Here is a 72,089-nt window from a genome sequence, read left to right as displayed (position 1 = left end):
GGACGGGGTCACCAAGTACGACATCTCAGAGTTCCGCTGGGACAGGGAGGGTCTGACTGACCCCAACTTCAAACCAATCACTGTGCATTCAGACAAGGGAAAGAGCAAATTATGATTACTCACGGCGTACGAGTATAAATCCCGCTATAACAGCATGAAACTAGAAAACTGACCCATCTCACTGTCAGCTGGCTTCTTGTCTACTGATTAAGATTGTTTAAAAACATAAAAGAAAATAGAAATAAAGTCCTCGATTAAAATAAGTGACTTAACCATTACGATTTATTTGTGTGAAATTTTTTTACAATATTTATTTTTAAAAATACGTATTTTCAATAATCAATGAAGCTGAAAGGCCAACAAATATTATTCTTCTGTTTTGAAAACTTCGTATTTTGATTCTCCTTCGCCATTTCATTCACTACCCAAACCAAGATAAGCCGAGGTCATTGAAACAGAAGAACTCTACTTCATCTGTCCCATGTGTCTTGAGCACAAACGGGAAAAAAGATGACGAAGAACCATCCGCTTTACCAACCCAAATACGCCGACCACTGTCTTCTTGATACCGACCTTATTATAATCAGCGAGACACTTGCAAACTCTTTCTGGAGTAAATTATTCACTTTTACTACGACATCTACAAGATGAATGACAACATATCAACAACAAAAGCCCAATCGTTTTTCACTACCCCAGCCCCAGTCTGAAAATACTTAAAAACATATCCCTACACTAAAAAATATCAAACTCACATTCCCCTTTACTCTAGTTTAAACATAACCTGCCCTATATTCACCCCCCCTCCCCGCCTTTTATCGATCAATTATAATGAATCCACCCTACTGATTCTGATCATTAACTTATTATATTAGCGTGCAGCTGTTGGTGTCATTACTTTTATCCCGTCTGTGCTTAGAATTGTGTATCCCAATTTTAGATGTACAGTATACTAATCTAGCTAATCCCAAATGACGAGTCAACAGCTTCATCTAGACTTAATTTAATGTGTCATACGCACATAATTTACTGAAGGGTGGGGGGGGGGGAGGGGGAGGACAGAGATCGGTGGATGTTGGAATTTTTCTGAATATGATACAAAATGAAATGTTAAAAAAAACGATCTATAACATTTCGGTTTCCCTCAATTCAGTAAGCTTACGAACAATAATATATATATATATATATATATATATATATATATATATATATATATATATATATATATATATATATATATACATACATATGTATACGCACACGCGCGCACACACGCACACAAACACACACATACATACATACACACACACACATATATATATATATATATATATATATATATATATATATATATATATATATATATGTATATATATATATATATATACATACATACATAGATACCTATATATAGACATATATTATAAATATACACATATAAACATATAAACAGGACAATAAGAAAATATGTGTTAATGTTTAAATGTTTTTGGAGCCAGATTAAAATTCATTTGCACCAAAACACCTTGGCCTAAACTTAACAACACATTATTTTTTTATCTTTCTCTAAATTTTGATTACATTAAAACAGAAAATATTTATGTTGTTAGAGTGGAATGGTTCAATGAATATATCACTGTCAGTATGTGATTTCAGCTGTTTCCCATTTAGTTTTCAGTCGTATTGATTAAAGCCATTTTCATAAACCAGGTTATTTTAGATTTATTTTCAACTTTAGAAGTGATATGCAGTGCGTAATTGGCTTACTGCTAACGAAAAAAGTGTGCTTTTGATTATATTTTTTTTCTAAAAGCTGTACAAAGGGTGAGAAATCCAATTTCAACTTCGGTCAAAGTAAACAGAAAACTCTAAGATTTATATCGATCTTGAGCTATTGATTTATCTTCTTGTTCGCGATCCAGTTTATTGTGACTCGAATTTTTAAAACGTTGTATTCATGAAGTAACTTTACATAGTCAAGCGATGGAGCCTGGAGTCAGCAGCGCGATTGTTTCTTTAGTGTTTTTATTCATCCCTTCGTTCATGCCTGTTCTTTCGGCTAGTGTGAGAAGTGTGGGGATTACCAAAAAGGAAAATTCCACCGACATTGCATGGGAAAGTGTCATTGAAAACTTCTTAAAGGAAAGTACGATCGACAACATCACCGAAAGCCTACTCGGTGAAGATCATAACTTAGATAATGAAAGAGGAAATATGCTTGATAATACACCGAAATTCCGAAATATAAGCAACAATTTAAATAATGAACACCATGGAAATGTACACAAATCTTTTCGTAGAAATGCACTGCATCCTAAAATAACATCACTGAAACAGAATTCATCATCAGAAAATAAAACACACAAGCTAACTTTACTTACAGAAAGTCAAAATCCGAAAATGAATTTATCTGAAGCGAGTCGAAAACCGGAAGTAAATGAAACTGAAAGTAGAACACCACCGGAAAAGTCTAAGTCCTTGAAAGATCAACAAGAATCACCACATCCAAAGGCAGACGTACCAGAAGCCGAAGCTTTGCCGTCGATAGTAAACAGAGGGAGAAAGTACCTGCACAAAATCGACCCTACGACGTTCATTCGCTGGCATATGGAAAATAAATCGGCCATCTTTGAGAGAGGACTTCTGAGCACGACCAGGGAGGACTGCTCGTTTGGCTACGTCCGACATGACGATCGATGTTACTCGGTCTTTGACGTGCTGACTCATTTCGATGACTGTGTAGTGATCTGTCACCTTTTTAAGTAGGTTTGACATGATGTAGTGATCTGTTACCTTATATATATATATATATATATATATATATATATATATATATATATATATATATATATATTCATACATACATTGCCATTTAGGGAGTATATAGCTTGAAAATGTTGAATTAATATACGATAAGAATTTTAATTTAATATATTATTTGTACATTTCTCGTTCCTGTAGTTACTGTTCAGATGTTATAATTCAGTACAACACCACCTTGTAATACTATAATTAAAGCTAATGCTAATATAATGAAACATAAATAAATCAATTAAAGCTCTAATCCAACGACGTTCAGATATTGTGTGGTAATGATGTTGTTGTTCTCGACAGCGGGTCCATCTCTATGCCGACCTCCGCGACCACCAGGGACTTCATCCATCGGCAAGTGACCGACTCGGTGGCAGCGATGAGCCTGACGGTGGATAACCCTTACTGGTTGGGTGTCACGTACATCAAAAACGCCTGGCGCAGTTACCAGTAGGCTGATTTTATAGAATGTTTTAAAATAACGCCTGACCCAAATAACAGTAGGCTGATTGTATAGAATGTTTTAAAATAACGCCTGACCCAAATAACAGTAGGCTGATTTTATAGAATGTGTTAAAATAACGCCTGACCCAAATAACAGTAGGCTGATTTTATAGAATGTTTTAAAATAACGCCTGACCCAAATAACAGTAGGCTGATTTTATAGAATGTTTTAAAATAACGCCTGACCCAAATAACAGTAGGCTGATTTTATAGAATGTTTTAAAATAACGCCTGACCCAAATAACAGTAGGCTGATTTTATAGAATATTCTTAAAACAATGCCTGACCCACATAAGAGTAGGTCAAGTTAATTGACAAAAATAGCAACAAACCCCGCGGCACATGCACAAATATAAAAACGTATTATTTTTAAATTTTATTTTCAGGCTATAATTCAATAAATCACTTACCCTCTAGTGAATATTTCATCCACAATTATCGTATCGACCGACGTGGTGGCAATTATCGTATCGACCGACGTGGTGGCAATTTTTTTTTAACACGCTTTTGTTTATTACAAGCTTTTATTTAGTTTGCAACGTCTGTTTGTTTGTTTGTTTGTTTGTGGGTTTGTGGCAAGTATTGTACCTCAATTTCGACCCACTTCTAATGCAGCGGTTTCGTTCAAACTTTTCAGATACGTTCCACTTCGATGACAATACATGTATATCTATTTGTTAATTTAATACGGTATTTAATTAGTCATTAAAATTAATTAAACGGTTTAGGCACTAAGGGGGGGGATAACAAAATGAAATCACTCAATAGATTACTATATTCAATAACAGAAGGGGAGAGTACTAGCTAGACGTGAAAACCCTAACAGCAGAGTTTCTTCCAGGCATCTCTTTAGGGGGGGGGGGGGCACCCCCTGGAAAAAAGTCTAACGCCACCTCCCCGAACGAAATAAAAATTTAGATAGAAAATATATAGTTTTAACAGTGCCCCCCCCCCCCCCCCCGAAGAAAGTCTATCGCCCCCCCCCCCCCCCCCGAAAATTTCAAGTGCCCCCCGGAGAAAAAAGTCTGGAAGAAACACTGCCTACCAGTCTGGTGAGCTGTAGTTCAAGGGAATATTTAAAATCGTAGAGTAGGTCGATCTAGTGAAAGCTAGTGAGAGCAGATAATAATTTTTTTATTCTATTTGAGAATAAAGGGAGGTAAAAAAGATTAAGAATTTTTCTGTCGTCTGTATATGGTCACGGATGGCAGCTTTTCAAAGAGCAGATATTCGTCTTTTAGATATCAGGGGCAGTTTTAAACGATTTGAAAATACCGGGAGTAAGAATCGATTCTTCGCTTTATCAGCTAGTTGTTGTATGAAAATTATGTTTTTTCAAGGGGCGGATAATCGTCTTTCAGATATCGCGAGCTACAAATGGTGATTTAAAGCAAACATTTCTAGTCGTGTCGACTTCATATTTTAGAAATCACTAAAAAATAGAAAATAAAACAAATATAAAAAACATTTATAGCAACAAGCTTTAAACTGCACTGAAAATAAGAAAATAAACCGAATTTGATTTCTTTGATAACAAATATATTCGCTCATGAGATATTCTACGTATTTTAGCGACAATTTTTTTATGAAGAAAGCAAGTTCACTTTTTTAAAATTTTCAGTGCATTTAAAAGCTTGTTGCTATAAAGGTGTTTTTTTTTTCTTGTATTTGCTTTATTAAACTCAATACACGCACAAGTGACAGATGAGCATTGTCCGATGTAAATATAGAAATATTGATTTAATAAGACCGAGTTTGTTTGGTGTAGATGTGGTAACGGACAAACACGAACGTAGATATCGAGGTGTATAGACAGAGTATCTTAAACATTCTTATATAAATCAGTCAATAAATTTGTTGTGTTTCAGTTACCCCAGTACCGTCTTTAACTACGAGATGAGCTCTGACATATAGATGTTCTATTCAACAATTTATTGTGTTTCAGTACCCCCAGTACCGTCTTTAACTACGAGATGAGCTCTGACATATAGATGTTCTATTCAACAATTTATTGTGTTTCAGTACCCCCAGTACCGTCTTTAACTACGAGATAAGCTCTGACATATAGATGTTCTATTCACCAATTTATTGTGTTTCAGTACCCCCAGTACCGTCTTTAACTACGAGATAAGCTCTGACATATAGATGTTCTATTCACCAATTTATTGTGTTTCAGTACCCCCAGTACCGTCATAAAGTACGAGATAAGCTCTGACATATAGATGTTCTATTCACCAATTTATTGTGTTTCAGTACCCCCAGTACCGTCATAAAGTACTTGTATTGGGCGCCAGGAGAACCCAAGACATTGGCGCCTAACGAATGCGCCGCTGCCCGACTGTCCGACGGCCTGTGGATGACCTACGACTGTCGACTCTGGGCGTACTGTATATGCGACTCGGAACTGATGGACATACAGAATGTATCACCGTATGGTTAAATCAGCAGTAGAGGGACAGTGAATAGTTGTACCTACAAGCTTGCCACTGAGTAACGGATTTTTGTTTTATTAATGAAACTTGGGATTTGATTCAAATCGATGGGGCGTTGTCTTTTAAAAATCTAAAATAATGTTGTTTTTTTAAAACGTGTTTGAAGTCATTTTTCCAAACATGTAAAAATACATTTTAAAAACTTGCTTACTCAATCTTTTGTCGTGCTTCGTTCATCGATCGAAACTAGCAAGCAAAATTTCGACCTCTATTTACCGATCAATTTCTCCTATCCGCTTCTTTTTTTTTTAGTTAGTGGTTCTTTATTATATATTTAAAGAAAATATTTTTTTCCCGTTTTTAGTGCATTATTACATAAAAACTTGTAATTAAAACGTTTGTTATGCATTTAAAAAAAATATATTAAAAGTCATTTAAAAAAAAAAAGTTAAACGTTCTTTTTTTAAAATTTATTAAATTTCATTTTGGAAACTTTTAAAGTGCTAAGAGTTCATTAAAAAAAAATAACAAAATCACGTATTAAACATTTTGAACAAAACTGAGTTCACCGATTGCTGGTCCGGACTGTGTTATTTTAGGTAGCGTCAGCTTTATATAAACAATATCTGGTATTTATACTTAAGTGTGTGTACTTGTTAGATATTTTGGAAAAAAGTATGGAAGATTGTGATGCAAACATTAAAACTTTAGTTTTTTTATTGTAAATTTGGGGGCTCCAAAAAATCGGGGGCCCCTGACTGCAGCCCTTTCAGCCCCCCCCCCCTTTAATCAGCTATTGGAAACAGGTGAGCTCTATCTCACCTGCCCAATGGACTGTCAGGTTAGAAAATGGAACTTTTTCTTTTAGTTGTGCTACTCAAATTTAAAAAAAATTGAACAATATTTTAATTTATATTTGAATAGTATTGAAAGTGTTCAATTATAATACACGAAAGCTAATCTTGGACCTAATAAGTTTAGGAAAAGACGACACAATGAAATATCTAAATTTTTGTGAAATATTGAGTAACATGAGAATTATAAACTAATATCACTTTTCATGTATTTAGTCTAATTTTTTTAAAAACAATAACATTGCGTTTATTAACCACCACAAGAGTAAGTCATTATCTCAAGAGACACGGATATTTCCGGCTCAGGGTCGTCACCGATCATTCAGACAGGCCTCAACACTGTAACCTCATAATATGGCTTTGATAACTCTATTGACTAGCATTGCGGAGCTTTATAAACTTGGATATACTGCCATATAATACAAGTAGGTTTGTTAGAAGACTACAAAAGACTAATTAAAAAAAGACTTCCCTCCATCGCTGTCCTCTGCTGCCTTTAGGGACTCTGTAACCACCAGCCCGGTCCATTCCTTGATGTATCTCCATCCTCTTTCCTCAATACTCTGTTGTTGTTGGTCGTGGTCATTGTTGTTGGTCGTGGTTGCTGTTGTTGTTGTTTATAGTTGTTGTTGGTGATTGATGTTGTTGTTGTTGGTAGTCAGTGTTGTTGGTGGAGGTTGCTGTTATAGTTGGTGGTGGTGGTCACTGTTGTTCGTGGTGGTTGCTGTTGTTGTTGGTGGGGGTCACTGTTTTTATTGGTGGTTGCTGTTGGTGGTGGTGGTGGTCACTGTTGTTGTTGGTGGTCACTGTTGTTGGTGGTGGTTGCTGTTGGTGGTGGTTGCCACTGTTGTATGTAGTAAAGTAAGTAAAAAGTAAAGTTTCCCTTTCAAACCTGACGGTCTATGGGGCAAGTGAAGTAGAGTTCACTTGTTTCTGTGACCTCGGCATATGAAGAGATAGTGTGGTCTATGCCCAGCCGCCTTTACTTTCCCTAACTTGAGTTAGGTACCCATCAGAGTTGGGTGGACTCAGGGACGGTCTACTGACTTGAACCCGGATTCGAACTCTAGACTTACGGGTTAGCAGTCCAGCTCTCTACCGCTAGACCACTCCGTCCCACGTTGTATGTAGTGGTTGCTGTTGTTGTTGGTGGTGGTCACTGTTGTTGTTGAGGGTGGTGTCTGTTGTTGGCGGTGGTTGCTGTTGGTGGTGGTTGCCACTGTTGTATGTGGTGGTTGCTGTTGTTGTTGATGTTGGGGGTGGTCACTGTGGTTGTTGGGGGTGGTCACTGTTGTTGGTGTGGATGGTCACTGTTGCTGGTGGGGGTGGTCACTGTTGTTGGTGGTGGTTGCTGTTGTTGGTGGTGGTAGTCACTGTTGTTGGTGTGGATGGTCACTGTTGTTGGTGGTGGTTGCTGTTGTTGGTGGTGGTGGTCACTGTTGTTGGTGGTGGTAATCACAGTTGTTGTTGATGGAATTCACTGTCATTGTTTGTGGAAGTCACTATTGTGGTTGTGGACATTTAATTTCAAACCTTGTGGCGGCGGATTACATTTAATGGTGGCGAATGTAATTTCAAGTGGGTACGCTCTTGAACGATTCAGTGTCCGTTTTTTCTCATGCCCCACTACTGAAGTTAATTTTTACTTATTGATTAGGGTATTAGCGTATACCTGTTTATTGTGTTAGGTCATTCAAACAGGATTCAGTAGTTATCACGTCACAACTTCATCAAGTGACAATTAGCAACTGAAATAATTTCGGGATAGTGTGGCTGGGGAGGGGGGGGGGGGTGGGAGGGGAGGAGTTCATTGAAAATTTGTATTAAGTGTTTTGGAGAGTAGGTGGGAATAAAGTTAAATTAAATTGTGATATGTACATATAAATACTAAAATGTAGGAAATATTTTTTTAACCACACACCCATATGAGCTTTTCCCGGCTACGCCACCAAACGCGAATGTACATAAGGTGATAGGTTTCTAAATAAACCACGACCAATATTGATGGGAATTCTGTAAGATGCGTGCACCGAATTGTAATAAGTCCTTATGCTTTGACTCAATGACTTGTGTTCGACATATCAAACACCTTATCACATTAGGTCAAGCGATGTATCTCCATACAACATGCAGCTTAACCAATTGACTGTTGTAATTTATAAATGTAAATAGCAAAGTAAAGAATCCTCTTTAGACCTAGCGATCCATTTGGTAGATGAAGTAGTTTATATTTTTCTTGACATCGGCATATGAGGGGAAGGTGTGTTCTGCACTTTGTCCAGCCACCTTTACTTTCCCAAACAAGAGTTCGATACCCATCAGGGCTGCGTGGACTCAGGGACATTCTACTGACTTGAACCAGGATTCGAACTTGAGACTGTCGGGTTAGTAGTCTAGCGCTCTACCTCTTAGGCCTCGCCGCCCGTACTTTATGAATGTGTTAAGGGTTAAGTTTAAAATCATTACTACTAGTGATCGCATCAGGTGTTAATATAAATTTCTCTACCATAGTATCGTCTGCCTAAAATCCAGTCTGTTTTAGGTCGGTCTAGTTTTCAATATACATTCATCAATAATCCTAATTGTATTTTTTGACTGATAAATAGCACGAGTTAAACTGATTATCGAACCAGGGTTGTTGATTACTTATCGCGCATTGAAGTCCAAGTATAGGCAAGACTTGTAGTTGTTGGAGTAATCAAAAAGACGCCAAGGTATGGAGCCTGATTGTCGCAGAGCTCCCGCATATCTCCTGCGTGTGTTATTTCTCTTCGCAGTTTCACTTAGCTATTCGTCAGCTTTTCCATATGATAGACCATCTCTCGGTGATGTGGATACTGAGTCTACGGACTTGAAAACAACTGATTTGACACATGAAATTTTCAAAGATCTTCAACAAGTAATTATTCCTTTGCCGGGTCAGCGTGATAAACACAGACACCATAATACAAAAGAACAAATTGATAAAACAGAACAAAATGAGGCACCCAATTACCGTCAAGTCAGATACCAGGATACACCAGGACTAAATATTATAATAAATATTTACCAAAAAGAAGGCAATTTTTATAAGCCAGGATGCAATAACTCCCTCAAAGATAGTTCTTCAGAAAGTGAGGACTCATCCGAAGAATCGAAATCATCATCGAAAGAATGGACGCGATCATCAGAAGAACAGCCATCATCTTCAGAAGAAAAACCAAGTTCATCAGAAGAAAAGCCATCATCATCGGAAGAATGGCCGCGATCATCAGAAGAAAAGCCATCGTCTTCAGAAGAAAAACCCAGTTCATCAGAAGAAAAGCCGCGATCATCAGAAGAAAAGCCATCGTCTTCGGAAGAACAGCTGCGATCATCAGAAAAAGAGCCACCACCATGGACAGAATGGACGCGATCATCAGAAGAACAGCCATCATCTTCAGAAGAAAAACCCAGTTCATCAGAAGAAAAGCCATCATCATCGGAAGAATGGCCGCGATCATCAGAAGAAAAGCCATCGTCTTCGGAAGAACAGCTGCGATCATCAGAAAAAGAGCCACCACCATGGACAGAATGGACGCGATCATCAAAAGAAAAGCCATCATCATCAGAAGAAAAGTCAAGATCATCAGAACAAAAGCAAACATCATCAAAAGAAGAGCCTATATCATCTGAAGAAAAGTCCTTATCATTCAAAGCTAAATTGCCTTTAGATGAGGATGTATTGGTAGCTAACCTCCGACATAATCATAAACATACAAAAATAGAAATAATAAAAAATAGTGGTTCATCAAGCACCAGCAGCGAAAAGCAGAACATACCACATTCTTGGCTAAGAAGCGTCATACACCAGGAAGAAACAGAAACGTCTGACTTGCCTAGGCCATTAGAAAATGCGACATCTCAGACAGAAGATAAAAAACCCGAAGCACATTCTCTAGTAGAAAGTGAAACATCTCAAGCAGAATCTCAAAAACCTGCAGCACATTCTCCAGTAGAAAGTGCAACGTCTCAAGCAGAAGCTCAAAAGCATGAAGCAGATTCTGCAGTAGAGAGTGCAACATCTCAAGCAGAAGCCCAAAAACCTGAAGCACATTCTCCAGTAGAGACTGCAACACCTCAAGCAGAAGCTCAAAAACCTGAAGCACATTCTGCAGTAGAGAGTGCAACATCTCAAGCAGCAGCCCAAAAGCCTGAAGCACATTCTCCTGTAGAGACTGCAACACCTCAAGCAGAAGCTCAAAAACCTGAAGCACATTCTGCAGTAGAGAGTGCAACATCTCAAGCAGAAGCCCAAAAACCTGAAGCACATTCTACAGTAGAAAGTGCAACATCTCAAGCAGAATCTCAAAAACCTGAAGCACATTCTCCAGTAGAAAGTGCAACGTCTCAAGCAGAAGCTAAAATACCTGAAGCGCATTCTCCAGTAGAAAGTGACACACCTCAAGCAGAAGCTCAACAACCTGCAGCAAATTTTCCAGTAGAAAGTGCAACATCTCAAGCAGAAGCTCAAAAGCATGAAGCACATTCTCCAGTAGAAAGTGCAACATCTCAAGCAGAACCTCAAAAATCTGCAGCAAATTATCCAGTAGAAAGTGCAACATCTCAAGCAGAAGCTCAAAAGCATGAAGCACATTCTGCAGTAGAGAGTGCAACATCTCAAGCAGAAGCCCAAAAACCTGAAGCACATTCTCCAGTAGAGACTGCAACACCTCAAGCAGAAGCTCAAAAACCTGAAGCACATTCTGCAGTAGAGAGTGCAACATCTCGAGCAGAAGCCCAAAAGCCTGAAGCACATTCTCCTGTAGAGACTGCAACACCTCAAGCAGAAGCTCAAAAACCTGAAGCACATTCTGCAGTAGAGAGTGCAACATCTCAAGCAGAAGCCCAAAAACCTGAAGCACATTCTCCAGTAGAAAGTGCAACATCTCAAGCAGAATCTCAAATACCTGCATCACATTCCCTAATTAAAAAAGCAACATCTCAAGCAGAAGCTCAAAAACCTGAAGCACATTCCCCAGAAACGCAAGTACCACCAGTTACGAAAAAAGGCAAACACTGCTCCTTCAAACATTTGAGTAGCTGCTACGTTGTTGCCGATATGCTCCTGAAATTTGACGACTGTTCAAAAAGATGTCAGAATTCTAGGTAAGTGCAATTTAGGACACATTAAAATTTGAGCAACACTTACAGTATTGCTTCTACCCAGGCATTATTTTAATAAAAATATAGATTATAGTTTCGAAAAAAAGACACATGAATGTACCAGTTTTGTACCTTTCCTTCACAAACTAGTTACGATGTTGTGGTACCGAAATCGGCCGAAACGAAAGCATTTCTTCACAAGCAGATGGGAGGTTCAGTGAATACGCTGAGTCGCACCAACATCTATCCTTACTGGCTGGGTATTAAGTTCACAAACAACGCCTGGCACTTGCATGCGTAAGTGAAAAGTATTGCATAACAACTTTGCCTAATAGCAGCTTCTATTTGTTGCATTAAGTTTAGAATTATATAAAAAATGTAAATAAGTTTGATTTGTAAAGCATAAAATGTGAGGTTGATTTGTATTTCATGCTTTGGTAATGGTTGGCGATGGTTATTGTTTAGCAGGGGTCTCCAAACTACGGCCCGCGGGCCGCATGCGGCCCGCGAAGTCCTCTCATCTGGCCCGCGGCGATCTTTTTGTCCAAGTAAAAATCGTTTGTTGGTGATAGCTGAGGAACTTTGCCCAGAAAAATCAAAGACATGTCTGGAAGAAACTGGCCACCGAACTGAAATTTGATAGTTAATGTGGCCCTCGGCTGAAAAGTTTGGAGACCCTTGGTTTAGGGTAATTCTTTATGAAGTTGTGACCAAACGCAGTGCTTAGCACTCTTTTTGACTATACTGGCAAGACTTTGAGAGGGATCGTGTTACAGGGGCAACACGAGATGACTTAGACTAATTCCCTAATGCGCAGTCTAAGATTTCACTTTTCTGGGAGAACTACTGTCCTTTAATGCGGGAAGGGGCTCTAATATTTTATAATGAGTTTTGTTCGTTACAATGCACTTTAAAAATGTTTTTTTACGTTAAAGACTAATCCGTTTTTTATAGGAAATCTAGCGAGGCTGTTGGTTACAGCAACTTTGTGCCGGATACACCAATGTCTCCGAGCAACGATGCGTGCGCGGCCGCAGATCTGAACGACTCACTCTGGAGGATATCCGAGTGCACAGACGTGGCTCTTTGTGTGTGCGAATCGTCTGTACAGCAAAGCGAGCGGTAGACCTAGAGCCAGTCGTTGGCGTGCTTGCTTTATGTATCTATAAACAGTTGTTTGTAGCAAAAAAAATGTATTTGTATCAATAAACAATGGTCTATATTAATACACATTTCTTTGTGTCAATAAACAGTTCTTTGTGTCAATAAATAATTGTTTAAATAAATAAACAATTTTCTGTATCAATGAACAATTGTCTGTATTAATAAATAATTGTTCTGTTAGCGTTCGTCAGTGCCTTTTAGCGCGTCTTAACATTGCCGTATGTTTTATCCGACTAGACTTAACATAGCTGTGTGATTTAACTTACTAGACTTTACATTGCTGTATGTTTTCACATACTAGACTACACATTGCTGTATGTTTTCACAGACTAGACTAAATAGCTGTTTTATCTGACTAGACTTAACATAGCTGTATGTTTTTTGACCGACTAGACTGAACATAGCTGTATGTTTTGACCACTAGACAAAATCGCTTTATGTTTTATCCGACTAGACTTAACATAGCTGTATGTTTTTTGACCGACTAGACCGAACATAGCTGTATGTTTTGACCACTAGACAAAAAAGCTTTATGTTTTATCCTATTTGGCTTAACATAGCTGTAGAGTTGTGTTTTGAACGACAAGCGCAATAAAAAAATAAGCCATTATAGTACGGTGGTCAGGTTTGGGCTTGAAAAAAACAAAATCCAATTTTATCGAATGAGAAAGGGTTAGTGTTAACTCTGTTGAAGGTATCTATTATATGTAATTTCAAACATATAGCAGGATTGAATGTGTACGAAGCGAACAATGAATAAAACAAATGTAATATAAAAAAAGCCTTCATAGCAACAAGTTTGAAATGCACCAAAATAAGAAATAAAAATTTCATAAAAATATTTTAATAACAAGATTTTATGTAATTATACACTAAAAGGTAGAAAAGAAATTATAGACTACAATTTAAATAACTATAAAGAAAAGCGTGGGTCACTTTAGTATCTACTGGATACCTTTACTAATATTTGAGAAGACACCCACGCTTTTCTTTATAGTTATTTAAATAGTAGTGTATAATTTATTTTCTACCGTTCAGTGCATTATTACATAAAAGCTTGTTATTAAAACATTTTTTAATGATATTTATTTAAGTGCATTACATGTGTTTACAATAGAGTTTCATGACTAAAAAACCATTGCACGCCTATTGAACGTGATGACGCAGCTATTGAACGTGAAATGCCTACTAATTCGGTCAAAAGTTTGATTTATACATAAACAATTAATTAGGCATCAAATTAAGTCAAAATTTAATTTCAGATTGCATTGTCTTCATGTCTTGACCCATGAGCCAACTGTAAACCGTATCTGTCAGTTAGAAGTGTCCGAGTTTTCGCTCCGGCGTTTCGATCTAGACTGACAACAGACAGAGGAAGTGAGTTAATTAAAAGCTTGTAAAAAACTAATTTATCAAAAAAAAAAAAAACTTTTATCGCTAAAAATTTATTTGTTTGTCTGATTTCGTACTGTAAGTAAACTGGTCTATATGGGAGGCTGTAAAATAGTATGTAGGTAGAGAACAATTTTTTATTGCAGACAGACTGTTAATCACACATTTATTTAAATACGTTAATTAATTTATTGATTTATTCATAGGTAGATTTACCACATTTTTAAAAAAGTTTTAGAACAATGGCTTAATTTTGACTGAATAGTGACGTTTGATAACTCATTTTGTTGTCATTATGTGTAGAGTTGTAAAATAGGATTTTGGGTGGTAAATATTGTTCTTTCTTGAACACACTGTTAATTACTAACTAATTTAAAGCCGTTAATTAATTTATTGATATATTCATAGGTAGATTAACCACATTTATTATAAAAGTTTAGAACATTGACTATAGTAATAGTTAAAGTTGTCCTGATATATTCTGTCCTGGTATCTTTTGTCCGTGAGATCATTTGTCCTTGAGATCATTTGTCCTGAGATCATTTGTCCTGAGATCATTTGTCCGTGAGATATTTTGTCTGAGATATTTTGTCTGAGATCATTTGTCCTGAGATCTTTTGTCATGGAACCGTTAAGGGGGGTGTAAATTTAAAAAGTTTGAGGGGGGGGGGGGGGTGTTGCAAATCAAAAGTTTGAGGGGGGGGGTGCAAATCGAAAAGTTTGTCCCCGGGCGCCGGGAACGGTCGCTACGCCTCTGGCTGGCAGACGTGATGTCATTTATGGATGACCCCCCGAAACCCACAGTTATCTAACTAGATAACGGGTAGTCTAGTATACTACTAAAACTCAAGTTTGTTTACATGTTTGAATATTTATTTGTTTGTCCGTTTGGCTACTATGTGTAGAGCTGTAAAATAGTAATTAGGTAGAGAACAATTTTTTTTTTCAGAAAGACTGTTAATCACAAATTTAGTTGAAGACGTTAATTAATTTATTGATTTATTCATTGGTAGATTAACCACATTAATTATAAAAGTTCAAAACAATGAGCTTACTTAGAGTGAATAGTGACGTCACATGATTTATTTACTTTTTAAAACAACAATGTCCGTTCGATCGAAGATTGTGTTGCCCATTCAGATCTTTAACGCGTTCTATAGCTAATTTTCTGTCGGCTATAACTTTAACAATACGTCCGTTTGCTGTTTTTATTACGTTTTTATTATATTCCAACACTTATATCAATTTTCAACTGTCTTTTTCATTTAGCTTTACAATAAGTTTCTCTAGCTCTACAATCTAAAGTTGTTTATAGATCTAAAGATCAGCTGACCAAGAATGTTATTTATAGATCTAGAATCTAGGTAGAACAAAATTATTTTAAAATCAGAAAAATTTATTGAGTTTCTTTATTAAACTATTTGTCCTTAAATATTTGATATAAATCTTTGCTTGTTAGCTTCACGAATCATCTTATTCAAGAATACAAGTGTTATTTTTATTTTGACAGCTCTAGACTATTCTAGACTCTAGAACTAGATTCTAGAGTTGATACGGCAAATACTAGATCTCCAAATTAATCGCAGAATCTAGAAAGAATTATCTAGATCTAGAGAAATCTTGCTCTAGATAAAAATGAGTTTTTATACTAAACTATTTTATATTAATCTTTGTTAGTTTAGCTATAGAATTGACTTATCGTAAATTCTAGATCTAGACTTACGTAAATTCTACATCTAGAATCTAGATCTAGAATCTTTTTCAGGACTTAATTATTTTATATAAATATTTATTTAGCTTCAATGATCATGTAATTCGAGAATGCATGGGATTTATCTATCTTATAATCTAGGACCTAGGTTCTAGATCAAGAATCTATATAGATCTAGAGTTACGGCGAAAACTAGAATCTAGACTCAACGTAAATTCTACATCTAGAATTTAGAACTAGAATCTATATACTAAACTATTTCAGGCCTTAATTATTTATATAAATCTTTGTTTAGCTACGGAATTAACTAATTTGGGATATAGGCTCATAATTAAAATTAAAATAATAGGACCTCTTCGCGTAACTTAGTGTCTTACTTTGCAGTAGAATATAGGACTAATTCTACATTGGTTAGTAAGTGCCCCTATAGCTATAATGGTAGTGTAATGGCTACCATGCAGATGGTACGTTTTCGATGACACATCACGATAAAGTAATTTTTTTTTCAATTTTTGTTTTTATAAACGTGAATTATGAAGTTGCCTATCGGGACCTCGAGGGACACAGGGCAGGTGAAGTAGAGTTCTTATTTTTCTTTGTCCTCAGCATATGAAGGGATAGTGTGGTCGGAATCATGCTCGGCTGGAATCGTTTTTTTACACGATAAAACATGTTGTCTGAGACTTGGCGGGACACTGGGCAGGTGAAATAGAGTTGAGTAGGTCACCTGTTACGTCAGTATATGAAGGGATAGTGTGGTCAGACCCATGCTCAGCCGAAATCGGTGTTTTTAAAAGATAAAAAACGTCTTTTTGATTGTGGGGTCTGGTTATTTTGTGATGATAAGTGACAGACGTGATGTCATTTATGGATGACTCCCGAAACCCACAGTTATCTAACTAGATAACAGGTAGTCTAGTGATATCGTTCGTTCACTAAGTCGTTCGTTCATGGGTTGTTCGCTCACCAGGTTAGTTTCATCGTGCCACTAGCTTTCTTGTTGTGTTCGGCTGGTCATGTGTTGAATGAATTGATCAAACTTGACTGATGGTTAAAACAGCCAGGTCACTTAAATCTAATCTTATTTTCTCTTTGTCAGTCTAATTGGGATTTGATTGAAAACACTAAATCTACATCAGAATCTTGCCGTGTTGCTTTGGGGAGGGGGTGGGGGGAAAGGGGGTATTTGCTTATAAGGGGTATATTTGTGGTTTTTTAATATGGGTAACATATGTGGTTTTTTATATGGGGAACATATGTTGTTTTCAGTATTGGTAACATATTTGGTTTTCTATATGTTGTTGTTTATTTGGAGAACAGACAAACAGACAGACAGACCGACAGACAGAACGACCGAACGACCGATCGACTGACCGACCGACCGACCGACCGACCGAATGTCTGACTGACTGACTGACTGACTGACTGACTGACTGACTAACTGACTGACTGACTGACTGACTGACTGACTGACTAAATGACTGACTAAATGACTGACTGACTGACTGACTGACTGACTGACTGACTGACTGACTGATTGACCGACTGACTGACTGACTGACTGACTGACTAAATGACTGACTAAATGACTGACTGACTGACTGACTGACTGACTGACTGACTGACTGACTGACTGACTGACTGACTGACTGACTGACTGACTGACTGACTGACTGACTGACTGACTGACTGACTGACTGACTGACTGACTGACTGACTGACTGACTGACTGACAACCGTCCAACTAACTGACCAACTGACTGACGAAGGTGCAATCATTTTGAATTTTTCTGCTTTAGATCTGCTCACTAATGTGTTATAATAGGGAATAAACTAACTGGATTTGTTTATCACAAATAAAAAAGAACAAATAACTCCCAAAGTTTTATCGACCTAGACATATTGATTTATCCATTTTGCACCAGTAATTAACCCAGACGTCAAACCAGAGTACACACCGCGCTACCATAGGTACCAATAAACAACCAAATGTTTCTAAACAAACAAAACAAGAAATCTCTCAAAACGACCAGAATCTAAAAGTACTTCCACCAACAGGAAAGAACAACACGGAAGTGCTTGTTACGGAAGAGAATATCAGAATCACGCGAACTTATGGAGCCCGCTTGATACTAAAATAAATAAACTTATAAACGACAGTTTACACCAGGCAAAACGAGGAAGAAAATATTTGTATAAAGTTGACCCCACGACTTTCGCCCGTTGGCATGTTGGAAACAGGTCGGCCATCTTTGAAAGAAGTTATCAAAACACCACCAGGAAGGACTGCTCGCTAGGCTTCGTTAGGAAAGGTGACCGGTGCTACTCGTACTTTGATGTACTCACCACGAACGATGTTTGTGTGTCGCTTTGTAGTATATCCTTGTAAGTGCAGCTTTAAACTTCTCATTATATAGCATAACTACTAATTAGCCATGACCAGCTTAACATTGCTTATAACGGTTATATAGGAATTTGGACTTTGTCAGAAATAAATGCAACAATAAAAGTATCCAAGCAAATAATAAACTAAGGACGGTGTGGACGGTAGTAAAGCGCGCAACTGCTAACCCGAAAAGGCTCAAGTTCAGTTAGTGGTAGTAGTAAACAGTATACAGTAAAGAATAGATTAGTAGGTTAGGTAGGAAGTTGATAATACATTTTTATAAAGAACATTGTATTTTTGAACTTGAACGTGCGCTGGATATTTCTTCATCTCAATTCATCACCCCCACTCTCACATCTGGGTGGTTGTTGTTTATCCCCCATTACAACTGGTGTGGCTGAAGATCAATACATCCACTCGTACCCTCACACCCTCCTACTGAAGTTAATTTTTACTTATTGATTAGCGTAAACCTATTTATTGTGTTTGGTCATTTAAATAGGATTCAGTAATTACCACGTCACAACCTCTTCAAGTGACAATACGCAACTAAAATAATTTCTGGATAGTGTGGCTGAGGGGGGGGGGGGGGGGGGGGGGGTAGGATGTGGGGGGAGGAGTTAATTGAAAATTTTGAAAATTTTGAAAATTTTGTATTTAGGGTTTAGGAGAGTAGGTGGGTATAAAGTTACAATAAATTGTGATATGTACATATAAATACTGAAATGTAGAAAATATTTTTTTTAACCACACACCCCTATGAGCTTTTCCGGGCTACTGCCACCGAACGAATGTACAGGAGGTGTTCGACATATCAAACATCATATCACATTAGATCAAGCGATGTATCTCCCTACAACATGCAGCTTAATCAATTGACTGTTGTAATTTATAAATGTGAAGAGCAAAGTAAAGAATCCTCTTTAGACCTAGCGATCCATTGGGCAGATGAAGTAGTTTATATTTTTCTTAACCCATCAGGGCTGGGTGGACTCAGGGACATTCTACTGACTTGAACCAGGATTCGAACTCGAGACTGTTGGGTTAGTAGCCTTGCGCTCTACCTCTTAGGCCATGCCGCCCATAATTTATAAATGTGTTAAGGGTTAAGTTTAAAATCATTACTCCTAGTGATAGAATCAGGTGTTAATATAAATCTTTCTACCACAGTATTGCCTGCCTAAAATCCAGTGTGTCTTAGGTCGGTCTAGTTTTCAATATAAATTCATCAATAATCCTAATTGTATATTTTGATTGATAAATAGCACGAGCTAAAATGAACCAGGGTTGTTGATTACTTATTCGCGCATTGAAGTCCAAGTATACGCAAGACGTGTAGTTGTTGGAGTAATCAAGAAGACGCCAAGGTATGGAGCCTGATTGTCGCAGAGCTCCCGCATATCTCCTGCGTGTGTTATTTCTCTTCGCAGTTTCACTTAGCTATTCGTCAGCTTTTCCATATGATAGACCATCTCTCGGTGATGTGTATAGCGAGTATACGGACTTGAAACCAACTGATTTGAGACATGGAATATTCAATGATCTTCCACAAGTAATTATTCCTTTGCCGGGGTGGCTTGATAAACACAGACACCATAATACAAAAGAACAAAATGATAAAACAGAACAACATGAGGTAACCGGATACCGTGGAGCAGTCGGATACTATGATACACCAGGACCAAATATTATAATAAATATTTACCCAATAGAAATCAGTTTTTCAGAAAGCGATGAATCATATGAAGAGTCGAAATCATCATCAGAAGAATGGCCGCGGTCATCAGAAGAAAAGACATCATCATCGGAAGAATGGCAGCGATCATCAGAAGAAAAGACATCATCATCGGAAGAATGGCCGCGATCATCAGAAGAAAAGCCATCATCATCGGAAGAATGGCCGCGATCATCAGAAGAAAAGCCATCATCATCGGAAAAATGGCCGCGATCATCAGAAGAAAAGCCAGCATTATCAGAAGAAAAACTTATATCAATAAAACCAAAACTTGCTTCAGATGAGGATGCATTGGTAGCTAACCTTCTACATAAACATAAAACGACAAAAATAGAAATAATAAAAGTAAGCAGTTCATCACAAATAAGCAGCAAAAAGCAGAAAAAACCATATCCTTTGCTAAGAAAAGCCACACTTCAGGACAAAACACAAACGTCTGATGTGGCTACGACAGTAGAAAATGCGACATCTCAGACTGAAGCACATGCTCCAATAAAAAAAACTGCATCTCAAGCAGAAGCTCAAAAACCTGAAGCACATTCTCCAGTAGAAAGTGCAACGTCTAAAGCAGAGGCTAAAAAAACTGATGCACATTCTCCAGTAGAAAGTACAACATCTCAAGCAGAAGCCCAAAAACCTGAAGCACATTCTCCAGTAGAAAGTGCAACATCTCAAGCAGAATCTCAAATACCTGCAGCACATTCCCCAATAAAAAAACAAACATCTCAAGCAGAAGCTCAAAAACCCGAAGCACATTCTCCAGAAACGCAAGTACCACCAGTTACGAAAAAAAGCAAACACTGCTCCTTCAAACATTTGAGTAGCTGCTACGTTGTTGCCGATATGCTCCTGAAATTTGACGACTGTTCAAAAAGTTGTCAGAATTCTAGGTAAGTGCAAATTAGGACATATTAAACTTTGTGCAACACTTAAAGTATTGCTTGCACCCAGGCAATATTTTAATCAAAATATAGATTATTGTTTCGAAAAAAAAAGACACATGAATGTACCAGTTTTGTACCTTTCCTTCACAAACTAGTTACGATGTTGTGGTACCGAAATCGGCCGAAACGAAAGCATTTCTTCACAAGCAGATGGGAGGTTCAGTGAATACGCTGAGTCGCACCAACATCTATCCTTACTGGCTGGGTATTAAGTTCACAAACAACGCCTGGCACTTGCATGCGTAAGTGAAAAGTGTTGCATAACAACTTTGCCTAATAGCAGCTTCTATTTGTTGCATTTAGATTAGTATTATTTCAAAAAGGTAATTAAGTTTGATTTGTTAAGGATAAAATGTTACGTTGATTTGTATTTTTTGCTTTGGTAATGGTTGGCGATGGTTATTGTTTAGGGTAATGCTTTATGAAGTTGTGACCAAACGCAGTGCTTTGCACTCTTTTTGACTATACTGGCAAGACTTTGAGAGGGATCGTGTTACAGGGGCAACACGAGATGACTTAGACTAATTCCCTAATGCGCAGTCCAAGATTTCACTTTTCTGTAAGAACTATTGTCCTTTAATGCGGGAAGGGGCTCTAATATTATATAATGATTTTTGTTTGTTACAATGCACTTTAAAAATGTTTTTTTACGTTAAAGACTAATCCATTTTTTATAGGAAATCTAGCGAGGCTGTTGGTTACAGCAACTGGGTGCCGGATACACCAATGTCTCCGAGCAACGATGCGTGCGCGGCCGCAGATCTGAACGACTCACTCTGGAGGATATCCGAGTGCACAGACGTGGCTCTTTGTGTGTGCGAATCGTCTGTTCAGCAAAGCAAGCGGTAGACCTAGAGCCAGTCGCTGGCGTGCTTGCTTTATGTATCTATAAACAGTTGTTTGTAGCAAAACAATGTATTTGTATCAATAAACAATTGTTTATATTAATACATATTTCTTTGTGTCAATAAACAGTTCTTTGTGTCAATAAATAATTGTTTAAATAAATAAACAATTTTCTGTATCAATAAACAATTGTCTGTATTAATAAATAATTGTTTTGTTAGCGTTCGTCAGTGCCTTTTAGCGCGTCTTAACATTGCTGTATGTTTTGTCCGACTAGACTTAACATAGCTGTGTGTTTTAACTTACTAGACTTTATATTGCTGTATGTTTTGACTTACTAGACTTAACATTGCTGTATGATTTATCCGACTAGACTTAACATAGCTGTGTGTTTTAACTTACTAGACTTAACATAGCTGTGTGTTTTAACTTACTAGACTTTACATTGCTGTATGTTTTCACAGACTAGACTAAATAGCTGTTTTATCCGACTAGACTTAACATAGCTTTATCTTTTGACCGACTAGACTGAACATAGCTGTATGTTTTGACCACTAGACAAAATAGCTTTATGTTTTATCCGATTTGGCTTAACATAGCTGTAGAGTTGTGTTTTGAACGACAAGCGCAATAACAAAAAAAACCCTTTATAGTACGGTGGTCAGGTTTGGGCTTGAAAAAAACAAAATCTAATTTTATCGAATGAGAAAGGGTTAGTGTTAACTCTGTTGAAGGGGGAGCCGGACGTTTTACCGAAAGACACTTGCCCGAATGCCGTTTGCCCGAAGGCCGAATTCCCGAATGGACACTTGCCCGAATGCGACAAATGCCCGAATGGACACTTGCCCGAATGCGACAAATGCCCGAATGGACACTTGCCCGAATGCGACAAATGCCCGAATGGACACTTGCCCGAATGCGACAAATGCCCGAATGGACACTTGCCCGAATGCGACAAATGCCCGAATGCCACTTGCCCGAAGGCCGTTTGCCCGAAAAATGTAAAAATTGAATAAAAAATTATATAACCAAATAGACATTCAAAATCAATTCAAGTTTGAAATTTTGATAATCAACATTGTTTTAAGCATAAAAACAAATTTGCTTATATTTTTAAAATTTAGCTTTTATTATTATTTTTTTTTAATATGAGAAATCGCTGTAAAAAAATTCTTTATTCTTCAATAAATGTAAGGTGATGTCGGCGGCGGTATCTTAACATTCTTTTGATGTGTAAGTTTTGACCACCTTGTGTAGCCGACGTGTTGCGGTGGTTTATAACGTTTATGACACGGTGTAGGCGGCGCGGCGTTTCGCAACATTGAACAGAGGCGAGTTTGTTTGATTTATCTTGTTATGCTAAACTTGTGAGGTGATCAGTCAACAATAGAATGGGGCGGGGCCTAGGCGGCGAATTAAAAAACTAATGTTAGTCTTTTATGTTTGATCTCTATTTAAATACAAATTAATTAATAATATCTTCGTGTTAATATATATGATATTAAATATTTTCCCTTTATTTTTGTTAATATATGTATTGTTTATCAAAATTTCAAATTTAAATTGATCACGAATGACTATTTGGTAATATTTTATTGATAACATTTTTCGGGCAAACGGCCTTCGGGCAAGTGGCATTCGGGCATTTGTCGCATTCGGGCAAGTGTCCATTCGGGCATTTGTCGCATTCGGGCAAGTGTCCATTCGGGCATTTGTCGCATTCGGGCAAGTGTCCATTCGGGAATTCGTCGCATTCGGGCAAGTGTCCATTCGGGCATTTGTCGCATTCGGGCAAGTGTCCATTCGGGAATTCGGCCTTCGGGCAAACGGCATTCGGGCAAGTGTCTTTCGGGAATTTGTCGTAGACCCGTTGAAGGTATCTATTATATGTAATTTCAAACATATAGCAGGATTGAATGTGTACGAAGCGAACAGTGAATAAAACAAATGTAATGAAAAAAAGCCTTCATAGCAACAAGCTTGAAATGCACCAAAATAAGAAATAAAAATTTCATAAAAATATTTTAATAACAAGATTTTATGTAATTATACACTAAAAGGTAGAAAATAAATTATAGACTACTATTTAAATAACTATAAAGAAAAGCATGGGTCACTTATGTACCTTTTGGATACCTTTACTAATATTTGAGAAGAGACCCACGCTCTTCTTTATGGTTATTTAAATAGTAGTGTATAATTTATTTTCTACTGTTTAATGCATCCTAATATATAAAAGCCCAATGTGCGCACATCTCTCTCTCTCTCTCTCTCTCTTTCTCTGTCCGCAAAAAATTTTCGCCGGACATCACGTCAGAATCGGCAGCGGTATATGGAGAACTTTTTACGGACTTTTGTTGAAAATAATATGTTAGATGTTTTAAATGTATAACCACAATTTTACTTAAAGAAGAAAAATAAAAATTAAAGGCGTATTCGAATGTAGAGAAACAGTATTATTTATGCAACCGGAAAAGCATTAATATATGTGAAAAAGAACGCATAAAACTGTGACGTCACTATTGCTTATACATTAACTAATGACGTCATCTGCCGTGTTAAGAATGAAAAGAAATGAACTATTTCATTCAAATTTGATTTAGATCTACGTACACTATGAAATGTATACAATACAATTTTTCCGGCCTAAACTCATAAAATTTATTTTATGTATTTGGATTCTAGATCTAGAGATTCTAGATCTAGACTAAATCTAAATCTAAATCTACGCAATAACTAGATCTAGACGTAGACGCTAAGATCTAGATTTAGACTCTAACTTCTCTAAAATCAATTCCAAAAATAAATTTCTATATTAGGACTAAACTATTTCAAGACTTATTTATTTTATACAAAATCTTTGTTTGGAACTGGCTAATTTGGGATAAAAAATTAATTTGAAAGAATAGGCATATTCGCGTAAGTTAAGATTTTAAAATACGTGTTTCATTCTCCGTATTTTATAAGGTGCCTAAATAGCGGAGATGTTAGTGTACATTAAACCACGCAGGAGGTGCGGGTTCGAGACACAGCAAGTCAACTTGGTTAATGTATTCTTTTTTATTATGCTCGGGCTAAACTTAAAAAAAAAATTCTTTTAGGAATCTAGATCTAGATCTAGATTCCCGGCGCCGCAGGCGCTTCAAATTTGGCATGATCTTGCCTTGGTGCGACAGAACACGGGGGCCGGTTGGCCGAAAAGTCTACGATGTGGGGGTCAAAACTGACCTCGACTGACCGGTACCTTATATGAGCTATAAATCGAAAAAAAATGTCCACGGAGGAACCTCTTCATAACTCTTGAGGTCGTAGACCGACCTTCGGGCGAATTAATTAAGCATTCAAATTCTCAATGTTTTCGAAAGCCTAAGCGAAGCTGGGCAGCATGCCTAGTTATTACATAAAAGCTTGTTATTAAAACATTTTTTAATGAAATTTATCTAAGTGCATTATTTGTGTTTACAATAGAGTTTCATGACTAAAAACCATTGCACGCCTATTGAACGTGATGACGCAGCTATTGAACGTGAAATGCCTACTAATTCGGTCAAAAGTTTGATTTATACATAAAAAATTAATTAGGCATCCAATTAAGTCAAAATTTAATTTCAGATTGCATTGTCTCCATGTCTTGACCCATGAGCCAACTGTAAACCGTATCTGTCAGTTAGAAGTGTCCGAGTTTTCGCTCCGGCGTTTCGATCTAGACTGACGACAGACAGAGGAAGTGAGTAAATCAAAAGCTTGTAAAAAAACTAATTTATAAAAAATAAAAACTTTTATCGCTGAAAAAATTGTAAAAGATCACACGAGCGATAAAAGCAGCTTTTCTCAAATAAACCAAATTAGTTTTATTTTCTTATTTTCTGTGCATTTAAGTTGATATGCGCGGAAAAAAAAATCACAAAATTTCTTGTTTTTCGTCATGATGGGTTTCTTGCACTTTTGGATACTTTGTCAATTTTTGTATATAGAAAAAAATAACTTTAAAGAGAAAAAAATATTTTATGTGTTTGAATTACGATTTTTATGACCCTATTAATTAAAAAACAATCAATTTTTCCCAATCTTACAAGCTCTCTATGAAGAGTTTTATATCCGTCATTATATTGTATTTGACATCATTGGAAACCTGGATTTCTCATGTATTTAATAAACTTAAATTCCTACATCTCGGAAACACACAAAGCTTACAATCGGCTTTGCAGTTTACACAGATATGGTACTTTCCTGACCTAGTTTTCGTTACTTGTGGCTGTTTTTCTCAGTTCTCAGGTTCTTAACACTAAATAGCCTACTACTTTTTAGCGCAATTTCCATTCTGGAGAATTGCGTTTATTCATCCGTCATTTCTGGTTGTATGAATGTATGAATGGATGTGTGTCCGCAGCTTTAAGTCGTATCTCCTCATCAACGAAGCAATTTCGAGGACTAGTTCCAAAAGAAATTATGTTAATTATGTTACGAGGATGATTATAGGCCAAAATAATTCCGGGTTTCTTTCATGGATTTCCCGGAAAAGCCAAAAAACCTCAAAAAATGCAGTTTTTTGCCAATATCTCGGCAACCACACGACTTAGAGACTTGAAACATGTAGCAATCGATTCCTGCCATAATTTAGAACAATATTGCCAAAGAAAGTTTTCAAAAATATCCTTTCGTTCGGTCACAAAATTTTTTTTGAATTAATTTAAATTTGGACCGAATTATTAGGCATTTTTATCCAACCACACCACACGCGTCATCACGTTCAATAGCTGCGCCATCACGTTCAATGGTTGCGACATCACGTTCGGTAGCTAGGCGCGCAATGGTTTTTAGTCATGTAACTCTATTGTAAATAAAACATGCAAAATACTGAAAAAAAATTAATAAAAAACGTTTTAATAACTAATTAACTAACCGATGGTTTTACTAACCCTGCTCTTGATTTACGCTACGACAGAGCTATTTTTAGATAACATAAGGAAATTGCGCTAAAATTGTCACTAGACTTTTTAATTACCTTGTTTATTTATTAAACAATACCAACTATATTTTCAGTAAATGTTCTTGATGCGAAAATACAACTTTTGTCACGAGGGAATTGTGATTGCTTTCATAGAAAAAAAGTATTTGGTAATTAATATGCACATTTTGAAACTTTTGAATACTAAAAAGGGTACGATTTTTTAGACCTTGTAAAATTCTTACTAGTTATTATTTCAAAAAGTTGTCGTGACAATAGTTTTAATATACACTGAAATATAAGTAGTTTAAATTTGATTGCTATAGATGAATAAATAAAAAAGCCTTAGCATTTTTAAAAGTACCGAAAAATCCAAAATGGCGGAGGTTTTTGGTTTTCCATGACAACCAAAATTGTTTTCGACCCTTTTTTTACTGTTTAATACTTACTTTTATATGCCAAATATGATTAAAGTATTCAAAAGGCTTTAGATCTTAAACTGTAAAAAATAGAAAAAAAACATAGCATGTCACCTTAAAGCTTGTTAATACAAGGGTTTTTTTAAATATGTTTTATTTACTTCTTTTTAGTGATTCTCTTATTCATGAAGTAGACACGACTAAAAATATTTGCTTCAAAACACCACCAGTAGTTCATTTGTAGGCTTATATTTATCTATATACTAGGTATGCTGCCTAGCTTCGCTTAGGTTTTCAAAAACATTTGATAATTTGAATACTAATTATTTAGTGATGGATGAGGTGTGGAGTGCTTGAATTTAAACAGTAATGCTAGTTTTAGAGAAGATGTTGTTGTATGTTGTTTAACATCCGTTTTCAGAAAAAATATTCGAGAGTACGCAATCTACGACTAAAATGGAATTAGAACTACAGAGGTTCCATGAACAGTATATCTCATAATTTATATTGCATTGACTTTTAAAATTAAATAACTTATTTAATTAGGATACGTAGAATAATTAACAACTTAATTTTTTACTAAAAAAATGCTATACTTTGTCATTTTCTGTTTCTGTTTAAAATAGTATACAATTATTTGAAAAATAATTATTTAAAAAGGTTACCTCCTTTGAAAATGGACCAAATGACGTATGTCTTTGTTTACTTTTTTTAAACAAACAGTTGCTATGCTTATATAAGAAAATACGATATATGAACATATTTAACGACTACAATGGCTTTTTCCGACGGGAATAAAGTTTTCTTGTTATCCTCCAGGGTCGGTCTACGACCTCAAATAATATTAAGGAGATCGTTTGTTAATTTATTTATATATATCTCATATAAGGAGAATTTCACTGGCGGTCATCTTTTAGCCCTGGTCGAGGGCTTTGAGTCTGACCAACAGTTTTTCCATACGGCCTAGTCATCTACTGAAGTGTATGCAAAACATTAGCATGATGTACAGAGGATAAATAAACCTAAAACTTGTGTTGAAAATTCCGTTTTTCTTTTAAAATACAAAGATTATATAGGGAAATACGACTGGTCAGTTTTGACCCGTTTCCCGAATTTTCCCGGACATGGCGAGTTTTTTGTGACACCTCAAGGCGTACTCCTACCACCTCACAAAATTTCAAGGGGGGGTCGTCGTCGGAGAAATTTATTTTGTAATAGAGCTTATATAAAGAGAATTTCATTCGCGGTTACTTTTTAGCCCTTGTCGAGGGCTTTGAGTGAAGCCGACAGTTTTCCCTAAAGGTCAAGCCACATAACTAAGAGCATGCAAAAAATTAGCCAGATGTAAGGACGGTAAGTGCCCTAAAATCCGTTTTGAAATCACCCTCTGTTTTCCCCCATAAAATACAAAGATTATATAGGGAAATACGACTGGTCAGTTTTGACCCATTTCCCGAATTTTTCCGGACATGGCGAGTTTTTTGTGACACCCCAAGGCGTTTTCCTACGACCTCACAAAATTTCAAAAGGGAGGGGGGGGGGGGTCGTCGGAGGAAAAATTTATTCGTAATAGAGCTCATATAAAGAGAATTTCACTCGCGGTCACTTTTTAGCCCTCATCGAGGGCTTTGAGTCAAACCGACAATTTTCCCTGAAGGTTAAGCCATTTACCTAAGAGCATGCAAAAAATTAGCCAGATGTAGAAAAGGTAAGTGCCCTAAAATCTGTTTTGAAAACACCCTCTGTTTTTCCCATTAAATACAAAGATTATACAGGGAAATACGACTGGTCAGTTTTGACCCGTTTCCCGAATTTTCCCGGACATGGCGAGTTTTTTGTGACACCCCAAGGCGTTCTCCTACCACCTCACAAAATTTCAAGGGGGTCGTAAGAGGAATTTTTTTTCGTAATAGATCTCATATTAAGCGAATTTCACTCGCGGTCACTTTTTAGCCCTCGTCGAGGGCTTTGAGCAAAACCGACAGTTTTCCCTAAAGGTAAAGCCATTTAACTAAGAGCATGCAATAAATTAGCCAGATGTAAATAAGGTAAGTGCCCTAAATTCCGTTTTGAAATATACATCTGTTTTTCCCATAAAATACAAACATTATATAGGGAAATACGACTGGTCAGTTTTGACCCATTTTTCGAATTTTCTCGGACATGGCGAGTTCTTCTGTGACACCTCAAGGCGTTCTCCTACCACCTCACAAAATTTCAAGGCGCCGGTAAGTCGAGGTCAGTTTTGACCCCCTCGCCGTAGACTTTTCGGTAAACCGTCAACGGCACTTGTGTTCTATCGCCCCAAGGCACCATCGTGCCAAAATTGACGCGCCTGCGGCGCCGGGAAGTGCCCTATCAGGCACCTGATCACTTTGCATTATATATATAGATGTAAGAAAAGGAAAACATAAGAAAAATGCATGGAAAAATATATACATCAATATATACATATGTTTAAATACTACTAAATTCTATTAAAGATATCTAAAGCCTCGAGTAAAACTAATCCATACTATTACAATTCTAAAAGCAATTGTCAAAAGCACAACCCCTGTCTAACCAAGAACTAGCAACTTAAAAATAAAGTGTAAAACAAATTCATTGTAGAACCAATCTTTCCTACACAAGGAGCAGCCCGAAGCCATTGGTCTACCTATACAACAGCCATATTGCTAACATTGAAGTTAACACACTCCGCTATGGCCCCAATGAAGGTAGACACCAAGCAAGCGATACTCAACATGACGTTGCACGAAACAGCACACACATTAATTTTAAACAACCTAAAACTCAAGGCAACTAAAATATACTCATTACTGTCTAAAACAACCGACTATTGACTAAGCCAATCCTAGTCATCGTGGGGGGAACCCACAATATCAACACATCAAAATAAAGTAAAACAATCAAGTATATGCACATTCGCATTCGCACCAGTTTGGAAAACAACTAAACATAACGTGGTCTAAAACACACGCCAAGGGTTTAGAAAACACCAAAATATATTTAAAACCAACAAAAAGAATACACCACGTGTGTAACAGACATGCCGATGCCCTTTATCTCGTTTTAGACGAAAAAGGAATAAAACAAGAACACATCGGCAGTCGCATTCATACAAATCACATAAAGATAAAATATAAAAAAAAACAAATACCTCCAACGCACGAAGTGCGACCACAGACAACTGACTTGACTTACATTCTTGCGTTCAAAAAGAAAGAAATTATCCGAGCGGTAAGTTTTTATACTGACCGCTTCGGGCGGAAGGGGAAACCCCGTAGCCGCTGTCCAGTGGACCATCCACTCACAGATTCGCACCCAATAAAATAATACAAAATAAATAGTCCATTCACCCGGTCACATATACTACTAAAACTCAAGTTTATTTACATGTTTGAATATTTATTTGTTTGTCCGTTTGGCTACTATGTGTAGAGCTGTAAAATAGTAATTAGGTAGAGAACAATTTTTTTTTCATAAAGACAAATTTAGTTAAAGACGTTAATAAATTTATTGATTTATTCATTGGTAGATTAACCACATTAATTATAAAAGTTCAAAACAATGAGCTTACTTGGAGTGAATAGTGACGTCACATGATTTATTTACTTTTTAAAACAACAATGTCCGTACCATCGAAGATTGTGTTGCCCATTCAGATCTTTAACGCGTTCTATAGCTAATTTTCTATCGGCTATAACTTAACAATACGTCCGTTTGCTGTGTTAGTTACGTTTTTATTACGTTCCAACACTTATATCAATTTTCAACTGTCTTTTTCATTTAGCTTTACAATAATTTTCTCTAGCTCTACAATCTAAAGTTGTTTATAGATCTAAAGATCAGCTGACCAAGAATGTTATTTATAGATCTAGAATCTAGGTAGAACAAAATTATTTTAAAATCAGAATAATTTATTGAGTTTCTTTCTTAAACTATTTTAGTCCTTAAATATTTGATATAAATCTTTGCTTGTTAGCTTCACGAATCATCTAATTCAAGAATACAAGTGTTATTTTTATTTTGACTGCTCTAGACTATACTAGACGCTAGAACTAGATTCTAGAGTTGATACGGGAAATACCACATCTAGAATTAACCAAATCAATCGCAGAATCTAGATAGAATTATCTAGATCTCGAGAAATCTTGCTCTAGATAAAAATGAGTTTTTATACTAAACTATTTTATATTAATCTGTGTTAGTTTAGCTATAAATTTGACTTATCGTAAATTCTAGATCTAGACTTACGTAAATTCTACATCTAGAATCTAGATCTAGAATCTATTTCAGGACTTAATTATTTTATATAAATATTTATTTAGCTTCAATGATCATGTAATTCGAGAATGCATGGGATTTATCTATCTTATAATCTAGAACCTAGGTTCTAGATCAAGAATCTATATAGATCTAGAGTTACGGCGAAAACTAGAATCTGGACTCAACGTAAATTCTACATCTAGAATTTAGAACTAGAATCTATATACTAAACTATTTCAGGCCTTAATTATTTTATATAAATCTTTGTTTGTTTAGCTACGGAATTGGCTAATTTGGGATATAGGCTCATAATTAAAATTAAAATAATAGGACCTATTCGCGTAACTTAGTGTCTTACTTTGCAGTAGAATATAGGACTAATTCTACATTGGTTAGTAAGTGCCCCTATAGCTATAATGGTAGTGTAATGGCTACCATGCAGATGGTACGTTTTCGATGACACATCACGATAACGTAATTTTTTTTTCAATTTTTGTTTTTATAAACGTGAATTATGAATTTGCCTATCGGGACCTCGAGTGACACAGGGCAGGTGAAGTAGAGTTCTTCTTTTTCTTTGTCCTCAGCATATGAAGGGATAGTGTGGTCGTGGTCATGCTCGGCCGGAATCGTTTTTTTTTACACGATAAAACATGTTGTCTGAGACTTGGCGGGACACTGGGCAGGTGAAATAGAGTTGAGTAGGTCTCCTGTTACGTCAGTATATGAAGGGATAGTGTGGTCAGACCCATGCTCAGCCGAAATCGGTGTTTATAAAAGATAAAAAACGTCTTTTTGATTGTGGGGTCTGGTTATTTTGTGATGATAAGTGACAGACGTGATGTCATTTATGGATGACCCCCGAAACCCACAGTTATCTAACTAGATAACGGGTATTCTAGTGATATCGTTCGTTCACTAAGTCGTTCGTTCATGGGTTGTTCGCTCACCAGGTTAGTTTCATCGTGCCACTAGCTTTCTTGTTGTGTTCGGCTGGTCATGTGTTGAATGAATTGATCAAACTTGACTGATGGTTAAAACAGCCAGGTCACTTAAATCTAATCTTATTTTCTCTTTGTCAGTCTAATTGGGATTTGATTGAAAACACTAAATCTACATCAGAATCTTGACGTGATGCTTTGGGGCGGAGGGGGGGGGGGGGGGAAAGGGGGTAGGAAATTCACGTAGGCTATACGTTAATCCATTTGCTGTCGTGTATTCTCTGTTATTACAGGGAACATATGCAGTTGTTATATGGGAGCATATGTGGTTGCTTATAAGGGGGAGATTTGTGGTTGCTTATATGGGGTACATGTAATTGTTTAAAAGGGATAGGCCTATATTTGTGGGTTTTTTAATTATTGGTAACGTATGTGGTTCTTTATATGGGGAACACATGTTGTTTTCATTATTGGGAACATATTTATGTTTTCTATATGTTGTTGTTTATTTGGAGAACAGACAAACAGACAGACAGACCGACAGACAGAACGACCGACCGACCGATCGACCGACCGAACGACTGACCGACCGACTGACTGACTGACTGACTGACTGACTGACTGACTGACTGACTGACTGACTGACTGACCGACTGACTGACTGACTGACTGACTGACTGACTGACTGACTGACAGACTGACTGACTGACTGACTGACAACCGTCCGACTAACTGACCGACTGACTGACATAAGACAGACGAAGGTGCAATCATTTTGAATTTTTCTGCTTTAGATCTGCTCAATAATGTGTTATAATAGGGAATAAACTAACTGGATTTGTTTATCACAAATAAAAAAGAACAAATAACTCCCAAAGTTTTATCGACCTAGACATATTGATTTATCCATTTTGCACCAGTAATTGACCCACACGTCAAATCAGAGTACACACCACGCTACCATAGGTACCAATAAACAACCAATGTTTCTAAACAAACAAAACAAGAAATCTCTCAAGACGACCAGAATCTAAAAATACTTCCACCAACGGAAAGAACAACACGGAAGTGCTTGTTACGAAAGAGAATATCAGAATCACGCGAACTTATGGAGCCCGCTTGATACTAAAATAAATAAACTTATAAACGACAGTTTACACCAGGCAAAACGAGGAAGAAAATATTTGTATAAAGTTGACCCGACGACTTTCGCCCGTTGGCATGTTGGAAACAGGTCGGCCATCTTTGAAAGAAGTTATCAAAACACCACCAGGAAGGACTGCTCGCTAGGCTTCGTTAGGAAAGGTGACCGGTGCTACTCATACTTTGATGTACTCACCACGAACGATGATTGTGTGTCGCTTTGTAGTATATCCTTGTAAGTGCAGCTTTAAACTCCTCATTATATAGCATAACTACTAATTAGCCATGATCAGCTTAACATTGCTTATAACGGTTATATAGGAATTTGGACTTTGTCAGAAATAAATGCAACAATAAATGTATCCAAGCAAATAATAAACTAAGGAACGGTGTGGACGTTAGTAAAGCGCGCAACTGCTAACCCGAAAAGGCTCAGGTTCAGTTAGTAGTAGTAGTAAACAGTATACAGTAAAGAATAGATTAGTAGGTTAGGTAGGAAGTTGAAAATACATTTTTATAAAGAACATTGTATTTTTGAACTTGAACGTGCGCTGGATATTTCTTCATCTCAATTCATCACCCCCACTCTCACATCTGGGTGGTTGTTGTTTATCCCCCATTACAACTGGTGTGGCTGAAGATCATTACATCCTCTCGTACCCTCATACCCTCCTACTGAAGTTAATTTTTACTTATTGATTAGCGTAAACCTGTTTATTGTGTTTGGTCATTTAAATAGGATTCAGTAATTACCACGTCACAACTTCATCAAGTGACAATACGCAACTAAAATAATTTCTGGATAGTGTGGCTGAGGGGGGGGGGGGGGTAGGATGTGGGGGAAGGAGTTCATTGAAAATTTGTATTTAGTGTTTGGGAGAGTAGGTGGGTATAAAGTTACAATAAATTGTGATATGTACATATAAATACTGAAATATAGAAAATACTTTTTTTAACCACACACCCCTATGAGCTTTTCCGGGCTACTGCCACCGAACGAATGTACATAAGGTGTTCGACATATCAAACACCATATCACATTATATCAAGCGATGTATCTCCCTACAACATGCAGCTTAATCAATTGACTGTTGTAATTTATAAATGTGAAGAGCAAAGTAAAGAATCCTCTTTAGACCTAGCAATCCATTGGGCAGATGAAGTAGTTTATATTTTTCTTCACCCATCAGGGCTGGGTGGACTCAGGGACATTCTACTGACTTGAACCAGGATTCGAACTCGAGACTGTCGGGTTAGTAGCCTAGCGCTCTACCTCTTAGGCCATGCCGCCCATAATTTATAAATGTGTTAAGGGTTAAGTTTAAAATCATTACTCCTAGTGATCGAATCAGGTCTGCCTAAAATCCAGTGTGTCTTAGGTCGGTCTAGTTTTCAATATAAATTCATCAGTAATCCTAATTGTATATTTTGATTGATAAATAGCACGAGCTAAAATGAACCAGGGTTGTTGATTACTTATTCGCGCATTGAAGTTTAAGTATAGGCAAGACTTGTAGTTGTTGGAGTAATCTAGAAGACGCCAAGGTATGGAGCCTGATTGTCGCAGAGCTCCCGCATATCTCCTGCGTGTGTTATTTCTCTTCGCAGTTTCACTTAGCTATTCGTCAGCTTTTCCATATGATAGACCATCTCTCGGTGATGTGTATAGCGAGTATACGGACTTGAAACCAACTGATTTGAGACATGGAATTTTCAATGATCTTCCACAAGTAATTATTCCTTTGCCGGGGTGGCTTGATAAACACAGACACCATAATACAAAAGAACAAAATGATAAAACAGAACAACATGAGGCAACCGGATACCGTGGAGCAGTCGGATACTATGATACACCAGGACAAAATATTATAATAAATATTTACCCAATAGAAATCAGTTTTTCAGAAAGCGAGGAATCATATGAAGAGTCTAAATCATCATCAGAAGAATGGCCGCGGTCATCAGAAGAAAAGACATCATCATCGGAAGAATGGACGCGGTCATCAGAAGAAAAGACATCATCATCGGAAGAACAGCTGCAATCTTCAGAAGAAAAGCCATCATCATCTGAAGAATGGCCGCGATCATCAGAAGAAAAGACATCATCATCGGAAGAACAGCTGCAACCTTCAGAAGAAAAGCCATCATCATCGGAAGAATGGCCGCGATCATCAGAAGAAAAGCCATCATCATCGGAAGAAAATCTGCAATCTTCAGAAGATAAGCCATCATCATCGGAAGAATGGCAGCGATCATCAGAAGAAAAGCCATCGTCATCGGAAGAATGGCCGCGATCATCAGAAGAAAAGCCATCATCATCGGAAGAACAGCTGCAATCTTCAGAAGAAAAGCCATCATCATCGGAAGAATGGCCGCGATCATCAGAAGAAAAGCCATCGTCATCGGAAGAATGGCCGCGATCATCAGAAGAAAAGCCATCATCATCGGAAGAACAGCTGCAATCTTCAGAAGAAAAGCCATCATCATCGGAAGAATGGCCGCGATCATCAAAAGAAAAGCCATCATCATCGGAAGAACAGCTTCAATCATCAGAAAAAAAGTCAGCATTATCAGAAAAAAATCTTATATCAATAAAATCAACACTGGCTTCAGATGGGGATGCATTGGTAGCTAACCTTCTACATAAACATAAAACGACAAAAATAAAAAAAGAAAGCAGTTCATCACAAATAAGCAGCGAAAAGCAGAAAACACCATATTCTTTGCTAAGAAAAGCCACACTGCAGGAAAAATCACAAACGTCTGAATCTCAAATACCTGCATCACATTCCCTAATTAAAAAAGCAACATCTCAAGCAGAAGCTCAAAAACCTGAAGCAGATTCTCCAGAAACGCAAGTACCACCAGTTACGAAAAAAGGCAAACACTGCTCCTTCAAACATTTGAGTAGCTGCTACGTTGTTGCCGATATGCTCCTGAAATTTGACGACTGTTCAAAAAGATGTCAGAATTCTAGGTAAGTGCAAATTAGGACATATTAAACTTTGTGCAACACTTAAAGTATTGCTTGCAACCAGGCAATATTTTAATCAAAATATAGATTAGTTTCGAAAAAAAGACACATGAATGTACCAGTTTTGTACCTTTCCTTCACAAACTAGTTACGATGTTGTGGTACCGAAATCGGCCGAAACGAAAGCATTTCTTCACAAGCAGATGGGAGGTTCAGTGAATACGCTGAGTCGCACCAACATCTATCCTTACTGGCTGGGTATTAAGTTCACAAACAACGCCTGGCACTTGCATGCGTAAGTGAAAAGTGTTGCATAACAACTTTGCCTAATAGCAGCTTCTATTTGTTGCATTAAGTTTAGTATTATTTCAAAAAGGTAATTAAGTTTGATTTGTTAAGGATAAAATGTTACGTTGATTTGTATTTCCTGCTTTGGTAATGGTTGGCGATGGTTATTGTTTAGGGTAATGCTTTATGAAGTTGTGACCAAACGCAGTGCTTAGCACTCTTTTTGACTATACTGGCAAGACTTTGAGAGGGATCGTGTTACAGGGGCAACACGAGATGACTTAGACTAATTCCCTAATGCGCAGTCTAAGATTTCACTTTTCTGGGAGAACTACTGTCCTTTAATGCAGGAAGAGGCTCTAATATTATATAATGATTTTTGTTTGTTACAATGCACTTTAAAAATGTTTTTTTACGTTAAAGACTAATCCGTTTTTTATAGGAAATCTAGCGAGGCTGTTGGTTACAGCAACTGGGTGCCGGATACACCAATGTCTCCGAGCAACGATGCGTGCGCGGCCGCAGATCTGAACGACTCACTCTGGAGGATATCCGAGTGCACAGACGTGGCTCTTTGTGTGTGCGAATCGTCTGTTCAGCAAAGCAAGCGGTAGACCTAGAGCCAGTCGCTGGCGTGCTTGCTTTATGTATCTATAAACAGTTGTTTGTAGCAAAACAATGTATTTGTATCAATAAACAATTGTTTATATTAATACATATTTCTTTGTGTCAATAAACAGTTCTTTGTGTCAATAAATAACTATTTACATAAATAACCATTTTGCTGTATCAATAATCGATTGTCTTCATTATTAAATAGTTTTTCGGATAGCGTTCGTCAGTGCCTTTTAGCGCTTGTTGACATTGTTGTATGTTTTATCCGACTAAACTTAACATGGCTGTAGAGTTGAATAGTAATTGTTTTGAACGACAAGCGCAATAACAAATAAAACCCTTTATAGTAAGGTGGTCAGGTTTGGGCTTGAAAAAAACAAAAACTAATTTTCTCGAATGAGAAAGGTTTAGTGTTAACTCTGTTGCAGGTATCTATTATATGTAATTTCAAACATAAAGCAGGATTGAATATGTACGAAGCGAACAGTGAATAAAACAAATATAATAATAAAAAAACCTTCATAGCAACTAGCTTGAAATGCATCAAAAAATAAGAAATAAAAACTAATTTATCAAACAAAAAAAGTTTTATTGCTAAAATTTTTTAAAAGATCTCACGAGCGTTAAAATTTTTTATCAAATAAACCAAATTAGTTTTATTTTCTTATTTTCTGTGCATTTAAAGCTTGTTAATACAAACCATACTGACAATTGCGATTATTAATTCGTTATTTCTGGATGGATGTGTGTCCGCAGCTTTAAGTCGTATCTCCTCCTCAACGAAGCAATATCGAGGACTAGCTATTAAAGCAAATATATAAAGCAAGTTCCGAGGATGAACATAGGCCAAAAAATTTTCCGGGTTCCCTTCTTGGATTTCCCGGAAAAGCCAGAAAATCTCGAAAAAAAGGCAGGTTTTGGCCCATATCTCGGCAACCAGACCACTTAGCGACTTGAAACATTTACCAATCGATTCCTGCCATAATTTAGAACAATATTGCCGAAGAAAGTTTTTAAAAATATCCTTTCGTTCGGTCACAATTTTTTTTTAAAAATTACATTATACATAATACACTACAGAACTATATAGCAATATATAGATACTAGCTGCATCCTGTGCTCCGCCACGCTAAATCTTTTTTAAATGTACCAACTTTGGAATAGAACAAAACAAACAAAACACAACCACAACACAACCACAACACAACCACAACACAACACAACCACAACCACAACACAACCACAACACAACCACAACACAACCACAACACAACCACAACACAACCACAACACAACCACAACACAACCACAACACAACCCCAACACAACCACAACACAACCACAACACAACCACAACACAACCACAACACAAACACAAACACAAACACAACTACAACACAACCACAACACAACACAACACAACCACAACACAACCACAACACAACCACAACACAACCACAACACAATTACACCACAACACAACCACAACACAACCACAACACAGCCACAACAATAGAATCATCACCGAACAACTCGCTTTTTCTAGGCGTCCGCGCCCAGAGAGAGCCTTTCCAGCATTCTCTATACTATAATTCTAAATTTTCAACATCTGTTAACACCGAAAAACAAAAACAAAATATAGTGATTTTGAGAGATCATAGTCTAATTAGAAAATAATGTAAATAATCATAACATTTTTCTATTTTACTTATGAACCTTAACATATAATAATCAATGTGGTAGTAATAAAAAAAATTAACTTAAATTATTGAGAGGGAGTTGAATATTAAAAACACGTTTTCCCCGGCGTCTGCGCACAGAGAGAGCCTTTCCATTATTCTCAAAAAGTCTAATTTCAACATCTGTTTTCATAACACCGAAAAACAAAAGCAAACAGATAGTGATTTTTGAGAAATCATAGACTATTTAGAAAATAATAATAAATAATATAAATAATCTTAACATTTTTCTCTTTTAATTATGAACCTTAACATATAATAATCAATGCGGTAGTAATAAAAAAAAAATATTGATGAGTTAAATATATTTTCAAATTACCTCCCTTGCAAAAATTACAACAAAAAAAAGTTGAATTAATTAGTTTTTTCGACCTACTTTTATGAAAATGTATCCATTTTTTTAGGAATATAAACGAAAATAATATTTGACATTGATCTTTTTAATATGTTTTATCAATGTGCGTGTATTTAATATTTTCTTTACGTTATGCAAAAAAGTAAAATGGGTGGCAATTACAAAATAGCTCTTTGCCGTTATATTAACAAACCCTACTCCATTACTAAAAGAAGACACTGCGGTGCACTGAAAAGCACAGTATGGTGCGATGTTTACTTTTATGGTTTCAAAATCTTTAGCGATGACAGAAGGACTGACACACGCTCAGCCCGCTTATATTATGTATAGATCTATGGGGAAAGGGATGTGTCAAAATAATCTATTTTTCGCTGTCTTTTGAATATTAAAACTACTTGTATTGCATTATTTATTTGCTGAATATTTGATTTATCTCGATTTAAAATTGTTATGGATAACATAAAGAAATTGCGCTTAAATTGTCACTAGACTTTTTATTAACTTGTTTAATATATGTTTTATTTACTTCTTTTTAGTGATTTTCTTATTTATGAAGTAGACACGACTAAAAATATTTGCTCCAAAACACCATCAGTAGTTCATCTGTAGGCCTATATCTATTTATCTATCTATCTTATCTTAATACTACTAAAAGTCAAGTTTGTTTACATGTTTGAATATTTATCTGTTTGTTTTTTTGTTTGTCCGATCGAGTATTGTGATATGTTATACTCTATCTGGAGAGCTGTAAAATAGTATGTAGGTAGAGAATAATTTTTTAATGCAGACAGACTGTTAATCACAAATTTATTTAAAGACGTTAATTAATTTATTGATTTATTCATACGTAGAGTAACCCTATTTTTTTAAAAAGATTAAAACGACCACTACACTCGGCGGGACCGTGACGTCACAGTGTTTTGTTTACTCTTTAGTACAATAAAATGGCGGCATCTATCGAAGAAAATTGTGTTCCCATTCAAAAGTTTAACGCGTTCTAAATATAACTTTCTGTCGGTCATACCTTTAACAATACGTCCGTTTGCTGTATTTATTACGTTCCAACACTTATATCAATTTTCAACTGTCTTTTTTCATTTAGTTTTACAATAAATTTCTCTAGATCTAAAGATCAGCTGTCGAAGGAAAGTTATGAATCTAGCCTAGATTCTAGATCTAGATCTAGCCTAGATCTAGGTCACTCTAGACTCAATGTAAATTCTAGATCTAGACTTAATGTAAATTCTACATCTAGAATCTATTTCAGGCCTTAAACATTTTATATAAATCTTTGTTTAGCTTCAATGATCATCTAATTCGAGAATACATGGGATTTTTTTTTATCTAGGCTCTGTATCTAGATATAGTAGGATTACTCACTAACTTGGACGCGTGGTCGGCTGCTAACAACAATATGGCGTCCGGACCGGACGCATGACTTCCGACCATTTTTAGGCCATGTTTACCACGAGCAAAATGGCGGATGTTCACATTATTTAAACATGGTATAGGTCGCCAGGGCTAGATATGCCAGAAAAGCATTTTAAAATTTGCTTTGGAGAATGAAGGCTAAATTTTAAAGTCAGTGTCATAAAAATTAATAGAACTTTTTTTTTTACGTTTTCAATTATTTTTTCTTAAGCCCTATATGTGAATGATAAGGTTGACCATCAGGACCTCGCGGGGCACAGGGCAGGTGAAGTAGGGTTCATCTGTTTCTTTGTCCTAAGCATATGAAGGGATAGTGTGGTCAGAGACATGCTCGGCTGGAATCGTTTTTTAAACGATAAAAACATGTTGTCTGAGACTTGGCGGGACACTGGGCAGGTGAAGTAGAGTTGAGTAGGCCACCTGTGACGTCAGTATATGAAGGGATAGTCCGAAATAGGTGTTTTCGGTGTTTATAAAAGATAAAAAACATATTTTTGAATGTTGGGTCTGTTTTTTGTGACGATAAGTGACACTGCAGTAGCGTAGCGAGGAGGGGGGGGGGGTGAGGGACATATGTCCCCGGGCGCCGACCTAAGGGGGCGCAAAAATGGGTTGGAAAAATTAATTGAAAGGTTGAGGGGGGTGCAAATCGAAAGTTTGAGTGGGGGGGGGGGGAGGGGTTGAAAAATCGAAATCTTGAGGGGGGGAGGGTTCAAATCGAAAAGTTTGTCCCCGGGCGCCGGGAAGGGTCGCTATGCCTCTGAGTGACAGACGTGATGTTTTTTGATGGATGACCCCCGAAACCCACAGTTATCCAACGGATGACGGGTAGTCTAGTATACTACTAAAAGTCAAGTTTGTTTACATGTTTGAATATTTATTTTTTTGTTTTTTTTGTTTGTTTGTTTGTTTGGCTGATCGACTATTGTGATATGTTCTACTCTATCTGGAGAGCTGTAAAATAGTATGTAGGTAGAGAATAATTTTTTAATGCAGACAGACTGTTAATCACAAATTTATTTAAAGACGTTAATTAATTTATTGGTTTATTCATAGGTAGAGTAACCCTATTTTTTTAAAAAGATTAAAACGACCACTACACTCGGCGGGACCGTGACGTCAAAGTTTTTTGTTTACTCTTTAGTACAATAAAATGGCGGCGTCTATCGAAGAAAATTGTGTTCCCATTCAAAAGTTTAACGCGTTCTAAATCTAATTTTCTGTCGGTCATAACTTTAACAATACGTCCGTTTGCTGTATTTATTACGTTCCAACACTTATATCAATTTTCAACTGTCTTTTTCATTTAGTTTTACGATACATTTCTCTAGATCTAAAATCTGTCCAAGAAAGTTATTTATAGATCTAGATCTAGATCTAGAATCTAGAATCTAGGTCAAATCAAAGATTTATTAGTTATAAATACAATCCAAAAAAAAACGAGACTTAAGCAAACCAGTCGTAGATCTAGAATATAGATAATTCTATCTAGATTTAGATAATAATGAGTTTCTATATACTAAACTATTTTAGACCTTTATTATTTTGTATAAATCTTTGTTTGGAATATGGTAATTTTGAAATGCTCGCTCACGGGCCTAATGATTAGATCTAGATCTAGATTCTAGATCTAAATCTAGCAAGAAAAACTAAACTTAAGACTTAAGCAAACGAGTCGTAGAATCTAATCTAGATCTAGATAATTCTATCGAGATCTAGATAATTTCAGACCTTCTTTATTTTATATAAATCTTTGTTTGGCTAATTTAAGATAAAATTTAATTTGAAAGTTACTACTACTAGACTTAGATCTAGATCTATGCGCGTAAATCAAGTTGCAAAAGGAGACTTAAAATATAGTATAAAAAATCACTTGTGACGTCACGAGTAAAAAGCTAAGTTGGTAGTGTAGCCGGCTCTCATGCGGGTGGCACAGGTTCCTGACCAAACGTCAATGATATTTTTTTTTCAATTTTTTTTTAGATGTGAATGATAAAGTTGCCTATCTGAACTTGGCAGGATACAGGGCAGGTGAAGTAGAGTTCATCTGTTTCGTTGTCCTAAGCATATTAAAGGATAGTGTGGACAGAGACATGTGTGGACTAGGGAGAATGTGAGAGATACTTCGTGTAATGTCGATATTAAGGATAGTTTTATGTTTATTTATACGAGAATAGTAGTTGAATAATTATTGACCAAGAAAATAATAGGCATTGTGTAAAGCGATTATCGTCTGTATCGTGGTGAGGGGAATGAATATGGTAGTGGTACGCTTTAAATGGTAGTAAATCACGTGATCAAACACGACACTATCACAGCAGCATTAACAGTCATGTATAAATGTGTCATCTAGTCGATATAGGTATTTGTGCTAAATTTCTCTTTTGCACATTTTTCGTTGTTTTTTCTGGTTGCGCATTTTTCTGTTTGCGCTTTTTTTCCGTTTGCGCTTTTTTCTGTGTGCGCTTTTTTCTGTTTGCGCTTTTTTCCAATTGCGCTTTTTTCCGTTTGCGCTTTTTTCTGTGTGCGCTTTTTTCTGTTTGCGCTTTTTTCCGTTTGCGCTTTTTTCTGTTTGTGCTTTTTTCCGTTTGCGCTTTTTTCTTTTTGCGCTTTTTTCCGTTTGCGCTTTTTTTCTGTTTGCGCTTTTTTTCTGTGTGCGCTTTTTTCTTTTTGCGCTTTTTTCTCTTTGCGCTTTTTTCTCTTTGCGCTTTTTTTTCGTGTGCGCTTTTTTCTTTTTGCGCTTTTTTCCGTGTGCGCTTTTTACTGTTTGCCATTTTTTCTGTGTGCGCTTTTTTCTTTTTGCGCTTTTTTCTCTTTGCGCTTTTTTCTCTTTGCGCTTTTTTCCGTGTGCGTTTTTTTTCTCTTTGCGCTTTTTTCCGTGTGCGCTTATTTCCGTTGCGCTTTTTGTTTTGCGCTTTTTTCCGTTGCGCTTTTTTCCGTTGCGTTTCTTTCCGGCCACCATTTTAAACATGTCAAAAAAGTTTTTTACGTGTTAAAGAAAAAAATCCTGTTCATTTGTGTCACTTTAGCGAATGACGAAATCTGCATCATTATTAACAGGATGCTATTTGACCGATGGCGCTTGTTAGTTTTAAGGAGCCAGGGGTCGTACGCCGCTCCTATGCGGTAGTGTAATCGGGGGGTGGGGGCCCTGAGAGCACCCCTCTACGTCTCTGACACAGGGGCGGTCACCGAAAAGTGTTTACCATATTATTTCGGTGAGTGATTATTGTACACTCAAGGTTTTCATGTGGTAGTGTAGGTAAACCTGTGTCCTGATATTTATGATCCAAGCGCAGGCATTGTTTACATTTAAACAACTCATTTTTAGAAAAAAAAGGTCACGCGCCTAAGAACATATAATTGATAACGCGTTGGTGAAATCCTTCTAATATATTTCGTCAAACTTTCTTCTATCCCCGCGGCAACGCGCGGGGGCCGGGTACGCTAGTATATATATATATATATATATATATATATATATATATATATATATATATATATATATATATATATATATATATATATATATATATATATATGTATATATATATATATGTATATATATATATATGTATATATATATATATATATATATATATATATATATATATATATATATATATATATATATATATATATAAAGCAATGTATGTGTGTGTGTGTGTGTCTGTGTGTGTATCCTTTAAGCATTACCACACCACTTATCACATCGCCGTCGAACTTTGGCAAGTTGTTTTGAATATTCCTGGGGAGGTTTCTGCGGAAAAAATATTTCAAATTCGCAGGGGTGGCACCCCGGCAGGGCGCGATTTGTTTTTTCTCTATATACGGATTATAAAATAAAAAGTCGATTTTGGTTTGACAGCGTTCACCCTATAGCCATCAAACTTTGGTGAGTTCATTAGAACACTCTCGGGAAAGGTTCTGTAAAACAATCATTTTTTAATTTCACAAGGGCGGCGCCACGGGAGGGTACGGTTTATAAAAATAAAAGTCGATTTTGGTTTGACATCGTTCATCCGATAGTCATGAGACTTTGGGGAGTTCATTATAACACTTTAGGGAAGGGTTCTGTAAAAAATATTTTTTTAATTTCGCAAGGGCGGCGCCACGTGAGAGTGCGATTTTTCTCTATATACGGCATATAAAAATAATAAAAATGAATTGCAGTGACACCGTTCACACGATCGCCATGAAACTTTATGAAGTTTGTATGAATATTCCTTGGGAGGTTTCTGCGAAACAAAATATCAAATTCGCAGGGGTGGCGCTTCGGCAGGGCGTGATTTGTTTTTTCTCGATAAACGGTATATAAAAATAAAAGTCGATTTCGGTTTGACACCATTCTTCCGAGCGCCATGAATCTTTGGTGAGTTCATTAGAACACTCTGGGGAAGGGTTCTGTAAAATATAATTTTTTTTGTTCGCAAGGGCGGCGCCACGGGAGGGTGCGATTTTTCTCTGTATACGGTATATAAAAATAAACGTCGATTGCGGTTTCACGGCGTTCATCCTATTGCCATCAAACTTTGGGGAGTTGATTAGAACACTCTGGGGAAGGGTTCTGTAAAAGCATACATAATTTCTCAAGGGCGGCGCCACGGGAGGGTGCGATTTTTCTCTATGTACAGTATAAAAAAATAACATTTCATTCGATAGCCATGAGACTTTGGGGAGTTGAGTAGAGCACTACCTCGTAGGGTTCTGCAAATACTTTTTTACGTGCTAAAGAAAATAATCCTGTTCATTCGTGTCACTTTTGCGAATGACGAATTCTGCATCATTGTTAACAGAATGCTATTTGGCACGATGGCGCCTGTTAGTTTTAAGGAGCCAGGGGCCGTACGTGGCGCCTATGCGGTAGTGTAATTGAAGGGGGGGGGGTGTGCTCCTGAGAGCGCCCCTCTACGTCCCTGACACATGGGTGGTCACCGAAGTGTGTTCTACCTGATTGTTTCGGTGAGTGATTAATGTACACATAACGATTTAACGCGGTCGTGTAGGTAAACCCATGTCCCAGTATTTATGATCCAAGCGCAGGCATTGTTTACATTTAAATAACTCACGCGTCTAAGAATATAGGATTTGTAACGTATGGAAGAAACCCTTCTTCTATCCGTGCGGCAACGCGCGGTGACGGGTACGCTAGTTTTATATAAATCTTTGTTTGTTTAGCTACGGAATTGGCTATTTTGGGATATAGGCTCCTAATTAAATTTAAAATAATTGGACCTTTTCGCGTAACTGGTGTCTTACTTTGCAGTACAATATAGGACTACTTCTACATTGGTCAGTTAGTGCCCCTATAGCTTAAATGGTAGTGTAATTGCTACCATGCGGGTAGTACGTTTTCGATGACACATCACGATAAAGTACTTTTTTTTTTCAATTTTTTTTTTATAAACGTGAATTATGAAGTTGCCGATCGGGACCTCGCGGGACACAGGGCAGGTGAAGTAGAGTACTTCTTTTTCTTTGTCCTCAGCATATGAAGGGATAGTGTGGTCGGATACATGCTCGGCCGGAATCGTTTTTTTAAACGATAAAAACATGTTGTCTGAGACTTGGTTACTAAAACTCAAGTTAGTTTACATGAATATTTATTTATCTGATTGACTATTGTAAATGGTTCTACTCTATGTGGAGAGCTGTAAAATAGAACGTAGGTAGAGAATAATTTTTGTTTTCAGACAGACTATTAATCACAAATTCATTTAAAGACGTTAATTAATTTATTGATTTATTCATAGGTAGATTAACCACATTTATTTTAAAAGATTAGAAAAACGACTCGACGGAAGAGTGACGTCACAAAATTGCGGCGTCTATCGAAGAAGATTATGTTCCCATTCCAAAGTTTAACGCGTTCTAAAGCTAATTTTCTGTCGGCTATAACTTTAACAATACGTCCGTTTGCTGTATTTATTACGTTCCAACACTTAAAATCAATTTTCAACTGTCTTTTTCATTTAGTTTTACGATAAATTTCTCTAGATCTACAGATCAGCTGTCGGAGGAAGAACATGTTGTTATGAAATCTAGATCCTAGATCTAGGTCACTAGACTTTACGTAAATTCTAGATCTAGACTTAATGCAAATTCTACATCTAGAATCTATTTCAGGCCTATTTTATATAAATCTTTGTTTGGCTTTAATGAACATCTAATTCGAGAATACATCGGATTTATCTATCTAGTTTCTAGAGCTAGATATAGTAGGATTACTCGCTTTATTGGAGGCGTGGTCGGTTGCTAACAAAAATGGCGTCCGGACCGGACGCATGATTTCCGACTATTTTTAGGCTATGTTTACCACGAGCAAAATGGCGGGTTTTCACGTTACATAAACATGCTAAACGAGTCGTAGAATCTAGATCTAGATAATTCTATCTAGATCTAGATAATTTCAAACCTTTATTATTTTATATAAATCTTTGTTTGGCTAATTTAAGATAAAATTTAATTTGAAAGTTACTACTACTAGACTAAGATCTAGATCCATGCGCGTAAATCAAGTTGCATAAGGAGACTCAAAGTATTAAACTATAGTATAAAAAAACATCTGTGACGTCACGAGTTAAATAGCTAAGTTGTTAGTGTAATCGGCTTGCATGCGGGTGGCACAGATTCTAGACCAATACGTCAATAATAATTTTTGTTTTCATTTTTTTAATATGTGAATGATAAAGTTGCCTATCTGAACTTGACGGGGTAAAGGTCAGGTGAAGTAGAGTTAATCTGTTTCTTTGTCCTAAGCATATGAAGGGATAGTGTTGTCAGAGACATGCTCGGCTGGAATCGTTTTTTTAAACGATAAAAACATGTTGTCTGAGACTTGGCAGGACACTGGGCAGGTGAAGTAGAGTTGAGTAGGTCACCTGTGACGTCAGTATATGAAGGGGTAGTCCGAAATCGGTGTTTTTAACAGATAAAAAACATCTATTTTGAATGTGGGGTCTGGTTTTTGTGACGATAAGTGACAAACGTGATGTTTTTTATGGATGACCCCCGAAACCCACAGTTATCCAACGGATGACCGGTAGTCTAGTAACACATTATTGAGCAGATCTAAAGCAGAAAAATTCAAAATGATTGCACCTTCGTCTGTCTTATGTCAGTCAGTCAGTCAGTTTGTCGGACGGTGGCCAGTCAGTCAGTCAGTCAGTCAGTCAGTCAGTCATTCATTCAGTCAGTCGGTCGGTCGGTCGGTCGGTCGGTCGGTCGGTCGGTCGGTCGGTCGGTCGGTCGGTCGGTCGGTCGGTCTGTTTGTCTGTTAAACAACAACAAAGAGAAACCAAATATGTTTGTTTCCAATACAGAAAACAACATATGTTACCTATATAAAGAACCACATACGTTACCCATATTAAAAAACACACAAATATAGGCCTACCCCTTTAAGCAACTACATGTACCCCATATAAGCAACCACAAATCTCCCCCTTATAAGCAACCACATATGTTCCCATATAACAAGCGCATATGTTCCCTGTACTAACAGAGAATACACGACAGCGAATGGATTAACCAATAGCCTACGTGACAAATAATTTCCTAACCCCCCCCCCCCCCCCCCCCCCACCCCACCCCCCTTCCACCCCCCCCCCCCCCCCAAAGCAACACGTCAAGATTCTGATGTAGATTTAGTGTTTTCAATCAAATCCCAATTAGACTGACAAAGAGAAAATAAGATTAGATTTAAGTGACCTGGCTGTTTTAACCATCAGTCAAGTTAGATCAATTCATTCAACACATGACCAGCCGAACACAACAAGGAAGCTAGTGGCACGATGAAACTAGCCTGGCGAGCGAACAACCCATGAACGAACGACCCAGTGAACGAACGATATCACTAGACTACCCGTTATCTAATTAGATAACTGTGGGTTTCGGGGGTCACCCATAAATGACATCACGTCTGCCAGCACTTATCATCCCAAAATAACCAGACCCCACATTCCAAAATACGTTTTTTATATTTTATAAACTCTACTAAACTCTACTTCACCTGCCCAGTGCCCCGCCAAGTCTCAGACATGTTTGTATTTAAAAAAAAACGATTCCTGCCGAACATGGCTCTGACCACACTATCTCTTCATATGCTGAGAACATAGAAACAGGTGAACTCTACTTCACCTGCCCTGTGCCCCGCGAGGTCCTGATAGTCACCCTTATCATTCACATAAAGGCCTTAAGAAAAAATAGTTGAAAACATTGTTGTAAAAAGAAAATAAATCTTTTTACTATTACTAAAGTCATTGTTCTAAACTTTTATAATTAATGTGGTTAATCTACCAAAGAATATATTAATAAATTAATTAACGGGTTTAAATTAGTTTGTAAATAACAGTGTGTTGAAGAAAGAACAGTATTTACCACCCAAAATCCTATTTTACAGCTCTACAGATAATGCAGATTCTCCCCAATAACAAATAAAAAAACAAACAAACTAAAAAATGAGTCATCAAACGTCACTATTCAGTCAAAGTTAAGCCATTGTTCTAAAACTTTAAAATTAATGTGGTTAATCTACCTATGAATAAATCAATAAATTAATTAACGTCTTTAAATAAATGTGTGAATAACAGTCTGTCTGCAATCAAAAATTGTTCTCTACCTACATACTATTTTACAGCCCCCCATATAGAGCAGTTTCCTTACAGTACCAAATCAGACAAACAAATAGATATTCAAACATGTAAACAAACTTGAGTTTTAGTAGTATAGAGATAGATAGATAGATAATAGGGAATAAAACAACTGGATTTGTTTATCACAAATAAAAAAGAACAAATAACTCCCTAAGTTTTATCGATCTAGACATATTGATTTCTCCTTTTGTCACAAGTAATTGACCAACACGTCAAACCAGACTACACACAACGCTACCATGGGCACCTACATTCTGTGTGCTTCTTATATTATGGTGTACGCACTAATTCCCATGCCACTTTTCCAGGCGATGCCAATGTTGTCAGAAAGTGGAAAACAGCAAGCACCAACTGAAGGCAGACAACCGGAATTAAAATTATCTACAGTAGCTTCTAAACAGCATACATATCAACAAACGCTAAGTCAACAACCGGAAGTGCTTGTCTCAAAGATACACAAAGAAAATCCAAGACCCTTAACTCCGGAGAAGTTTACATTAACAGATAATAAACAACCAAATGTTTCTAAACAAACAAAACAGGAGATTTCTCAAGACGATCGGAATATAAAAATACTTCCACCAACAGGAAAGAACAACACGGAAGTGCTTGAGAATTTAGAATCACTCAAACTTATGAAGTCAGGCAGAGGCCCCCAAATGGCGAATTCTGGGCAGTTTCGCCCGCGTGATACTAAAATAAATAAACTTATAAACGGCAGTTTAAAGCAGGCAAAACGAGGAAGAAAATACTTGTATAAAGTTGACCCGACGACTTTCGCCCGTTGGCATGTTGGAAACAAGTCGGCCATCTTTGAAAGAAGTTTGCTAAACACCACCAGGAAGGACTGCTCGCTAGGCTTCGTTAGGAAAGGTGACCGGTGCTACTCGTACTTTGATGTACTCACCACGAACGATGATTGTGTGTCGCTTTGTAGTATATTCTTGTAAGTGCATCTTTAAACTTCTCATTATATAGCATAAGCACTGATTAGCTAAAAATCAGCTTTAATTTTTTTTTATAACGGTTATATAAGAATTTGGCCGTTGTCAGAAATAAATGTATCCAGGCTAATAATAAACTAAGGAACGGTGTGGCCGGTTGTAGAGCGCGCAACTGCTAACCCGAAAAGGCTCGAGTTTGGAACCCTGGTTTGAGTTTGTATATTTATGGGTACCTGGCTCATTTAGGGATAAGTAAAAATGGTTGGGCTTAGTGCGTACCGCTGTCAATTGAAATACAGAGGTCACTGAACCAGGTGAGCTCTACTTCATCTGCCTAACAAAATTTTACTTTTCTTTGACTGTGAAGTAATATAATTAATGTTGCGAAATATTTTGCGAGAGCTGACCCGCGACGTAGCATACGCCGCTATCTAGTTGTTTTATTTTCCACTTATCAACAATTCATAATTTGTGAATTCGACACTACCCCACCCCCATGCCTGCCCCCCCCCCCTCCCCCCACCCCAACCCACCCCACCCCGTCCAGACGTTTACAGACGACAATGAAAATATCAAGCAGAACTTATAATCTCTCCTAAGTTTCAAATCGTTTGAAAAGTAAATTATCTGCACTTATTCGAACCGGTTCTACTATTGTAAACATTCGGGGTGAACCAGAGCTCACCTGGCAGGTGGTGATGACGGTGGTAGCTAAGCTGCGTGGTGTTTTCTATGGTCTCCATGAAGAGAATTTTATATATATATATATATATATATATATATATATATATATATATATATATATATATATATATATATATACATATATATATATATAGATGTAAGTGAAACCAGCAAGCTACTTGAAATAACATTGTCTTGTTTTCTTTGTTGTCGTCTACAGGGGGACGATTGTACTGCCCACGTCAGATGCCACCAAGGACTACATCCACGGTCAGATGATCAACTCTTTAACGACGCAGAACCTGACGAAAATTTACCCTTACTGGCTGGGCATGGTGTACACAACTAGAGCCAACGGTTGGCGCATCTTGGGGTGGGTGGACTAGAGGTGGTGGCATGGAGAGTTGTATTACTACATCTTCTTAAGTATACATGGCGCATGTCTTAACCAATTCATATATATATATATATATATATATATATATATATATATATATATATATATATATAGTTTTTAAAAAATATATAATCCAAATATTGACAGGTCCTCACCCGTACAGGTGAACTACTTCAACTGGGCAGCAGGTGAGCCCAATACACCTGCGCCAAACGACTGTGCCGCTGTCGGGACTTCCGATGCCTACTGGAGGGTCTACAAATGTGACAACTACGGTTACTGCGCCTGCGACTCGGGTTTACATGATCTTCAGAATGTGACCCCCAACGGTTAGACCCGCAGGCTAGACCCGCAGGTTAGACCCGCAGGCTAGACCTACAGGCTAGACCCACAGGGTAGACCTCTATTTGTTTATAAAATAAAAATGTTAAGCTGCATTGCTACAACTGTTGTCTTCGCGTTTTCGAAAGTATAAATTACACATACTGTGTTTTGTGGAGTCAGTTTAATAATGAAATTACGGCAACGAAATTTCATTGTTAAATACCGATGCAATTATAAAAAAAAACGAGGACTTTTCTGGAGATTGAACTCTTGGAAATTGAGTTGTGAAATTTTGATAAATGGCAATTAATTAGCCTAACTCGCACTAACACAGAAGTTATGTTAGTTTCACTCAACCAAAGTTTCGGCCATATTGTTTACACTGACAAAACAGCAAAGTCAAATATATGTGACTTGACAAACAGCTATCACAAATACACTTGACTTAAAACAACAATCACAAATACACATGACTTAAAACAACAATCACAAATACTTGTGGTTTACCTAAAACAATCACAAATACATGTGACTTTTGAAAACAGCTCAATAAAATATCCCAGCACAGAGATGTAGACTAGATAAACAAAAAAACGAGCTGTTGTGCATAATCATTTATTTAATGTTTTAAAATGAATGAACCTCACTTTCACGAACATGTTATAGGCATAACTTACAGCATCACGACTTATACTTTGTAACGTTATCCAAAATACCCATCCCTATACAACCAACATCATAACTTACACTTTGTAACCTTAACCAAAATACCCTTCCCTATAAACCCAGCATCACATAACTTACACTTTGTAACCTTAACCAAAATACACTTTACCTAATTATTACCTACCCTAAACCGTCTTTAATTATGATCTGATGAAACCACCCGCGCATTATTATTTCTCCCCATATTAATATTTACAAAAATGTGCATACAGTCAAAGGCAAAAGTTAATTGTTTACAAATTATTTTTAAAAAAACCGTCTGTAAACTAACCACTCATAATTTCATTTAGACGTAAATCGTGTAAAACATAACCCATACAAATGTAAATCTTGTACAACATACACCTGTAATCCGTAAATCGTGTGCAACATACATCAATACAAATGTAAATCGTGTAAAACATAACCCATACAAATGTAAATCTTGTACAACATACACCCATACAAATGTAAATCTTGTACAACATACACCTACAAAAAAGGAAATCACAGAATGATTGTTACAGATATGACAATAATACTAAATATGCGTACACACTCAATACAGAAATTACTGCAAATATTGTACCCATGTATATTACACACTCAATACAGAAATTACTGAAAATACTGTACCCATGTATATTACACACTCTATACAGAAATTACTGAAAATACTGTACCCATGTATATTACACACTCTATACAGAAATTACTGAAAATATTGTACCCATGTATATTACACACTCAATACAGAAATTACTGAAAATATTGTACCCATGTATATTACACACTCAATACAGAAATTACTGAAAATACTGTACCCATGTATATTACACACTCTATACAGAAATTACTGAAAATATTGTACCCATGTATATTACACACGATTCATTACTCAGACACGGTAGATAGGTCCTCACAGAGAGTACAGTAGTTAAATATTTATGTTTGTATTTCCGTGTTATTCTATAACTTATTCCATAACCTATATCTGAGGGCAATAAATCATCGTTTGCAATTTACTAGAGTCTGTATCATCGGTGACATTCAGTTTACATCATACATCACACATTCACACACCAATTGGTTTTAAATTTACACAAACTTACACTTATGCACATACACATACACACACATATACATATATATGTGTGTGCACTTATATACATGTATATATATGTTGTACTAATTATAAGTATATGATGTAGATTTACTTAATACAACTATACAAATATATCAATGACATTTATAATATTAATTTAGACGGCAAAACAAGACATTTAAATTGATATATTTGATATACGAGCTTACAGCGAAGATGCATAGTTGTATTCGACATTCTGCACGCCGCATTAAATTGCATATTTGTTTTCTTAATGACTAAAACAAATATCCATGTAACGCTTAACACAAGTGTTAGATGATATTTCATTCAAGTTGTAAATGATTTAGATACAGTTGGATTATAAATAGTGGCTTTAATGAAATGGTTAATTTTAAAAATCGAAATATAAAATTTATAATTTTGATAAAATGGAGTATAAAGTGACGCTAAAAAACGAAGTAGAAAAAAAATGAGACGAAATAAATATGGGTTAGAGGTCATTTAATACATCTTTGGTAATTTTGTTGAGTATTAGGTCATGTCATAAAAAGGCATAATTTTACTAGTTTCCTATTTGTGTTCAATTGTTTACATATTTGTAAATGTGAATGTACCCTGTGATTAGCGATATAGTCACCAACATTAAAGATTATAACCGGAGTCAATCTGTTATATGCATAGCAAACATGTGTATACAGTCGTATATACCTTCCTAATGTGATATATGCCTGCTCGTTTGGTGTACATGAAACTATATTGATCGAGGCTTACGTGTAATGCATGAATCTGGTCTTAAATGAAATAAATTGATCTGGCTTAATACGGTTGTCTATAGGGACATCACATGTGTTCGTGCTTATCGACAACACAATGTGTAAAAAAAATTGCGCAATAGTGTATTTTGTCAGCCAGTTTATAACTAGATTCAACGCTATGTGTTTACACAATATAATCCGATTGAGTGAGCCAGTTTATAAATAGATTCAACACTATGCGTTTTACACAATATAAACAGTTTTAATTAGCCAATTTTTAATGAGCAGGATAAAATTCATTAGGCACTGGCTGTTATACAAAAACATCGCATTAATTGTCTTTAACTACAAAACTGAAGTTCTCTCACGTCAAGACCCTAATGAACACAACGTAGCTGCCCCCTGCGTCCAGAACCTCCATTCAAAATACCAGAGATTTACCTCCCATAATAATGTTTTTGTAAATTTAATTATTCTAGTAGCACCGCGGCTTGCTATCACTATCTACAATCAATATAAAATCAACAGACACGTTAATAACAGGGCAAGAACCAATGAGGATATTCTATTCTCGCAGGAGGCGGAGCTGCAAAATTTCTCCTGTAGGCGGCCGTAAAGTCTGGTGGTAGACTTCCGCTCGCAGTATTCGAACTCTTGGCAGGAACAGGTCATTAGGGCTTCCAGAGTTAGGCGGACTTCGTCCAGGGTCTCCAGTTCTTTGAACTTTTTGAGCATATACGTCCTCATGTCGCCCTGTTAGACAATACAGACATTACTCGAGGTTTAGCCATACCAACGTATTAATCTTGGTTAAGTTATACCAACACATCATTTTAGGTGTAGTTATACTAACACATCATTTTAGGTGTAGTTATACCAACTCATCTCTCGAGGTTCTATCTATAACAACACATCACTGTATGTTTTAGCTATACCAAGACATTACTCTTGGTTTTAGCTATACCAATACATCACTCTTAGTGTAGCTATACCAACACATCACTCTAGGTTTAGCTATACCAACACATCACTCTAGGTTTAGCCATACAACATCACTCTTAAGGTAGCTATACCAACACATCCATTCTTGGTTTAGCTATACCAACACATCCATTCTTGATTTAGCTATACTAACACATCCATTCTTGATTTAGATGTACTAAAATAAGAAAAGCAAACATTAAATTTTTTAACCATCCGAAGTTTTACAATTTAGTGACCAAAAACTTTTGTATCAAAACTAAAAAAGGTTAAAAAATTGATTCATCAATGGATATTGAATCTACGCTGTTTATTCAACTGCCTGCATGCAATCCACGGCTATGTTTAAGCTGCTAGGGAACCAACCCGTAGGCACACATGCAACATGACACGGCCTAGTAAACCTCACAGCAGACACTAAATGAACCTAACCGCAGGCACCTAGTAAACCCACCAGCAGATACCTTGTGAACCCACCTGCACACACCTAGTAAACCCACCTGCAGACACCCAATAAACCCACCTGCAGACAGTGCCGGCGCCAGGTTATTTAGCACCCTAGGCAAAACTTATTAAAACGCCCCTTCTCAAATTAATTATTAAAACATATGTATAAGAAAACAATTCATTAAAAGTGACATATTAATTTATTATCAATTGCATACACGTTATAAGTAGACATCAAAATCAAATTTTACTAGCCTCCTTCGTCTCAAAAGTTGTACTAATTCCTTCAATTCCAGTTTGCAAGCGTAATCACATTTTATTGAAATTGTTTTTGTCTATGAGTCTACTTTGTACTTTACGATATAGCCCCCCACCCCCTCTTAGCAAAATTTTAGTTCTTTTAGTGTTGGACTCTCTGCAGTCCTCCCAAGGTGAGTTCCAAAACGGAACTTACCTATTTTAATCTTGACTGTCTTTAGTTATAATTGTAAAATGTCTAAATTGTGTTATTAGGTAACTTTTTTTTTGTTTTTGAAAAATAAAAGATTATAAATGTTATAGATACCAGCCTAATATTGTTATATATGAATCATTTAGGAGAGGGTGAAAAATATGAAAATACAATTTATTAGATGTTTAATTTACGACTAACATTAAGTATTGCAATCTACAACGGCTACTGATGTATTTGTTTTTCAACTTGATAATGCTAGAAAAACCTACCAAACTATTTTGTTTAGAACTTAAGCTCTATATAATTTTTACAGTAGCAAATAATAACTTAATGTTGTATTTATATGTAAGCGGTCAACCTAAGTGCACGAATTTGAAATGAATGTTAAGCAATGAATTATCTCCCATTTGAAAATCAAAATAACAAAATTTTATTCAAGGGAAATAACTTTCAAAAGAATTGCTAAATTAACCAAGTGTAACTAAGACATGTTTGAAAAACACAATAAAACGGTTTAAATTTCATTGGATAATAATTATAACAAATCTTTTTTGGTAGCTATGAAACCTTGTAAAAACAATATATTTTACCTATTGAATACTTAACTGTAGGTTCTGTTTGAAAGTCTAAATATTTAGCTTTATTATAACATACTTCTATTCAATTTTGATGACATCCTTGAAATTGAGAGTGAAAGTACTGTAAATAACCTAAAATTTTTGATCCCCTAAATAAAGGGATGTTTTTCAAATAATCCAACAAGGGTAACCCCTTTAAGCATTGCTAGAATTGACTAATTATAAAAAAATGTTATAATTTGAAAAAAAAAGTTTACGATTATTTACAAATTTCATCATGTTTAATAAATTTAAATACTTTAAGAGTGTAATATAGATTCCTAAAAAACAAGATTTTTCAACTAGAGAACGCCTACCTTTCTTTGTAATGTGTTCCGTCCTGAATTGAAATAATCTAACTTACGATAAACTCGACTACTCGATATACTCTTCTACATTCACAACACATATCAAACTTCGATATCTAAACATAACTAGACTCGATGCTCCAGAACTACGACACCAACTCTTTTACTTCACCAAGCTCTAAAAACGATTTCACTGGGCCTAATACTACACTTTAACAGTCAATATAATTTGATACCTATATACCTCAAGGCTCGATAGTCCCGAACTCCAAAACTACAATACCTCATCACCTACATTCGCATTTCCCTACAACAACAGCCAAATAAAAAATACGAGACTTTAACGCTTCGACACTTTATACCTACGGAAACATATCAGCAACAGCCTTCCACCGTTAATTCCAAATCTAAACGAGTCATCAAAACTTACTAAACAAGTGACCATACTTTGAACACCCCTTCATTACAAAACTCTATACACCGGAACAGATTTCTAATTCAAAGTCAGAGAAAACGAGACTTACAAGCCCTATTACAATGTTCGAAATTTAAATTACGAGCTTATTTATTCGTTTTCTACATAAAATATGTGACACCAAAATAAAAAGGCAAAGTGACTGATAAGAAGCGCCCCGACCTTTCCAAAGTAGGGAGGTGGGGGTTGCATTTTCACCATCGCGAATAAATATAGGCCTATATAGACCTAATTTTGGGGTGGGAGCGCAAAACTGATAGTTCGTCCTGGTTGCCGAAATAGATCGCTACTCCTTTATAAAAGTTATTAATTATTTGGTACTTTTTGATAATAGCGATTAAAACTTTTGCGACCCCTAGGGATGGCGCCCTAGGCGACCGCCTAGTTCGCCTTATAGGTAGCGACGGCCCTGCCTGCAGACACCCAATAAACCCACCTGCAGACACACAATAAACCCACCTACAGACACCCAATGAACCCACCTGCAAACACCAAATAAACCCACCTGCAGACACCCAACAAACCCACCTGCAAACACCCAATGAACCCACCTGCAGACACACAATAAACCCACCTGCAGACACCCAATGAACCCACCTGCAGACACCCAATGAACCCACCTGCAGACACCCAATAAACCCACCTGCAGACACCCAATGAACCCACCTGCAAACACCCAATGAACCCACCTGCAGACACACAATAAACCCACCTACAGACACCCAATGAACCCACCTGCAGACACCCAATAAACCCACCTGCAGACACCCAATGAACCCACCTGGAGACACCCAATGAGCCCACCTACAGACACCCAATGAACCCACCTGCAGACACCAAGTAAACCCACCTGCAGACACCCAATGAACCCACCTACAGACACCCAGTGAACCCACCTGCAGACACCCAATGAACCCACCTGCAGACACCAAGTAAACCCACCTGCAGACACCCAATGAACCCACCTGCAGACACCAAGTAAACCCACCTGCAGACACCCAATGAACCCACCTGCAGACACCAAGTAAACCCACCTGCAGACACACAATAAACCCACCTACAGACACCCAATGGACCCACCTACAGACACCAAGTAAACCCACCTGCAGACACCCAATGAACCCACCTGCAGACACCAAGTAAACCCACCTGCAGACACCCAATGAACCCACCTGCAAACACCCAATGAACCCACCTGCAGACACACAATAAACCCACCTACAGACACCCAATGAACCCACCTACAGACACCCAATGAACCCACCTGCAGACACCCAATAAACCCACCTGCAGACACCAAGTAAACCCACCTGCAGACACCCAATAAACCCACCTGCAGACACCCAATAAACCCACCTGCAGACACACAATAAACCCACCTACAGACACCAAGTAAACCCACCTGCAGACACACAATAAACCCACCTACAGACACCAAGTAAACCCACCTGCAGACACCCAGTGAACCCACCTGCAGACACCTTGTGACCCCACCTGCAGACACACAATAAACCCACCTACAGACACCAAGTAAACCCACCTGCAGACACCCAAAAACCCACCTGCAGACACCCAATGAACCCACCTGCAGACACCAAGTAAACCCACCTGCAGACACCAAGTAAACCCACCTGCAGACACACAATAAACCCACCTACAGACACCAAGTAAACCCACCTGCAGACACCCAGTGAACCCACCTGCAGACACCTTGTGACCCCACCTGCAGACACCCAGTGAACCCACCTGCAGACACCCAAATAAACCCACCTGCAGACACCCAAAAACCCACCTGCAGACACCCAATGAACCCACCTGCAGACACCCAATGAACCCACCTGCAGACACCCAAATAAACCCACCTGCAGACACCCATAAACCCACCTGCAGACACCCAATAAACCTACCTGCAGACAACCAGTGAACCCACCTGTAGACACTCGTGCGACAAGACCTTCGTCACATTAGCCCGGCACGTCTCGGTACACTTGAGTGTTGTATTATTGTAGCACTCCAGTAGAACTTGCCGGAACATGTTCCGTGTACTGCTGAGAGTCAGGTTCCGGAACTCCCACCACTTACATCCGTTGATTTCTGTTGTTCGCAGAGCCGGAAGTTGTCGATCACAGGAAGAGAGAGACTTGGTGGATGTGCACCATGGGTGACTTAGATGTTTCTAGCAAATACAAGTTTAGTGGGAAAAACTACATATATATATATATATATCGTGCGGCGTCAATTCGGCCAATGACGAAACGGCCCCGTCAAAACGACTCCGACAAAACGACCCCGTCAAAACGACCCCGTCAAATCGGCCCCGTCAAAAGGGCCAGCGACATATGGACCCCGTCATATAGGCTCCCGACAAATAGGCTCCCGTCATTTAGGCTACCGACAAATAGGCTCCCGTTATATAGGCTCCCGACAAAAGGGCTCCAGTCAATAAGGCTCCTGACAAATAGGCTCCCATCATTTTGGCTCCCGACATATAGTCTCCCGTCATTTAGTTTTTTCCACAAAACGGCCCCCGTCATTACGACTCCCGACAAATAGGCTCCCGCCATTTAGTTTCTCCACAAAACGGCCCCCGTCATTACGACTCCCGACAAATAGGCTAGCGTCATTTTGGCTCCCGACAAAAAGGCTCCTGTCAATTTGGCTCCAGACAAAAGGACCACTGACACAGTGGCGTAGCTACCGTAAAGCTAGCGTAAGCAAGGTATGGGGGCCCAAGACACATAGGGGCCCTTTTCCCTCATAAAAAAATAAATTTTTACAATGGAATTTTAATATTTGTTACATATAAATAATTTTAAAAAAGAAAAAGGTTAAAAGTTCCAAAAAGCCCCCCCCCCCCACCGTTTCGGCAGTGGGATTCAGTGTTTGTGGGTCAAACAGAGCCCAATCGTTATAATAACACTACAGGCTATATCACTTTGTCGTGCAAGACATTGAGAGAATCAGCCTATAAATAAACTTTTTAGCAGTAGTAGGCAAGCATAATAATATAGTATAAATACAAAATCAGGACATATAAAATACAAAATGTTGCCTTCAGAATATTTATATATTAAAAAATATCCATCGTAAGTAGAAGTTGATCTCTTCGTTTAACTCCTCTGTAGCCTAACACAGAGGCGTAGAGAAGGCGAGGCGGGGGGTGCGGACCGCAACGGGTGACACCATTTAGGGGGGGGGTGACACAAAGGCAAAAAATTGTAAAATTTATAGAATGAAATGCCATTTTCCAGATCCATTAGTTAAAGTTAAATAGTCTTCTAAGTACAAATCGAAAATTATATCAAGAGGGGGGGGGGGGGGGGGGGGGGTGTGACACCACGACGTAAACATAAACTATAAAGAAAACAATGCTACATCCAACTGTATTATAAACAGACTGCAGATAAACATCGTTACTATTAAGTCAGCAGTGATTAAAGCTTAAACACGTACGTGTACCAGTATGTGGCATATATATAAATTTTAGGCCTATGTAGGCCGACACACACACACACATATATATATATATACATATATATATATATATATATATATATATATATATATATATATATATATATATATATATATATATATATATATACATATATATATATATATATATATATATATATATATATATATATATATATATATATATATATATATATATATATATATATATATATATGTATATATATATATATATGCTTTGTTTCCTGGGAGGGGGGTGACAATACGAAGTGCCGCACCGGGTGAGACCCGACCTAGCGACGCCACTGGCCTAACGGCTGACGAAGGGGCCCACTGATAATTTTTGCATAGGGGCCCAAAAATCCTAGCTACGCCACTGCACTGACAATACCGTTTCTGTAGAGACTAAGTCTCTCGGCAAAGCGGTCTCATTGAATATGACCTGCCAGTGGGACCCCTTCATCAATATTCTTTAGAGTTAGCTTATCCAACACTCTTATGTAATACAACGTATGCATCTCTTGTTCGGCAGGCCTTATTTTTATATTAGTTTATCTATTATAAAATATAGTATGTTTTAATTTAAGGGTCATCTATCTATGACATCCATAATTGAGTCGGTTATAGGCTGTTCCAACTCATTGTGTGGGGAGAAGGGTCCCCGCTGTACCTTCCAAACTGCAATATGCTTGTACAGGGGCGTAGCGAGGGGGGGGGGGCGGGGGGTGCGGACCATTTAGGGGGGTGACACAAAGGCAAAAAATAGCAAAATATATAGAGAAAAAGTTGAGGGGGTGGGGTGCAAATCGAAAGTTTGGGGGGGGTGCAAATCGAAAACTTGAAAGTTTGTCCCCGGGAAGGGTCGCAACGCCTCTGGGGGGGGGGGGGGTGACACGGTTAAGTGCCGCACCGGGTGACACCCGACCTCGCTACGCCACTGTGCTTGTAGGTTATCAAAACAAAATGCTGTTATCATGTTAACATCATGTATATCATACATTTACACTTCTGAGCTCGCTTTTAAGCAACAGATCTTTTCTGTTGTAAATTAAACATTATCAAAACTTTAGAATTGGTGGAATTTAGCTGTTAAGGGCTCGATTTGTTTGTGAATTAATGTTGGTTCATGAAAAAATAATTTCATTCGGGCATTAAAAAGAGGTTATGGTGGTATTGGAGGTAGGACACAATGGTTACTTTTATGCCAATAGTGGTCATATCATTCATTTTTCTGGAGCCAATATGTCGGGAGTCATTTTGTCAAAAGCCTATATGTCGGGAGCCCAATTGCCGGGAGCCAATATGTCGGGAGCCCATTTGTCGGTAGCCAAAATGTCGTGAGCCCATTTGCCGGGAGCCCATTTGTCTTGAGTCCTTATGTCGGGAGCCAATATGTCGGGAGCCGCTTTGTCGGGAGCCAATATGTCCTGAGCCTATTTGTCGGGGGTTAATATGTCGGGAGTCCATTTGTCGGGAGCCTAAATATCGGGAGCCCATTTGTCGGGAGCCTATATGTCGCAAGTCAATATGACGGGAGCCCATTTGACTGGAGCCAATAAGTCGGGGCCCTTTTGACGGGGCTATTTTGACGGGGTCGGTTTGTCGGGAGTCGATTTGACGGGGTCGTATTAACGGGGCCGTTTTGACGGGGCCGATTTGTCCCGGGCCGTTTTGACAGGGCACCATATATATATATATGGTTCCATGACAAATGATTTCAGGACAAATGATCTCAGACAAAATATCTCAGACAAAATATCTCACGGACAAATGATCTCAGGACAAATGATCTCAGGACAAATGATCTCAAGGACAAATGATCTCACGGACAAAAGATACCAGGACAAAATATATCAGGACAAATGATATCATGGACAAATGATCTCAGACAAAATATCTCAGACAAAATATCTCACAGCGAAATTTTAATAGTATTTACGATGATTTTAGTTGAACCTTTTTATTGACCGTTAATATCGTTTTGTTTACTTTGTTTACGTATAATAATTGTGAATAAAATGAATTAGTGAAACCTAACCAACCATCAAAAGTTGTATTAAGCAATTGTAGTAGCATTTGATTTGAAAAAGTAAAAATTTAAACAAACTTACTGTTTTATCCTGAAAGATATAATAAATGATATTGTATAAAACAAATAAAGTAACGGTAGCTATACAACATTAATGTTCATAACACGCGAAATATCTTTCAAAATGTGAATGGGTCTGAAGGTTCGTAATGTTAAACTATTGTTTTTATTACATCATCAACACAAACATAACGTGTAAGTTTCTTTTCTGGCAGGTACATCAATACTATGTGACCATGTATTGTGTGAGCTCTTGCTCGACATGTCCTAATTTCACATTTCCAAATCTCTTTGCCTTGCTTATGGCAAACATAAATTCACCAGAAACTAATGTCCTAAAACCTTTCTGCGAGGTAACGAAAGAGACCATAGCAAAGCAATCACCATTAATACTGCTTTGTTTGATGCACACTACGACATACTTAGCTCCGCGATGACCGCTGTCGTTTAAATAAGCATTGGTCACCTGATCACTAAGGTGTGACCGACGCATAACAATAGACTTTAGATACAAGTCGTATTGTCCATGGGGGGGGGGGCGGATGTCTTTCCCTTAAGGTATGTCTCTGCTATCAAAGCGGGCGGCCACCTTAATACGAAGGTGTGTTTTTATTGTTATTTCATTCCCTTTGATCTAGTTTCGTCCACCTGACGTAGTAGGATTGTCTCACGTTTGTCAAGCACACCTACGCTATCTTTCGAAATTATTTCTTTAATCTTGGTATACTATATTACTAATACTAACCTTAAAATGCTTAGTGCAATATGACACATTTATACGGCAAACATTGCTTACAATTATTATATAGGCCTATAAACAATATTAAACATAGTAAACAAAACCATAAGACAGTCAACAACAAAAAATCAGATCAATTAAAATCACCCAATACACTATTAAAATTTAGGTGTGAGATATTTTGTCTGAGATATTTTGTCTGAGATCAATTGTCCGTGGTATCATTTGTCTTGATATATTTTGTCCTGGTATCTTTTGTCCGTGAGATCATTTGTCCTTGAGATCATTTGTCCTGAGATCATTTGTCCTGAGATCATTTGTCCTTGAGATATTTTGTCTGAGATATTTTGTCTGAGATCATTTGTCCTGAGATCATTTGTCCTGTCACCATATATATATATAAATATATATATATTATATATGTATGTATATATATATATATATATATATATATATATATATATATATATATATATATATATATATATATATATATATATATATATATATATATATATATATATATATATATATATATATATAAAATACTTAATATATATTTAATACATCGTGTTTGTGTTCATTGTTTACATCTTGATTGTTTTCTTGAAAAACTACATTTGAAATTCCATCAACACGATTTTATGTGCTCCATTGATAAATGTGTTTCCGATAGCTATTGTTTACAATATTCCATTTACAATTTAAAACATTTGCCGTCCAAAAAAAATAGACTGTTTTAAATGCCTCGATAACAAATTGCCTCCCTAAACACATCTCTTCTGAATTCACCTTCCTTCCCTGACTTTACCTCCCCACCTTACTTTAATCCCCCTCCCCTTTACTTTAGCCTCCCTCCACCTTAATTTAGCAGTGTGTCATACTTTGTGTACATCCACTCACCTCGACGGGGAAATATGTGATGAAACCAAAGCACATCTCATCAGAGGTCGCCTCTTGCCCCTTTAGCTTCCTCCTTACTTTAACACCCCCCCACCTCTTACTTTAACCCCCCCCCCCCCCCCCACACCTTATTTTAGTCCAACCCCCCCCCCTTACTATAGCAGTGTGTCATCCTTTGTGTACACCCACTCACCTCGACAGGGAAATATGTGATGAATCCAAAGCAAATCTCATCAGAGGTCGCCTCTCGCCCCTTTAGCTCCCCCCTTACTTTAACCCCCACACCCCCACCCCCTTCCTTAACCCCCCCCCCCCTTACTATAGCAAAGTGTCATCCTTTGTGTACATCCACTCACCTCGACAGGGAAATATGTGATGAAACCAAAGCACATTTCATCAGAGGTTGCCTCCCCCCAACAGACTGGCTCTTTTGTTGGCGTCCGTTTGTAGGTGCACGACGTCCTGATCTCATCTCCCGGCTCTACTCTGATTGGCTGATGGAAGCTGAGACACAATACAAGATTCTAATTAGGTTGGTGCTAAATTAACGGAATCTATTGAGATACAGTAAAAGATTCTTAATTAGGTTGGTACTAAATTAACGGTAAGCTAATAATAATAACCAGCATCATAAAACTCCAAACCTTAACCAAATCCGAACCAACGTCACAAAACTTCAACCTTAACCAAATCCTAACCAAATTCACAAAACTTCAAACCTTAACCAAATCATAACCAAAACTTCAACCTCATCCACATCCCTCCACTTTCCTTGACCCCCACCCCACATAACAAAGACCTCCACAACCTACTTGTATATCTTGGGGTCGTATAACAAAGACCTCCACAACCTACTTGTATATCTTGGGGTCGTCATATAAATATTCCTCTTGGTCTGTGATCACTTGCACCTTTGTGTTGTTTCTATAGACTTTAATGTGCTGAGATTTGCCTGGTGACGTCACAGAGGTTGGAAAGATAAATGTTTAGACATTTAGGATACAGTTGGCATAAAGTGAACTACGCGAAAGTTAACCGTGGGTTGGAAGAAAGTTAACCTTGGGTTGGAAGAAAGTTAAACATGGGTTGGAAGAAAGTTAACCTTGGGTTGGAAGAAAGTTAACCGTGGGTTGGAAGAAAGTTAACCTTGGGTTGGAAGAAAGTTAACCGTGGGTTGGAAGAAAGTTAACCGTGGGTTGGAAGAAAGTTAACCTTGGGTTGGAAGAAAGTTAACAAAACAGAACGATAATGGGTTTTAAAAAAAAGATATTAACATCTTTAGGTAACGGACGGTCTTGACCCTGAGATGTGTGATTGGGGGGGGGGGGGCGGTGAGGAAAGGGGACGGAAATCGTCCATCACTTTCCTGGAAGAGACAGTAACAGAGTATTGACGGGACTGCGTGAACAAAAGATAGTGCGCACATTTGCTAACCTGAAAGGCTCGAGTTCAGATCTTGGGTTCGATTTCGTAGGGCGTCACTGAGTCCACCCAGCTTTGATGGGTACCTGAGTTATGTTAGGGAAAGTAGTAACGGCTGAGCATAGTGATGGCTACACTATCCTTTCCCATGCTCAGATAAAAAAAAAAACAGGTTCGAAAGCCTAACTTATAATTTATATATAAAATATATATTTTAACTGGTGTCTAACGCCCTTCTCGGAATTTTCAATTCCCCCCCCCCCCCAAACTAATACTTAGAACATTTTTTGAAAGAAACCCTGCACAGAGGATAGCTGATGGAACCCGAGGAGCCCCGTCTACCTGGACTAGATTACAGAAGAAAAGCAGACGTGAACCAGTATTGACCACACGACAGTTTACTGGCACTGACCTAGATAGTGCATGTGATTGACAGCCGACGTGATTTGAATCGGTTTAGTGAACATGTGCGTGGTGCACCGTCCTGGACAGGAAGACAAGAACTCAAGGTCGTTAGCTGAAAAAGGTCAAGGTTGAAATTAAGACACAAACTCCAGGTCGTTGGCTGAAATAGTTTACTGCATGGATTATGAAATCGCAAGTGAAATATAAACTTTAACATGTGATATAGGGCGAAGGTGTGGTTGAATGGTAGAGCTCGAGGGTCTAGAGTTGGGATTTCGGTCCGGACTCTTGACTGTAAAACGTCACGAAGGCCACCCATCTCCACTGGGTACCTAATTTACGTTAGGGAAAGTAAAGACGGCTGACCACACCGTTTCTTTACATGCAGAGGTCAAGAAACATATGAACGCTATTTCATCTGCCCTAATGATGTTTATGATACGTTAAGTGTTAAGTCATATGCTTTAAGGATCTTTATGTAACATAACACCTAACATAACATATGTTATTAGACAAACACATGACACATGACATACACACTACCTTAACGATATACAAACATAACACATGCCATACACTACACACATGTCATATAAACCCAACCCAACACACACCTTGCCCGTCCTTGACCGGGTCCACCTGGACATAATCCTGCCCCACCACCAACATCCCCGCGTCGTACGGCCTCAACTTGTCCGTCAGATACAGCATCAAGCCAGACCTGTCCATGAGGTTGGCTTTGTTGTCTGGGTTGTTCCAGTGGACCTACATACATCAATATGTGGATGATTCAGATATATACATATATGGGCACAATACAAGCATAAGAGCATATGAAGGCGATAAATACTACTAAATACTCAAGAAAAGGTCTAAAGAAGATGACGTCAAATACCGAGATGACATTTGGTGTAAAATTCAGCCACTCAAACAAATCGTACTCAGGAAATGACTTACCCAAAGTCACTCGCATAGCCCCACCAACCTCACGGTCATGTAGACCAACATACCTGTAGAGACCAACCTACCTGTATGTAAATTAACATACCTGTAGAGACCAACCTACCCGTATGTAAATTAACATACCTGTAGAGACCAACCTACCTGTAGAGACCAAACTACCTGTAGCACAACAGTTATGTAGACCAACCTACCTGTAGCGTAACGAACATGTAGACCAACCTACTTGTAGAGACCAAACTACCAGTACAGACCAACCTACCTGTAGCGCGGTTGTCATGAAGACCAACCTACCTGTAGCGCGACGGTCATGTAGACCAACCTACCTGTAGAGACCAAACTACCAGTAGAGACCAACCTACCTGTAGCGCAACAGTCATGTAGACCAACCTACCTGTAGCGCAACAGTCATGTAGACCAACCTACCTGTAGCGCAAAAGTCATGTAGATCAACCTACCTGTAGCGTAACGAACTTGTAGACCAACCTACCTGCAGCGTAACTAACATGTAGACCAACCTACCTGTAGAGACCAACCTACCTGTAGCGTAACAGTCATGTAGACCAACCTACCTGTAGCGCGACGGTCATGTCGACCAACCTACCTGTAGCGCGACGGTCATGTATCCCCCGGGTCCCATCCTGAAGCCCATGTCACGGTGAGCACATTCCCCGGGACTCCGCATGGTCCACGCCCCTATCAAAGAGCGGCACTCACTGTGGGGTACCATCTCACACGGGTAGGGGGACTGGAGGCTCTTTATGTTTCTAACTGCGGGATCAAAACACACAAGTACACAATTTATGAATGTCGCATTTGTGTCTTATTTGTTAGAACAAATAAGACACCAAGCAAATAAAACACTAAACACACTAGACAGTAAACGTACAAGAAACTAAACGCACTAGACACTAAACACACCAAGCGAATAAAATACTAAACACACTAGACACTAAATCTTTACCTGAATCTAGCAATCAACAAACCAAATTGCATCGATTACCTACCAAAACAAATTTACATTGATGACGTAGGTTAAACGATCCCAACTCCCGTACCTAATGCGTACGTTTCTAAGAAACCATGCCCACTAGAATAGAGCCTTATCTTGTGAAGACCCCTACTATTGTAATCTTTGAATAGCTGCTTCTTCTTTGGTAACTGGCCGCTACATTGGTAATCGATCCCTATTTTGACCAAGGTGGTAACCGGCCCCTTTTTGATCTAGGTGGTAATTGACCCCTATTTTAATCTAGGTGGTAACTGACCCCTATTTTGACATAGGTGGTAACTGACCCCTTTTTGATCTAGGTGGTAACTGACCCCTATTTTTACCTATGTGGTAACCGACCCCTATTTTGATCTAGGTGGTAACCGACCCCTATTTTGACCTAGGTAATAACCGACCCCTATTTTGACCTAGGTGGTAAAGGACCCCTATTTTGACCTAGGTGGTAACCGACCCCTATTTGAGCTAGGTGGTAACTGACCCCTATTTTGACCTAGACTGACCCCTACCTTGGCGCGTGCAGCCAAAGAGTAACACGTGATGTACGACCTCTGTAGCTTCAACCAATGGCGTCGTGGCGATCATGTGCATGTCTTTCTTCAGGTCAAGGTCGAAGAGTTGACAAAAGTAGGTCGTCTCGGCAGGAGGCACTGGTGTTTCCGTCATGCGCAGTGATATATTCATCACACCTGTTTCAAATATTCTTTTTTTAAACTTCAAAATCTACTCTCATTCATAGTAAGAGCAAAATGATGAACCGACGATTTAAAAAGTATTTAATCTTCTTTTAAGAATATCGCTTGAATATTAATTATTATTTACTATAATTACTTAATATTAATTATCACTTATGCTGATTACTCAATATTAATTATTACGTATGATAATTACTCAATATAAATTAGTACTTATGATAATTACTCAATATTAATTAGTACTTATGATAATTTCTCAATGTTAATTATTCCTTATAATAATTACTCAATGTTAATTATTGCTTATGATAATTAGTTAATGTTAATTTTTACCAAAATTACAAGAACACATTATCATGACTTGTAGGAATTCCGGGAGAACCAATTTGACATAACTTATCATCTATATTTCTTGTACCGTGCCAATAGTGTTTCTATTGGGGGGGGGGGGGGGGCACTTGAAACTATTGGGGGGGGGGGGGAGGGGGCTGGACTTCCGGTGTTGTAGCGCACACTGGGTAAAGTATATATTTTCTATATGAATTAAATTTTAAAAAATTACATTCTTTCAACGGGGGGTGGGGATATGGGCGGGGGGGGGGTGCGGGGCGGTGCCACTCCACGATAAGATGCCTGAAAGAAACACTGCTTTTCAATGTTGATAATATTTTTCTCCGGGGCCACTTGAAACTTCCGGCGAGGCGGAAGGGCGCACTTAAAATTTCCGGCAGGATGGGTAAGGGGAAGAACCGTGGTTAAGGAATGTATTCGCAATATTTCCTAGATAAATTATAGATTGTTCTAACCAGGAGACTGAATGTGTGGACAGGCAGCGATCTTCATGTCTGCAGCTTCGGCCTCGCAGTTCAACCAGTGGTTGATCTTCTGGCACTTGGGGCTGTTCAACGGCTCGCAGATCCCTGGAATGGAAGAATTTTTTTTTTAATCATACAAAACATTATGGGGCTGCGTGGTCGAATGGTAGAGCGTTCGACTGCTATCCCAAAAGTCTCGAGCTCGGATCCCGGGAAGTGGTGGGTACCTGTCGAACGTTAGGGAAAGGAAAGGCTGCGGTGAGTCGTGTTGACCACACCATCCTTTCTTATGCCGCTGTCATTGAAATAGATAAACTCTACTTCACCTTTTCCATGAACATTAAGGATTTGAAAAAGCAATAATTTGAACAAAAAAATTAATTATGCAATTTAAATTTTTTTTTTCTACTTGTATGGACGGTAAAAATAACTTCTTAAGTTAACGTGATGTAACTTACATTAAATAAATCTAATTCTACATTTAAAAATAAAAAAAAATTGTCTTTTAATATTGTTTTAACAAATTTTTTAACTAAAATACTGCGTACTTTAAAATAAAGGATTGTCGTTAAAAAAATTATCATGATTGCTGTTTGCAATGTGACATAAAAGAAACAGCATATTTTCAATGACGTGGGAAGGGAAATAACCAATGTTTACCTGGGTGCGAGTCGCTGGATTTCTTGGGTGATTTCCCCTTGGTCCAAGTACAGTCTGGGTCGCCGAGTTCTTCCCCGTTTGTCCTGCCGTCACCGTCAGAGTCTGTCTGGCACAGCTCCTTCGTCCAGCTCTGGCCACAGACAACAGACAGACATTGCAAGTTATAGTTTTACAACATAGACGCTTCACGTATCGCCTTTTAGACTTCTCTGTATGTCCACTAAATACGTATTTCATTGTTTCTATGGATAGATTGAATATGTATGGTGCTAAAATGACCCTGTACAAATGTATAAACCTGGTGTTAAGGCACCATTCTGTCAACTGCTCACCATTTTGTCAACATTTTGTTAATAGCTCACCATTTTATCAACATTTTGTTAATAGCTCACCATTTTGTCAACATTTTGTTAATAGCTCACCACTTTGTCAACATTTTGTCAATAGCTCACCATTCTGTCAACTGCTCACAATTTTGTGAATAGCTCACCCTTTTGTCAACATTTTGTTAATAGCTCACCATTTTGTCACCATTTTGTCAATAGCTCACAATTTTGTCACCATTTTGTCAATAGCTAACCGTTTTGTCAATAGCTCACCATTTTGTCAATGGCTCACCATTTTATTAATAGCTCACCATTTTGTCACCATTTTGTCAATAGCTTACCATTTTGTCAATAGCTCACCATTTTGTCACCATTTTGTCAATAGCTTACCATTTTGTCAATAGCTCACCATTTTGTCACTATTTTGTCAATAGCTCCCCATTTTGCCACCATTTTTTTCAATAGCTCACCATTCAGTCAATAGCTCACCATTCAGTCAACTGCTCACCATTTTGTCAATAGCTCACCATTTTGTCAATAGCTCACCATTTTGTCAATAGCTCACCATTTTGTCAATAGCTCACCTTTTTGTCAATAGCTCACCATTTTGTCAATAGCTCACCATTTTGTCACCATATTGTCAATAGCTCACCATTCAGTTAACTGCTCACCATTTTGTCAATAGCTCACCATTTTGTCAATAGCTCACCATTT

The 72,089-nt window shown here is 37.6% G+C and overlaps 7 protein-coding genes across 7 annotated transcripts in view; 6 read left to right on the top strand and 1 right to left on the bottom strand.

Annotated features, from left to right (window-relative positions):
• The window catches only part of LOC131935635 (monomeric sarcosine oxidase-like), a 5,578-nt gene extending 5,319 nt beyond the window's left edge, over positions 1 to 259 (top strand). Inside the window, exon 10 of the mRNA XM_059292144.1 lies at positions 1 to 259. This exon is cut by the window's left edge and continues 42 nt beyond it. Within this exon, the coding sequence (XP_059148127.1) occupies positions 1 to 115 (115 nt within the window). The 3' untranslated portion in view covers positions 116 to 259.
• Positions 260 to 1,862: 1,603 nt separating this feature from the next.
• Positions 1,863 to 6,146, top strand: LOC131935658 (uncharacterized). Its single transcript, XM_059292180.1, has 3 exons — positions 1,863 to 2,762; positions 3,115 to 3,261; positions 5,569 to 6,146. The coding sequence occupies exons 1-3, from the start codon at positions 1,984 to 1,986 to the stop codon at positions 5,753 to 5,755; spliced, it is 1,113 nt and encodes a 370-aa protein (XP_059148163.1). The 5' UTR covers positions 1,863 to 1,983; the 3' UTR covers positions 5,756 to 6,146.
• Positions 6,147 to 9,143: 2,997 nt separating this feature from the next.
• LOC131935625 (neurofilament heavy polypeptide-like) lies at positions 9,144 to 13,025 on the top strand. The gene is made up of 3 exons (XM_059292131.1): positions 9,144 to 11,728; positions 11,876 to 12,022; positions 12,680 to 13,025. Exons 1-3 carry the CDS (start codon positions 9,318 to 9,320, stop codon positions 12,849 to 12,851), a joined length of 2,730 nt encoding a protein of 909 aa, XP_059148114.1. The 5' UTR covers positions 9,144 to 9,317; the 3' UTR covers positions 12,852 to 13,025.
• Positions 13,026 to 19,582: 6,557 nt separating this feature from the next.
• LOC131935616 (surface protein) lies at positions 19,583 to 22,038 on the top strand. Its single transcript, XM_059292120.1, has 3 exons — positions 19,583 to 21,003; positions 21,153 to 21,299; positions 21,735 to 22,038. The coding sequence occupies exons 1-3, from the start codon at positions 19,748 to 19,750 to the stop codon at positions 21,904 to 21,906; spliced, it is 1,575 nt and encodes a 524-aa protein (XP_059148103.1). The 5' UTR covers positions 19,583 to 19,747; the 3' UTR covers positions 21,907 to 22,038.
• Positions 22,039 to 33,561: 11,523 nt separating this feature from the next.
• Positions 33,562 to 37,631, top strand: LOC131935608 (uncharacterized). The gene is made up of 4 exons (XM_059292109.1): positions 33,562 to 33,858; positions 35,067 to 36,600; positions 36,746 to 36,892; positions 37,328 to 37,631. The coding sequence occupies exons 2-4, from the start codon at positions 35,171 to 35,173 to the stop codon at positions 37,497 to 37,499; spliced, it is 1,749 nt and encodes a 582-aa protein (XP_059148092.1). The 5' UTR covers positions 33,562 to 33,858; positions 35,067 to 35,170; the 3' UTR covers positions 37,500 to 37,631.
• A 12,268-nt stretch (positions 37,632 to 49,899) lies between these two features.
• On the top strand, positions 49,900 to 52,064 carry LOC131935602 (uncharacterized). Its single transcript, XM_059292098.1, has 3 exons — positions 49,900 to 50,625; positions 51,528 to 51,680; positions 51,852 to 52,064. The coding sequence occupies exons 1-3, from the start codon at positions 49,919 to 49,921 to the stop codon at positions 52,036 to 52,038; spliced, it is 1,047 nt and encodes a 348-aa protein (XP_059148081.1). The 5' UTR covers positions 49,900 to 49,918; the 3' UTR covers positions 52,039 to 52,064.
• Positions 52,065 to 53,468: 1,404 nt separating this feature from the next.
• On the bottom strand, positions 53,469 to 71,179 carry LOC131935593 (MOXD1 homolog 1; the record flags this gene model as incomplete). The annotated part of the gene is given in 10 exon segments (XM_059292085.1): positions 53,469 to 55,349; positions 59,809 to 60,054; positions 65,440 to 65,587; positions 65,939 to 66,035; positions 66,918 to 67,022; positions 67,525 to 67,675; positions 68,475 to 68,641; positions 69,389 to 69,568; positions 70,381 to 70,494; positions 71,050 to 71,179. Coding segments are annotated over 10 exon segments (1,581 nt in total), but the record flags the coding sequence as incomplete, so codon positions are not given.
• Positions 71,180 to 72,089: the final 910 nt, after the last annotated feature.

Source organism: Physella acuta, unplaced genomic scaffold (genome assembly GCF_028476545.2).
Source record: "Physella acuta isolate Inbredline_101_S28 unplaced genomic scaffold, ASM2847654v3 ptg000013l, whole genome shotgun sequence".
NCBI lineage: Eukaryota > Metazoa > Mollusca > Gastropoda > Physidae > Physella > Physella acuta.
Note: the sequence above shows the minus strand (reverse complement) of the source record. Positions and strands in the feature narration are given on the sequence as shown.

Coding starts and splice junctions, on each gene's coding strand:
- LOC131935658 (XM_059292180.1), top strand. CDS start 1,984: ATGGAGCCTGGAGTCAGCAGCGCGATTGTTTCTTTAGTGTTTTTATTC. Junction 2,763..3,114: donor GTGATCTGTCACCTTTTTAA/GTAGGTTTGACA, acceptor TGTTCTCGACAG/CGGGTCCATCTCTATGCCGA. Junction 3,262..5,568: donor AACGCCTGGCGCAGTTACCA/GTAGGCTGATTT, acceptor ATTGTGTTTCAG/TACCCCCAGTACCGTCATAA.
- LOC131935625 (XM_059292131.1), top strand. CDS start 9,318: ATGGAGCCTGATTGTCGCAGAGCTCCCGCATATCTCCTGCGTGTGTTA. Junction 11,729..11,875: donor AAAAGATGTCAGAATTCTAG/GTAAGTGCAATT, acceptor TTCACAAACTAG/TTACGATGTTGTGGTACCGA. Junction 12,023..12,679: donor AACGCCTGGCACTTGCATGC/GTAAGTGAAAAG, acceptor CGTTTTTTATAG/GAAATCTAGCGAGGCTGTTG.
- LOC131935616 (XM_059292120.1), top strand. CDS start 19,748: ATGGAGCCTGATTGTCGCAGAGCTCCCGCATATCTCCTGCGTGTGTTA. Junction 21,004..21,152: donor AAAAGTTGTCAGAATTCTAG/GTAAGTGCAAAT, acceptor TTCACAAACTAG/TTACGATGTTGTGGTACCGA. Junction 21,300..21,734: donor AACGCCTGGCACTTGCATGC/GTAAGTGAAAAG, acceptor CATTTTTTATAG/GAAATCTAGCGAGGCTGTTG.
- LOC131935608 (XM_059292109.1), top strand. CDS start 35,171: ATGGAGCCTGATTGTCGCAGAGCTCCCGCATATCTCCTGCGTGTGTTA. Junction 36,601..36,745: donor AAAAGATGTCAGAATTCTAG/GTAAGTGCAAAT, acceptor TTCACAAACTAG/TTACGATGTTGTGGTACCGA. Junction 36,893..37,327: donor AACGCCTGGCACTTGCATGC/GTAAGTGAAAAG, acceptor CGTTTTTTATAG/GAAATCTAGCGAGGCTGTTG.
- LOC131935602 (XM_059292098.1), top strand. CDS start 49,919: ATGGGCACCTACATTCTGTGTGCTTCTTATATTATGGTGTACGCACTA. Junction 50,626..51,527: donor TCGCTTTGTAGTATATTCTT/GTAAGTGCATCT, acceptor TGTCGTCTACAG/GGGGACGATTGTACTGCCCA. Junction 51,681..51,851: donor AACGGTTGGCGCATCTTGGG/GTGGGTGGACTA, acceptor AAATATTGACAG/GTCCTCACCCGTACAGGTGA.